The sequence below is a fragment of the Lepisosteus platostomus genome, chromosome 10 (genome assembly GCF_059453375.1).
Source record: "Lepisosteus platostomus isolate fLepPlt1 chromosome 10, fLepPlt1.hap1, whole genome shotgun sequence".
Classification (NCBI taxonomy): Eukaryota; Metazoa; Chordata; class Actinopteri; order Semionotiformes; family Lepisosteidae; genus Lepisosteus; species Lepisosteus platostomus.
In genome coordinates, this window is record NC_142620.1 from 39,331,439 (window position 1) to 39,403,527 (window position 72,089).

General features: G+C 37.5%; 1 protein-coding gene across 3 annotated transcripts; it reads left to right on the top strand.

Moving 5' to 3' along the window:
• The first annotated feature begins 6,168 nt into the window (after nt 1-6,168).
• LOC148653691 (chordin-like protein 1) lies at nt 6,169-31,135 on the top strand. 3 transcript variants are annotated; one of them, XM_088648963.1, is made up of 12 exons: nt 6,169-6,571; nt 13,000-13,133; nt 16,268-16,380; nt 16,870-16,963; nt 18,087-18,232; nt 18,779-18,872; nt 19,806-19,873; nt 20,503-20,671; nt 22,447-22,641; nt 24,575-24,714; nt 26,816-26,905; nt 27,926-28,065. In XM_088648963.1, the coding sequence occupies exons 2-11, from the start codon at nt 13,025-13,027 to the stop codon at nt 26,888-26,890; spliced, it is 1,203 nt and encodes a 400-aa protein (XP_088505089.1). In that variant the 5' UTR covers nt 6,169-6,571; nt 13,000-13,024; the 3' UTR covers nt 26,891-26,905; nt 27,926-28,065. The 3 variants fall into 3 exon arrangements, with proteins under 3 accessions (XP_088505089.1, XP_088505088.1, XP_088505087.1); XM_088648962.1 differs by having other exon boundaries at nt 6,170-6,571; nt 18,090-18,232; nt 24,575-24,745; nt 27,926-31,135; XM_088648961.1 differs by having other exon boundaries at nt 6,172-6,571; nt 24,575-24,745; nt 27,926-31,135.
• The last annotated feature ends 40,954 nt before the right edge of the window (nt 31,136-72,089 follow it).

Consider the following 72,089-nt stretch of genomic DNA (forward strand, 5'->3'; position numbering starts at 1 on the left):
CGCTTTTCTGGACACTCCACTCAAAACACTTTACAGGTAATGGAGACTCCACTCCACCAATACCAATGTGTGGCTCCCACCTAGAAAATGCAATGGACGCAAAAGTGCACCAGTACGCTCACCACACATCAGCTATGCGCGTGGAGGAAAACTGTAATGAAGCCAATTCATAGATGGGGATTATTAAGAGGCCATGATAAAATTTGGCTAGGACATCAGGTTAACACCCTGACTCTTTTCAAGAAAGAGACTGGGATTTTTAATGACCACACAGAGTCAGGACCTTGATTATGGATGTAATCCAAAGGATGGTGTCTCTTTTACAGTATAGTGTTCCCATCATCATACTACCTCTTCCAACAGCAAGCTTTCCCAGGAGGCCTCTCATCCAGGTACTGGCCAGGCTTATGTCTGCTTAGCATCAGTGGGGTACCTGTTGTGAATTACAGGGTGATATACAGTAGCTGCTGGCAGGTGTAATTTAATCTAGATTTAAATAACACCTAGATCAACTGTTATTTGAAGGTTAGGAACACTTGTTTAAGCAATAAACCAATTGAGCAAGCCTGTTTCAATGAAGGAAGCACTGGCTCTTGAGAACTGAAGGATATTCTGATTTTTGTTTCATGTGATCTCTAAATGATTTAATTGAATACACTGCCTGTTTAATTGATCATAATTAAATTGTTCCACTAAACCACTACTAAACCCTGTAGACTGAGGCTTTCCCACATCAGGGTAGGAGACTCCTGCTTTAAAGTATTTCTATGCATTCAGTACTTGATAAAGGTTAGGTCAGTGACATAAGCAAAAATAAAATTGACTCCCATGTATTTCACTATATTCCAATCCTGCAAAAGAAAGAGTTCTATAACACAAGGAAGAGTGATTTTCATTCCTAAATGGCTTCCCACAAGTTGCTGAAGACTTGGATGATTTTACCTATTCTGTATATTCTTGTTATGAATTCCTGTACTTTTAAACTCCTGTTTGTATTTCAGATATGTTGCTCCTAGTAATATGTTTATTTCCAAAATAACAGTAGTAATAATGTACATTTATGTGAAGTTCATTTGTTGTTAAAAATCTATTAATAATAGCAATGAAACCTTAACATGTAGGACACTGGGCCAAGTTAGATATCCCAATCTACAGAAGGTTCAGGAGTGCGATTTGCTTCTAAACTTTTCAGTCAAGTTAATGCGGCAGTTTTTCGTTTCCCCAGCCCAAGCTTTTAATTAATTTCTGCCATTACATGGTCTGTTGTGTCACGTCTATCTTTGGCTGAATGCAGGCCATTGTCAGGCAGGCTGCAGAGCTTCCAGATCGTTCCTCTATATGAAAATATGGGCTTTCAGAATGTGCCAAGAGGGTGTCAATGAAAAAGCAGCATATTGTGGTTCTCCTATTCAAGATCTTTACCTGCCCTAAACATCTTCCATGCAATATGCGATCAGTGTCCTCACAGATCTCCATGCATATATTCAGTAGTAAAATCACTTTTTGCACATCCACCTGATATCACCATCTCTGGATTTATGTCCATACCTAAGAGTAATTTCACTATGACTGTAACCCTAATAAATTGAATTGCTTGCCTTTTTAATGTATTATTCTTAAAATATGTAATATATCAGAGTAATTTAACTACTGGTTTGAGCATACAAACCTAATCCTTAATCAGATTAAGTGGGGAATTATATAACAGTTCAGAATCTGATTTCTATGATCTAAAGCTTTTGTGGCAGAAATGACGTTTGTATTGTAGCTTCCCCCACCCTCTCCTCCCATTTTCTTCCCATATCCGGTTGTGCAATTTTCAGAGACACTTTCACGACACTTCAACAGAGCTGGAACATGCAGTCCCAACAGTGTCCGACTGCTGCTGTGTTTGCAGCCTTTGCTGTCCTCTAGAGGCAGGATTCAGTTTTGAAAAAGTTCAGTCCATCAGCATTGCATTTACAAAAAAATACATTCCTTAACAGGCGCTGATTCACGTAACCCTGCCTGCTGAGAGTGTGCATTCTGACCTCTAAAGGACATTCATTAGCTACAAATAAAATAGTGCACTTGAGGCTCATCATAATGCGGATCCTAGGTAACCAATCATAAATTGCATATGTAAATAGGCTTAATAAACTTATCAAGAAGGCTGGCTCTGAGTTGGGGCTGAGCCTTGACCCCCTTGAGGTGGTGGCTGAGAGGAGAATGCTGACCAAGCTCACAGCCATCATGAACAACGCCTCTCATCCGCTTCATGGGACTGTTATTAGGCAGTGGAGCACTTTTAGCAACAGACTGCTCAAGCTACGGTGTTCAAGGGAACATTTCCGCAGGTCTTTCCTCCCGGCGGCTGTCAGGGTGTATAACGCTGCCCTAGACTAGGACTGTTAGCCCTTCATTTGCTCATCTATGGACAGCATGTTGCACCATTGTACTTTTTTTGGACACTCAATCTGTATATACCTATGCACATTTTGCACATATTCAATTGTTTTTACAGTGACATTGAGCATATTTTGCACACACTTATGTATTTATTTTATATTTATTTTGTATTACTGTACATATTTTAATTTTTCATCTATTCTGATGTCTGTTTTTGCTTGTCTTGGGCTGGGCTGCTGTAACACATCAATTTCCCTTCAGGATCAATAAAGTCTTATCTATCTATAAAGGTGTACTGAAAATGTCTTTATCAGCCACATTGTCACAGTGTACAGGTTTAATTGAGCAGGTCAAGGCAGTAATACCATCGAAAAAACTGTTTATCAGTCTTGGAATAATTTCACTACCTTTGAATTATCAGACTGTTCAATTATGAGACCTTACAAGGCTTTTTACTACTGTAAGCTGGTAGTCCCCAGAAGTGTTTTGAGGAAGGGCAAGAAAGTTAACAACCTTTGATCTTTGTACAACAGCAAAGAAAATAACACGAGGTGTTCGGCATTTTGTGAAGTCAGGTTTTTTATTTTTAGTTTCTGTTAAATCAGGTGTTAAACTCCCATTAACTGTGTTTACTCAGTGTACCAATAAATGACTATTAAATATAAAATTGTTAAAATATACAGTAGTTGCAGTTTCTGAATAACTGTTTTCACTGGTTTAATAAAAAGGAACATGAGTACTGAATGAGAAGATCATCTTTCAACTGAGTTAGTGGACATGGAAAAGCGAGTCCTGATAAAGACCTCTCCACTGGACAAATGTGATGTATAGGGTTTCAGAACCGATACTGTGTGATCTAGTATGTCAGGTGCTAATATTTTTGTTTTATTGAAAAGACAGATATTACTGCTAAATGGTCTTTAATATATAACAATCCATTTTGAATGTGTACAAAAAGCTGTATAGAGGTAACATACAGTACAGTGCATACAACTTAGGCCACAATAGATACAATGAAGAGAAAAGGCATAGAACAACATTGTTCCAAACATCTCTTATAATGTGACGTATAGTACTTTATTCTGGATTTTGTTTTGCCAGTAGAAATTTTTTCAAGAAATCTCAAGATTTTTTGTGGAAAAATGTGATACATCTGTTTGAAATGGCATGTACGCAATTATAAACTTGTTCAGAATCTATGGGATTTGAATCAGGGATAGGTTATTTATGTAGTTAAACTTTGTGCTAATGTGTGGCATGGTGGTGCAATGATAGCATTGCTGCCTTGTAGTACTGTGGCCATAGGTACCAATGCTGGGGTGTGTATGGAGTTTGAAAGTTCTCCTCAAGTTTGTGTGGGTTTCCTCCAGGTGCTCTGTTTTCCTCCCACAATCCAAAGGCTTACCGGTAGGTTATTTGGCTTCTGAGAAAATTGTGTGTCAGGATAGGCAGTATTGTATTGGATTAGCAAATAAAAGGATGTTGTGCCAATATTTGGTCATATGGGCTTTTAAAAGTTATGCACTCTTGATAAATTATTTGTTAAGTAATAACTCTTGATCTTATCGTTTGTTATGTGAGCTCTATGAAAATCACTGTTAAATATGCTCTATGGAAATGTACTGATATTGATATCAGTCAAAATTAGCATAGAATCTGTCATATACAGTATGTGGTGTTAATTAATGCATTTTTACTACTAAGTAAATAGTGTATTTGATTGCCCCCTTGTTTATTTTAATGTTATATTTTTAATGTGGTCATTTAATGAGAGATTGTTGTGATAGATATCTATATATGTCAGAGGATTATTTATAGAAATGTTATCATTTTTGCTCAGCCTACTGAAGCTAAGCAGGTGTGAGCCTGGTCAGTACCTGGATGGGAGACCTCCTGGGAAAGCTAAGGTTGCTGCTGGAAGCGGTGTTAGTTGGGCAAGTAGGGGGTGCTTACCCCACAGTTTGTGTGGCGTCCTTATGCCCCAGTATAGTGACAGGGACACTACACTGTAAAAAGGCGCCGACCCTCTGTGGTCATTAAAAATCCTGGGGCATTTCTCAAAAAGAGTAGGGGTGTTACCCCGGCATCCTGGCCAAATCTCATTGGCCTTAACCAGTCATTGCCTCCTAATATTCCTCCTCTATGATGCAACTATGTTCTCCTCCCTACTGATTGTTGATCTGTGGTGAGAGTTCTGGTGCACTGTGGCTACCGTCACATCATCCAGGTGGATGCTGCACATTGGTAGTGGTAGAGGGGAGTCCCCATTACCTGTAAAACACTTTGAGTGCAGTGTCTAGAAAACTGCTATATAACTGTAAGGAATTATTATTATAAATTTAATGTACTGTATAGTAAATCTAATAATTAGCATATCTGTCAGAATGCTTGTGCTATACTTGCCACTAATAACCAAAATTAAAATCCCCTACTGCAGTTTGAAGTTGTTTAGTGTAATTGTACATGTTCTTTGTTTTTGTTCTGTATTGGTTTTTCTATTTTTAGTAAATCAATGTGATCTGGCCAAATATAATGAAATACGAAGTGATATCTTTGACAAGGTTTATTTTTTTTTCTTTAAAAAGCTTTTGTTTTGCAACCAATTGGCAAATGCTTAGACAGATGGCTTCAGTTAGTTTGGATGCCAAGGAAGACATTTTTGCCTGTAAGCCATAGAAATTCTTATGAACTTTGTGAGGTTTGATAAATAAAAAGTATTGCTTTGTTAATAGACAGATGTATGCTAAAGTATGTAATGTAAAGCTAGCTTGTCATAAATACATTAGTTTGTCATCGTGGTGGAGAGAATATTTAGATTTGTGACGTGAATCTTGTGTCACCTCAAACAGACTGCAACAGGTCTTGAAAGTTAGGAAGACAGTCATGCAGCAAGTCCTAAAGATGATGCCAAGTATTTGCTGAAGCACTGCATGGAGACTCCACAATCTCTAAGAGTTATGTTTTAATTGTTTTATGGCAAACTGGAACTGACAAGGCTACATGGCAGATGACTGGCTGTAAGAGGAATCTATCCTGATGGTATGGAAAGAGAATCATTCCTCTTTGCCCTTGAAAAGGACTGAGTATTGGTCACAAGAAGGAAAGCCAATCTAACTGCAAACATCTGTTGGTTCAGTTCAGTATGACGTTCACTCTTACAAAAGCAGACTGCTTGAGAGACAAAAATATTATCGTGAGATACTGGTCTGCAACACTGTATGATTTTAATATCAGTTTATACTGTACCAGGGATGAGACTGGAAATTGTGTTGTATCCATCAGCTCATCTGTACTTTCTAGTATAAACGCACAGCTGGTCCCTGCTCCACTGGATGGGAGGAGAATATTAACTCACTCTATCAAGTCCTTGACATGAGCTAGACACATGTACATTTGCTATGGCACACAATGAAAAATGGAAAACAAAGTCATAATTTCCTTACACTGTCTTGGCATTGTATTCTATTTATTAACATTAACTACAGACAAGACTTTATTAATTGTTTCGGATCTCAATGTTCATTTTAAATACTACACATCATAAGGTATCTAAAGGTTTTGTGTGTTTTCTCTCACCTAGCAGATTTGTTTCCTCTGGCCCCTAACTTAAGGCTTGTAAAATCTCAATTAGCTCAACTCCACGCACAAGTAGTCTCTGTGGAAAATAACCAAACACCAAGAGTCCAGTTTTCTTTTAAGCAGATCTGCTGTTCTCAATCGTGATGTGAAAAAAAAAAGTTGGCAGAACGTTTTCCCCTGACTTTTTTTCTTTCCTGCTGCCTCTTGACTGTATTTCACAGATGAGATTAGAGAGCGCCAGGAAGGAATATTTAGTGTTGTGCCTTACTGACAAGCCCTTTACTCATCCGAGTCAATTTGGGTCGGTTTTGGTCGAGAGTAGTCAGGTGTCCCAGTCGAAACATTGTTTTCTGAAGTTCTGAAGTTAACATCACTTCTCCTTTTGTCAGGTGCTACTCCTTTTTATTAAAAGACATAATCGTATACTCTTCGGGAACAGTTTTCTCTCTTATCATGTGAGCTGAGTTTTGGAAACTTGAGAATCTGACAAAAAATCGAGAATAGCTCACGGACTCTTACGTGCGAAACGGTGCTGAAAAAATTTGGGAATTGGTACTTCATTGGCGTGCTGAGGAAATAAGGCACTGCGTAAAACACAGTTTTGGTAAGTTTTCTTTTAAACTACTTAATACGAATATAGTACAAATAACCTTGCGTATTACTTTTGTTCTTCTAATATATTACTGCATTTGATTAATTTCACTGTCACCGGTAGCGCTACAGTGTTTTATTTTGTATATATGTCATCTATTTTAAAAAAGTATGATGATGGTGATTTTTAAATAATTAAAAATTCAGAACATCATAATACTATTTTAAGAATGAATGCGAATTTCCTATTAAATAAATATTTGTAAGACCTATAGTTTGCTCTAAAAACTTTGATTTAAATATGATTAAGTGCAATCTGGGCTATTATTGCTTAAACACTTTAATGTACTTATATTGACCCATGAACGTTGCCTTTATCTTTAAAAACACCAATCTTACATTGACTTCAAGCAATACAAAAATATATTGTAAAATAATAAACCTGGTTTTGATTGGTTGTATATTTTTAAAATTAAACTTTAATGATGATGCAAACTCATGTTATCCATCGTCATTGTGAATAACAATAGTCAACAAATCATTTGCCGAATCTGTAAACGTCGTCGACAGAGCCCAGCTCATGAGTTATTGTTATCATGCTGCTGTTGTACTCCGGAATAAACGGAATATAGAAGTCATCTGACCTATAATTTTATTTCTCGCTATTCTTCGAAAACTTAGTTTAAATTATTTTGTGTGTACATAAAAGTTTGGACATTTACGTGACTAATATAACAACAATATCACAATGACAATGTATTAATTTACGGTATTGTGTGCCTTTAAGAGATGGACGGCGCACGAGTTTTATTCTCTTGAACTGTCGGAATGACACTCTAATTGCACGAATCCTCTTAAAATTGTCTGTAATGCTCAAAGAGCACCGTGAATAGCAGATTTTCTAAATGTGTGATAATGGGTTAATCCTAACGATAAACGTGCCTTTACTAATATAACGTAAGACTCTTTCGATTTAAAAGTTTATTTTTGTATTTTAAACTTAGTTGTTTAGATAGGGAACATTAATTTATTATTTATTATTTCTTTGTCCTTTGAGCAAATAGAAAGTCAATTGCATAAGGACACATTTTACTAAGTAGAGATACTTCAAGATTAGATGTGTAAGGGCCTGAAAATATAACCGCGAAAATATTAGATTCCTACTCAATATGCTTCCAACTACAAGCACATCTGAACAATATTTTCTTAGAAATATGGAAAAATTGCACATGCCCTTACAACGTTAACGTTTTTATGTTACTGTACTGTATATGTGAGGTATACGAAAGCGTTCAACATTTATTACGAATTTATCCATCTCCTACCATTTTGTAAACTGCCATCTTTTGCATACATCCTTGTTTCAGACAGCAAAGCTTTTTAGATGTGCAGGAGGTGTGCTAGGAACACTGGGTAGCAATAAAAAGGGGGATAAAAGTGTTTTGTATTGAGCCATTATCATGAGTACACAAGGTATAAAAAGTACTGCCAAAGAAATATCCTGGTATCCATATGAAATTCTCTTCAGGAGTAGAGGAGAAGTGGGGGATTGGGTCATTTTGAAGACGATTTGTAATTTTATAGACAGTAGAAATGGGATACCCCATTTAAACAGGACTGTACTCCATTCAGGAAACAGAAATACTCAAGAAGGAGCACAGAGAGAGCTGCTGAAAAACGAATCAGGCAGATTTCATGTTAGAATTTAAGAAAGAAAATCAAAGCTTCTAAGATCATATTTTTACCTAATCCAATCACTCATCGCTGGGACTGATGTGGTGTTGGTCTGGAAATAAATGATGATTTTGTCTTGGGTGGAAGTTTTTCTTGGAAGAGTTGGTTTCCAGTTGTAAGCCGTGTTGGCGCAAAAAGATTGGTGACAGCATTGGTAATTATGTAAAGAAGCATAATTCTTTACATAATTGGGAATGGTATAAATATAAATATAACAAGCCCCTAAAATACAAAAAGAAAAGACTCAAGTCTCCACTTATTATAATAGGAAAACATTTGGCTTGACAGTCTTTTTTTCTAAAAAGAAAATACTGAGTCTACAGTATAGAAATCTTCACTTGACACCATTATAATTATTCAGTCCTTTTTTTAAATGACTAACTTACAGTTAGGTCTATTTGTTGGATCCTTTTTAGTAAATTCATTGAATATTCTAAGACATAAAATGGCAGTGTTTTAATTTTCCACTGAAACTTCTGTCCTCCTGCAGAACCATGTACCAATCAAATTGAGCTCAGCAGTGTAGCAGAGGTACTTCTAACAGGGTGTGTTAATAAGGAGGATTTCCTACTGCCAATCCCTATGCAATGGGAAATTTTGTAGAGCCAAATAAAATTCTAGCATGCTTGTGAGAGATGGTAGGAAATCACAGTTCCAGGCAAAACTCATGCAAACACAGGCAGAAATGTAAATTCTACAAAGAAGTGAGCCAGTCCAATATCAAACCCTAAACCCTCTATTTATGTCATCACCACTCCCACAACCTTTATTTTAAATCTGAAAGCAAATCTATATTTTATAACTTAAAGTATCTAAAAGGTGTTCACTCCAAAAAAAAGAAGATGGAGGTGTAGTACTGTACGTGCAGATGAGACTGTTATACTGTAGAAGGGATTACTGTTGCCTGTATGAATGATCCCTGCATGAAATTATTCAAATAAATAATCCTTTGACTGCCACACTAGTTATTATGTTACATGTTAATCCCTATAATTAGACCTCTCTTTTGAATACAGATTTGCAAATGTCCTTTCCGTTCTGTGTCTTAAGCTTAAGTGTATTAAGCTTTAAGCAGGACTCGTTTCTAACTAAGAAGTACACACGTTAATCTTGAGATCAGTACAAAGTGAGTCAAATTGTGAATGCTGCTTGACTTTATTTTGAATGAGCATGTCATAAAGACTAAGCACAAATGTTTGAAGGATTCCAGATAGACACGTCTCACATGGCTAGCATATGGATATGACACAAGGATGTATAAAGTCACCTGCCAATGTGGTTCATCTTTTAGTCCAAGAGGTTAACTTGTAAGATCCAAGGAGACAACTCCTTTAGTTTGATGGTCCCTAAACTCTGGGATACGTATTTCAAGCAATATTTTTTTTATAAAGTAAGCTTAAGATTGCAAGTGGTTTTGGTCTTGGGCATAAAGAGAAAATGAGTATAAACAGTACAGTTTATGCTATTATGTAGATGGTCTTCGACTGTTGGATATGACTACTTTTAATTTGAAAATTAAAACCTAATGAATATATCTTTTAAATTTGCATGTTAAATGAATTAAATATGTTATGTTGATTACTACCACATGGTCCTAATTGCTCTAAATATGTTCTGTTTTTGTAGTGTTTGGTTTTGGATTCTGTTTACATAAATGTTTTTTGAAGTAACTTGCCATGATTGGAACGAGGCATTAATAAATGAAATGTCTGGCTGTTTTAATACGTTCAAAATGAATTAGGATTCTTACCAAACATAAAAGCTGTTTGCTGTAAATAAATAGCTGCTAATAATATTAGTAATAGTACTTTTATAAGAGTAAGCACAATAACAATGTCTGAAAGCAAAATAACCATAAAGTCATCAGAGCTGTTCATCTGTGGTGTAAAGGAGAGTGTGAGGATATGAGAATTCTTAATTGCTGTTAAATCAGGCAGGTACTGTAAGTGATGTGTACAAGGAGACAATTTTGTGTCTGGGTCTCATACTGCTAAGCCAGATTACATCATAGGTATTGAACCATGCTTCACATAATTGTTCTCTCTTCAGACATTGTAATTGTGCTTTTTTCTCAGCTCATTCTATTTTGTTTATTTTTCTGTGCATTCTGTTTGTGTCAAAGTTATAATTTGACTCATGCATTCCTGGCCTGTACCTTCTAACATCTTTGTGAGTGTCTTAGTTAAAGTTAGTTAGGTTTACCTTTGTTCTGAACAGTTTCCACACCAAGAACGGTAACCTCTGTGACTCACTTTAGCAAAGTTCTCTTCAAAAACATTCCTTAATGTCTGAATTTGTCTTCCCCTCATGGTTGTGCTGTTTAAATTAATTCTAAATATATATATATTATATTGATAAATGTAATATTCAAAGTTAAGTTTGTTTTTTCCTATGATGATGAAGCTGTAAAAGTTTACCTTTCAAGCTACTGTAAATGTTCATAAAGCAAAGGGTAGTCTATAAAAATATGTAGTTGAGGACCCTATTTTCAGAAGGGTCTTTGTTACCATTAGAGGATATTAGCTAAACAAGGTGGTTAATGAATGTAGTTGTACAAAAACTTCCACTGCTCTATGTTTTAATCAAGAGCTGGCAGATAGCATTTGAAGTAATGAGCTGTTTAGAAGATTTAAATGATGGACTACAAAGTAATCTATAATCTTCCAATAACACCAGCCACGTGAAAAATAATGTTAAAAGATTATAGTAATTTACACAAACGTTGATAAATCTGTGTCTTTTGAACATTATTCCAAGCTGTTCAGTGCTTCTCATTCGAGCTTGAGGTAAAAATGTAAATATTAGTCTGTCGAGGGAGTGACTGGATTACAATTAAAATAATGGAACTGGAAGAGACAGGCAAAGTTCCAGGGCATGGATTTGCTGCATATTAAATATTACATTGTTTGTAGTTGATTTAAATTGATCCCAAATTAAGGATAATAGGCATTTTAAATAGTTGCTTTTATGGCACTTATACTATTGCAAAAGCACATCATTAAAGTGCTGGATCATAATGGACTAGACACAGCATATCTAAAGATTGCCTCAAACTAAATATTTTAGTGACATATTTTAGCAGTGCACTGGAACACTTAAAACTCCACTGCAAAATGTCATGCACTTTTTCAAATTGCTTTTCTTTTTAAATCCCCATCAGTCTCCTGGGATTGCAGTTGGCTCATCAATCAGTGCAAACAGAGAAGGAGAAAGGACTGTGCAGATCCGCCTCCTAAATTTGCACTTATCAAGTTAACCACCTTTTTTCACATTGTAAGCACTAACTACAGCAGAGTTACATTGAACATAATGTTGTGGCTGTCGCTGATAACACTGTGGTATCCTAGGCGCCTAGCTAACCACAGGGCCGATCCTAGTTCTGGAGGGCTGTTGTGTCTGTAAGTTTTCATTCCAGCTCATCTTTTAACGACTTATATCAATTCATTATTGTTTGAAGGTCTTGGGGACTTAGAAAACCTGTCTCTCTGCTACTAGGATTGGAGAAGCATGCCATAGGGGTCACTCTTGTACAGAAACCCTTTGGCCGACACTCACAGACTGGAGGGATTCCACACTCCAAACGTAGTGACAGACCAACCAAACAAACCCATGGGATCAGTTGATGTGCTTCATTTTGTGTCCCAGGGGTCAGAAATCACTGTCACGCCCGACATTCCTCCCCTAGAGGGCGCTCCACTACTCCTGTCATTAGTCCCGAGATTGTTGCTATGTTCCCCAGGTGTGGCCTGTCATGTGTACTGCTATTTAAAGTCTAGCTCCTCCAGTCCTCGGGTTTCAACATTAAGGTACAGATGTCGCAAGGCCCGCCTAGCATCGGGATATCCTACGTCCGTCTCCTGAGGGCATAGGCCTCATCCCCGACACCTCCCGTTTCCCGAGCCCAGGGTCTGGAGGAGCTCGCCCCGTCATCCTAGGACCTCCATGCTTTGTGTGTGTTCGTGTTTTCCCCCTTCCCAGGGATTTTAACCTTGTTGCGTCAGAGGATGGATTAATGACACGGACTGTCACTGTTATTTTGTGCACCATTAAACCACTGTGTGTTCTCCCATACCACGCCTCCTGTTTTCTCCAGCTCTTACTGCATTGCATAGGGTCTACTACAAACCCTGACACAGACTGCAGACCCTGTCGAAAACAATCATCTTTTTGTGTGCAAATTTGGGTGGTCTGTCACTATGTTTGGCCTGCAGAAATTAGTCAGTTGTGCACCTTCAGTTGAAGAACCCCAGTTAAGTAATCAGTAAATGGGCAAAAGTGACACCTGTGACTTCCCAGGCACCTACCAGTGTGCCTTGATATTAGTAAGAGACATGCTGTTCTTCCTATCAGTGCTCTGTGGAGCTTTCTGGATTTCAAAAGAAGAATGGTTCAAAAAGGTGAGCTTTCTACACATGCTCACTCATACTATGAGAATAATTCTGAGATAAAGAGACAATTGGAAATTAGGCGAGTTTTACAGGAAGCTCAGAAGCTGTGGTGCTTTTTTGAGTTCATACAAATTCCAGAACTGCACTTCAGTTTCATTGAAAACATTTAGCTCAATTTACTGTATATTTTCTTAGAAGTAATTTCTCTTGCTACATTTATGCCTTTGAAACATTTACAGTTATTTATTTTCAGGGAATGGAAAGTTTGAAAGTTATTTTGCTTGTGTCATTTTAAAGAATTTTGCTTTTTCTGTCACAGGAGACATTCGATACTGAATCCTGAGATGTCAGGGAACATGGCACAGCAGTGGAGATTTGAAGACTTTGTTGTGATCCTGATGTGGATGTTGTTTCTAACAGTCATTGAAGGAGTCAGATCGGACTCTCTCAAACGTAAGAAGTGTTTCATTACATCATTTCTAATGCATTTAAAACACAGCAGCTGAATATGCGTTGTCCTTAAATTGAATTTTTAATGGTAGTTGTACCTCAATCCATGATAATGTATGCTAGGCAGATACAACACATATTAAATGCAATTTCTTCCCTTTTCATAATTTTTATAGTGCAGTGCTGAATCAAGATAATTCATTAGTGAGGATACTGCATATGACTAATATCTTTCTTTTTATATTGTCACAAACCATGTTTATGGGATAAAGTGGTTACAAAATGGATGGATGTCTATATTTATACAGACTCTTAACTCGTTTTATCAATTTTAACTCAACTCAAATGCCAAACCAGTGGTTTTTAGGAGAATACACCACTTGAGTTCAGTATTTTATTATCCCAAGGAACAATCTTACTCAAAATAATTGAACCGAGTTGTTGACTAAAATATAAATAACACTATGGGTCTAATGAGATACTTATTTAAAAATTAAAGAATTGATTTTCATTGTGATTCCATATACTGTATATTTCAGCACTGATCTAAAATGTTATTACATTGAATAAGGGGCAAAAATAAAACTTCTTATAAAACAAATGTTGAAAAGAGTGGAAAACAGAGAGCCTCTAAATAGAAACTCGGCTACCATTTTGAGAAGGTGGAAAGTGTGATTCATGTTTAAGGATAATCTTGGCTTCTGATGTTTTTCTGGGAGAAGAGTCCTGGAATTCTGTTTTCTAGGATTGCATCCAGGATGCAAAGGTCAGTGTAATTATGGCCAAAAATAGTAAAATAGGTACTTTTGGCTTGGAAAGATGTTTGATCCTCAGTGCTTTGACATGTTCCCAGAAATGGTCAGGCAGTCATATTCCCATTCTATCAATATACAGTAAATATCTGGGCATTTTCACAAGAGATGAATCCATACATGATCCTCTCTGTTAGCTAGCCTAATGCGGATGGTGGTTGTGGGTGGTTAAGAAAACTGGAAAAATAAAAATGGTAAAACTATCTCATCTTCCAGCATCTTTTTGATGTTTTTGACAGGTACAAAAAATAATTCAGCCATGGTTCGTTTGACATTGACACCTTTCATAAGAGTGGGAGTCCATTATCCTGGCTGAAGTCCAGGTGTAACAGTCTGATTCCACGTACCACCATTGTGTGAGAATTTGATAATCGTAATGGCATGCCTGTTTCTCTATTTGAGCAAATGCCATCTTTCAGAATATTGCCTGTGCTTGATTCTGACTGATTATGATGTTTATGTCTAGATTTCTCTAAGTTAAAGCAGGTGGGGGCAGCACAGTGGTTAACATTGCTGCTTTGCAGGATGGGGGCCGTGGATTCAGTTGTAGATGGACTTAGGGTGCTATCTGCATGGAGTTATTCTGAAGTTATGGAGTATGTTCTCCCTGTTTTTGAAAGGGTTTCCTCTGGATGCTCCGGTTTCTTCCCACAGTACAAAGATATATTGGTTGGTTGATTGATTTCTGGGAAACTTGGCCCTGGTGTGAGGATGTACATGTCTATGTTCGTCTGTGTGCTCCCTGTGATCGACAGCATGCAACAGCCAAGCAAGTAGAGTGTGTGCCATATTCTAATAAATGATACCTGGACACCTACTTGTTGTATTCATTCATTGTCTTTACTTGAAATTCACACTTGAAACTTATGAATTTAATGGATTAACAAAATATCCAAACAGCCTTTAGGCTATTTCTTAAATATTTTGTTCAGTAAGAGAGAGAGAGAACATTTCTGAAAGTCATGTGTCTTAATACAAATCATTTTTCAGATAGAAATTGCTCACTCACTAATGTTTAGTCAGTGAGAGAGGTGATTGATTTTAAACAGGAAAGTTAAGGAGAATTGTCCAAGCATTTTCACTAAATGAGTCTGGATATGGTGTGGAGAGAGACTGATATCTATACTAATTGTAAAGTGCACTTTGGTTTGTTTAGCATTCAGCGGTTCTAATCTGCAGAACTTTTTTAAATTCCAAAACGGAGAAGCAGTCCTGCAGTCTCCCCAACTGGCTGCATGTACTATAGTCTTGTATGGTACATCTATGTGTTTATTTATTGGACAGAGTTTACTGTAGAAACTGAAAGCATTTATATTCCTGCTGTGTATGTAATGCGCTTAATTCTGGAAGACAAAACCAACAATTCCATCAATTTTCAACATAAGTGATCTAAAATGAAATACTTTAAATACAAAAAAAGCACTAGGATGAGACACGTCTATTTCTTTCTCTTTTTGAAACATAGATTGTAAGGTATGGTTTCATATAGTTAAAGTATTTGTTTTTATTATAACTAATAAAAACCTGCTAATGATCTATTATCCATTCATCCATTTTTTAACTTCTTCATCTAATTCGCTGGGGAACCAGAACCTGTCAGCAAACAATGGATACAAGGCAGGCTATACCATGGAAGGGACACCAGTCCATCACTGGGCACACACACACACAAAAGGGCCAGTTTTCCCAGAAGCCAATTAACCTACCAATATGTCTTTGGACCGGGGGTGGAAACCAGAGCACCAGGAGGAAATCCACACCAGATAGCACATCAGGAGTTAAACCCAGGGCATCATCGCTGTGTGGCAGCAGTGCTAACAGCTGCGCTACCATGCTATCCAGGAGATATTATACTATATAAAAATATGTTGGAAAATATAAAAGAGCTGTCAGGAAATGTTTTCCTCTCATTTGATGACCAAACATTTTCCTTTTTTAAATGCGTTCAATATGATTTGCAATAGTTAAACATTAATCAGCCAGGCATCTTGCTCAGACCTAATCATAAATTATTTTTAAAATGTGTAGGGTGGCAGGTGTCACCTGAAGAAGGCTCTACAGCTGAAACATTGTGCTTCTCCTTTCTGATTTTTAGCTTGGCTTTAACTTTGACTTATTTGATTATTTCAGTTTAACAACATTAAAAAGTCTATTTTAAAAGACTTCAAGATAAAATTACAATAGTAATCTTTATCATATTACATTTTGTAATGATTGTATAAAATAAAATACATTTGTAGCTCTTTTGCACATGCTGGTGCTTGAAGGCCCTATCTTTTATTGAAAGGAGACAAACCAGACCAAATTCCCTCTCTATCTTTTTAGAGTCCGACTCATTCTGTGTATTTCAAGAGAAGAAATACAAAGTAGGAGAGAGATGGCACCCATATTTGGAGCCTTATGGATTTGTGTACTGTATTAACTGTCTTTGCGCTGAGGTAATATACTTATTATTCATCTCTTACTATTGTCTGTATTGTATTATACATTCAGTACTTCCAGTATCAGTTATTGAATTCCAACTAGAACATCTACCCATCTAAATTAAAGTTCTAAAGAATACAATTATACATTACATAATTGAGAAATTACATTTGTTTCACATATTGTTTGGAGGCAGCACAGTTTAATTATTTTTGTTGTCAGAGGACTGAGTATGTTATTTATGTACTGTATACAATTCACTGGATTAATGATAGCATAGCAAGTTTTATGAATATAAAACTATTTGTGACCTGACCTTTTTCAATAAAAAGAAAAATGGCTTATATAAGTTATAAAGTATGCTTCCATAGTCCAAAGGTATTTGATTATAAGATTTATTAGTGTGGTCATAATGTGCAGAAGCACTTTAGTTTTACCCCAGCCTCCTGGCAGAGTTCTTGTTCTTAATATTGATGTCAGATACTGTACATCTTGCCTGACAGAGTGGCAATGTGCTGTGTAATCGTGTGAAATGCCCACCTCTTCAGTGTGCGAGTCCGGTGCCAGTTCCTCAACAATGCTGTCACCGATGCCCTGGTAAGTGCTTTTCACTTACATTTTAATCAATGAGGATAAAAAGTCTGCCAAGCAACGTGATGTTTAAAGGGACTGAAGGGTTTGACTCTAATCACCTCTCTAAGGTAACTTTACTGAAAGAGCAAAACACCACACAAGGAGTACCTGAATTTATTATATTTGGGTTCACTTAGTGGAAAAAAAAGCTAGTGGCTTTGATCCCTCTATTACCCTTTACTGGCATAAAGGCACATCTCTGTGTCTCCTTGTTGTTTTTTTAACTGTCCAAAATTCCTATTGGTTTCTAGAATCCACATTACACATTCTGAACAAATGTACAAATGATAACTTTCCTTTTTACCTGTTCCATCAAAAGGAGCATGATACATTTTTATGAATTAGTGTGAGAGAAAATGATATTTTTATTTTGGAGTTATTAATATTTGTTTTTACTAGAAATTTAATAAAGTGCTTTACTTTGATTTAGAGGAGAATGGGTCAAGAAGAAGTCATTGAAACAGCGACACAACATCCCCTATTAAAGAGTTGAATGGGAATTTGCATAATTGTTTTAATGGTCATTAAATACACTGTAAAGTATGTTAAAGGGATGTATATTTCTGCAAATAAAAAATGGTGTTCACGTATCATGTTTAGTATGCTTTCCATAAGTATAAAACTGTAACAAGAAGACAGTATAAAGGTTCTAAAGATTTGTTAGATACTTTATTTATAATATGCACTGCTGTGCAAAATTCAAAACATTTTTGTTCAGCCATATTTATAACAAAGTTGTTACAGTAACAAAAACACTAGTGGAGGCTCTGAGTAAATTGTTGATATTCATAACACATATTGCTCCTGATTATGTCTTAGATATCTCATACTATCACACAGCAGTGTATTTTAATTCTAAACATTGATTTAAAATAGGTATCTTAAATGTATACACATATCATGCTTAGATTGCAATAGTATTTTTCATGTTCGTGAAAAATAAATCTTTAAAAATTAGAATACCTGTCTAGATGGCTGGAGATGGACCTTATTTGGGAGTTTTTTCACATTTGACTTACAGCTCTTTATTAGGTGTGTTCCACATATGCTATACTGTATGGCCACTGCCATTGCGGTTTGTTTCCAGAAGCTTCTCCAGCTCCACTCGTGACCAAAGTGAGTGGGAAGCCCTGTGACTACAATGGAGTGACCTACCAGCATGGGGAGGTCTTTGTGGCTGAGGGTCTGTTCCCAAATCGGCAGGCCAACCAGTGCTCGCAGTGTAGCTGTTCGGTGAGTGAACGTAGCAGAAATATGGCAGAGCCAGAGTTGGTACATAAACTGCTGGATAAATACTTTAAAAGTAGAAAAACACTGTGAATTCTCAAGCTGGCAGTTTGCAGTATTTCTGGAAAATAACTCTTAACCTTTTATCATTTATTGTTGAGTCTCATTGGTCATAAACTGCCGTACTGACAAGAAATAGTGCCTCTGAATATTCAGTCTATATCTCAATTAAATAGTGTTTGTATTCGTTCCACATGTTGTGTGGAGTTGTACACAATGTTCCTACATTTATATTATCATTAGAGCAGTATTAAATCAGCAGAACTGTGCATTTATAACCATCTGTACAAAATGCCAACAGAGCTACTATTTGCTTCTTTCTGAGATCATTAAACTGAACAGTGCGTTTTCAGCAGAAGAACGTACAGTAGGTCTTGTTCAGAAGAGCTGCACTAGCCCAGCATGCGGCACAGAGAAAAGGAGAAACTATTGAGAATGGAAGTCTTTCTGGGAGAGCCTTGTTTAACACATTTGAATGAAATTCAATTTCAGGAAGGCAGTGTGTACTGCAGGCTCAGGACCTGCCCAAAGCTGACCTGTTCTCTCCCCATCTCTGTTCCTGACTCCTGCTGCCCAGTTTGTAAAGGTGAGAAGAAAATATAATTCCACTGAAACTATTCAGATAGTTCATATCATATGAACTCCCTAATTAGGGATAATTCCCTATTATTAGTATTAATATTCCCTTTTGATTTTTTAAGATGCACTAAATATGGTCTTCCTCTTACACATGCATTATTTTAAAATTTAGAACCAGTCGTGTTTTTTACTGCACTACATTACTTACAGTCCTGAAGCCTCCATATCTACATATTATTAAAGGGAACAAATTCCCATTTATATTTAGTTTCTCTATACGTTGTGACTTTGTCCTGTCTTTAGCCGGACTTTTACATGTTCCAACCTTAAATGTTAGAACTCTCTCACACTCATTTAGGAATATTACCCATTTTAGATTAAATGGATATTTTAAAATGAGAAAAGCCCATATAGATAATCATTTATCCAAAAATAACCTAAATCATGATAAATTAAGAGGGAAAATGTGGTGGTATCTCCCAGCAGAAAATATTTAGATGAAGAAGAAAGGGTGATGGGGACAGCACAGTGGTAAGCCTTACTTCTTTGCAGTGCCGAAACCCTGAGTTCAATTCTTGGTACAGTATGCTGTCTGTGAGGAGTTTGTATGTTCTCCCCATGTGTACATGGGTTTTTACCAGTTGCTCTGGTTTGCTCCCACAGTCAAAAGACCTACTGGTAGGTTAACTGGATTCTAGGGAAAGTGGCCCTGGTGTGAGTGTGTGTATGTGTGTGCCCTGTGATGGACTGGTGTCCCATCCAGGGTGTATCCTGCCTTGTGTCCATTGCTTGCCAGATACCTTGTTATTCTGGTTAAAGAGGTTAGAAAATGGCCTGTTCTAACCCTGATTTGGTTAAAGAGGTTAGAAAATGGACAGATGTATGGACAAACGATAAAGATGTCCCCATTTCTTCTGAAGAAGATGTTCTTTGCATTCAGGTGATGGGGATTCCTCATGGGACCAGTCTGATGGAGATGCATTTCGACAACCAGCAAACAGAGAAGCAGTATGTAGACTTCCTACACAATTTGGCATTTCTGTTAATTAACTACAGGTTCCTCCAGGAGTTCCAGCACAGTCAAAGAAACAATATGTACAGCCAATAGAGACTAATGTCTTCTGCCATAGGAGAAAACAATCATTTCAGACACAATTTGTAATATACTGTATATAAATACAAGACTGGATCTGTTAGAAATACAGAAGTCTGCAGTACAACAGACCACTTTTTGCTTAGGGAAAAAGTTTGTCTCTGTTTTTCTTGTGTTAAAAACATGTTTTAAAGTAGACACAAGTGTGAGGCACAGACTAGCCAACTTTCTATTTGATGTACTTTTTCCCTTGATTTATACCAATTGTTGTAAAAGACAGAAAAAGACTGTTAAAAATATATCATGAAAAAAAGTTTACTTCTGAAATCAAACAGAATCTCAGACTGGAAAAGTAGAATTTATTAAATAACATAACTCAGAAAAGGGAATCACAAAGTACAAAAGCATAATTCATCCTCCCAATATACCTTAAGTAGAATTATTCTTTTTGTGTATATATGTAATTTTATCTGATTCACTCTCTGTAGAACAGGCATGTACAGCAAAGGTGTCCCAGTGTCTGAAGTGTCAAACATTCTTTCAGAGGCACTCCTATCACCGTCCTCAGTATGAACTGCTGCCTGTGAAGTCCCTGTCCAATCTGCCTCGCCTGCCTAGCTTCAGGGCTCACAGGGGGCTGATGTCAGACACCCAGCAGACATCTGGAACTATTGTTCAGATTGTCATCAACAACAAAAACAAGCACAACAGAGGTCAGTGCTCAAGAACCTTGTCCTTTGCATCTCCTGCTTCTGTTGTGGCATCAGCAAGGTTGCAGTGTACATGATGCCAGGTCCAGTTTCAGCCCTTTATCAAGTTTAATACCAAAAAACTAGAAATACAGTATCGTTTCAGTTAGGACCCAGCTAAAATCTCTTGAGGATTCTAAAAAATGTTACATTTATCGCAGTGGTTTTTATGAGAGGTTACATTGTATGATGAATAATTGTTTGAACTTTAAATAAAAAAGATATTTTTGGAGTCTTTTTAACTTAAAGTCAAGACTGAAGTCTGAAGCTGTTGAAAATAAAGACATTTTGCTTAGGAAAAATGTTTGCCTCTGTTTTCCTTAGATTTTCCTCTGTGTTAAAACCATTTTTTAAAGTAGACACAAGTGTGAGGCACAGAGTAGCCAACTTTCTGTTTGATGTGCTGTTTCCCTTGATTTATACCAGTTTGTTGCAAAAGACAGAAAGGTATCTAAAATATATCATAAATAAACTACGTTTATTTCTTGACAGATCGAAAATAATGAACATGTCCACATGTTTTTAATGCGGCACTTCTCACAGTGGTTTTTTTGAGAGGTTTCAGTGTATGACGAAGAATTGATTTAACATTAAATGAAATGGATGCTTCTCAACTTAAACACAAGACTGAAGATGTTGGCAATGCAACAGACCACATTTTACTTAGGGAAAAGTTTTGCCTTTGTTTTCCCATTTTTTTAAAGTAGACATAAGTGTGAGGCACAGAGTAGCCAGCTTTCCGTTTAATGTGCGTTTCATTTTATTTATACTAGTTTGCTGTAAAAGACAGAAAAAAAGTTATTTAATATATGAAAAAAATTTAGTTTACTTCTTGACAGATCTAATATAATGAACTGTAGTATTTCAGGTGGGTAACTGCGTCAGCATGCATAGGCTGCAAAGGAACAAGTAATAGGTTTATTCAATGCTGAAAAAAAGAAGAAAGAAAACAACGTTTCGGCCGTGCAGCCTTCTTCGGGTGTCTCACACCTGAAGAAGGCTCCACGGCCAAAACGTTGTGTTTTCTTTCTTCTTTTTTTCAGCATGGAATAAACCTATTACTTGTAATATAATGAACTGTCAATATAATTAATTCATTATGATGAATGTAATGAAAACTAATACAATGTCCACATGTTTTATGTTAGGTTTATCACATTGGTCTTTGTGAGTTGTTTCAATGTGTTGAATATGTGTTGAATAATTATTTTTACTTTAAATTAAAATAATATTTTCTGGATGCTTAAGTATTCTGGATGCTTCAGATGTGAAACATAAGAGTGTATAGTTTTATTTTTTTATAACAATAGCTTTAGCTGTGAATATTTTTTAATTTACTTCTATTAGACATGCAAAAGGTAATACCACTGTGAGTTGTGCACTGCTCAGTATACAGTATATAAAAAATACACAAATTAAAAAAAGAATTTCTCCTGGGTAAAATGCAGCCCTAATGTGAAAAAAGTTTATTTGGTGATTTAGATGTTTATAGGGACCAGTTAAATTTTGATTAAGACACTCAGTTTAATAACACACATTATTAAAACATATCAGTGCTAAAGTCTGATGCACAAGGGAAATTAGCCTGTCCCATTTTGCAAAACAAAATGATCCTGTACTGTAATGCAACTGACACTAGTTTTATAATGCATTATACAGGTATTTTTTTTCCTAAGCAACCAACAATTAGTCACAATATGTCTACTGCAGCATTACTCATTTTGCTTTGCTTTGTCCAGTGTGTGTTTCCAATGGGAAGACATACTCTCATGGAGAATCTTGGCACCCGGTCCTACGGTCCTTTGGTGTCATGGAGTGTGTCCTGTGTACCTGTAATGTAACAAGACAGGAGTGCAGGAAACTTCACTGCCCAGACCTGTATCCCTGCAAATACCCCCAAAAGATTGATGGCAAGTGCTGCAAGGTTTGTCAAGGTAGATTTTTTTTTTTTAATCGAAATCACATACTCTTCCTTCCAAAATCCTTACATTCTCTGTTTTAATATGTGCTTGCAAAAAGAAAAACCCTTGTGAGATTCCATTTTCAGCTTGTCTGTTTTAAAACTGACATGATGTAAACCTGTTGTTTTTGGAGGGGATTATATACAGTATGTAGCTCACAAATATGTCCATTCAATATTTGAGTTTTTTACTAATAGATGTAGGGACTTTATGAGTTGTAAAAATGATACATTTATAATGCCATAATACTTTGGAAAATTATATTTAAAATCAATTGCTTACTGTAGGTACAGTACATCACTAAATAGGGCATTTTAAAATTAAGCAAGCTTTAAATTCTGACTATGCCAAGAACGTACAGTAAGTTTACATGGCTCCGATGCAAAAAAAAAGAATCATAGTGATTTTTCTTTTTTAACAAACCTGCTCCTGTGAGGTCATACAAAGAGCATACAGAAATACACAAGTATACCATTTAAAAACACATGGTACACCTGCAACTACAGTACATCTTTGAAACTTTAGAACACATGGATTTAAAAATGTGCATTTTATTTTTAAAACGTCACTCTGGAAATATTTTTGTTGAAAATGTGCAATTTTATGCTTATTTGAAAACATCTTTACTTAATGTTATTATAAATGTACAGGTATATACATGTGCTTGCCAAAACTTTAGGTCACATCAATAGGCCCTCCTGAAATGTGGCAAAGAGTTTACAGTTTACAGGAGCTACCACCACCATTATTCAACAGAATGATCTCCAGATTTCAGTCCTACAGAAAATCTATTGAACACGGATTTCTCACACATTGTGTCATCATAAGATGATCCTGGTTCAGTAATAGGATGAGATTGGGTGTAAATTACTGTTAAAAAACTATATCTTAATTACTACAATAACTTTTAAAGCCTTGTGAATTACATTTCAGTACATGTTGTACTTAGTGCTTGCAGAAGTCCAATCTATTAATTCTTTGGAGGTTTACCAGTGAATGTATTTGTAAATTTGATTGCATTCTGATTGTTTGGCTTTAACATATTAGCTTACTACTCTTTTAGAAGTTGAAGTATATAATAGATATGGAAAAAATGAATATATGAAATTTAATCTAGGATTTTTAGTTTTCAATCTAGGGTATTTAATTTAATCAAAGAAGCAAATACAATCTTTCCGCTGCTTACATGACTTAATAAACGTGGGTAACTAGCTCTTACTGGATTACTACATACAGCATATCAGACTCCAAGATACAGAAGTGCTGGAGATGAGATACAGCCAATAAAGCCAAGCACTGTTATGTGTCATAATATAAATCAGTATAATGAAACAAGCTACCATGGAAAATTTGGCATTTGTCTATTCATTTCATTTGCAAGTGTAAGAGGTGGCTAATGTTGCCAAGCACAGCAGGTCAGATCTGCAAATGTATGAAACAGAATGAACAGATCTCTCTGAATTCAGAATTTTTCATTTATTAATAAGATAAGTTTAAATATCAAATGTTTTCGTACTTGCAAGTATCTTAAAATGTGCTTAAATGCACCAGGCTACAAGTTGAATTTTTTGTCTTTATCTGTTTATCTGTAATATTCACCTATAAAATATTTTTTTGGTGGCTGCATCATGCTTTATTGTGCAAATAACACTGCCCATTGTGGTCTTCTGCAGAAGCCAAAAAACAAACAGAATCAAAGGAATCAATAGTCCTCTGACATGTTTGAGTATGTTTAGTGCACACTTAAGTAACTACAAGAGCAATTGTCACTGGAGATTCTTTCAATATTAGGCTAAAGATCTTTTTGAACAACCTTCATACCTGCTACTTAAGTTGAAGATGAAAATATTTCAGTATTGTGATGTGGTCTCTATAATGTTTTTTGTTGTTGCTGTAATCTCAACAGATGATGAGATCACACTCAAGAGAGATGAAAGCAATGAGTATTTCTGTGGTGAAGAGACCCTTCCAGTGTATGAAGCTTTGGTAACTGAGGAAGGAAGTACCATGAGAAAAATTGCACTGGAGACAGAGCAGCCACCTGAGGTAGAACTACATATATGGACAATTGTTAAAGGTAGTAATTCTGTTATTCACCAAGTCTTTCTTTTGTCATCAAGATTATTGTTAATTGGATAGAAAATGTAATGTTCTAAAAATCTGAAAACATTTTATGGTAGAGAATAAACACCTCACTAGATTTTGAGGTTAGCTACAGCTTGCCAACTGGAATAAAGCATTATATTTCTATGGACTCTTTCTTCACCAGCCAGTAACAGTGGCCAGTAACAGTGGGTGCATCAGAAATATGTTCAATACAAATATATAGTTACAGATTTTTTCCAATAAACATTAAGTATATCCTACATATATTAGAAACCTTCTTATAAAGGTAGATAGTTTGATTCAATATTCAAGCAAAGTGCTCCAAATTCAGTTTTTACAACATCAGCTGCACTGTAACGAATTAACACATTAATCACAATCACTGTTGTCTTTATGAATTACGAAAAGAAAACATCTGGAGCAACCAGACTGGGTTACATGAAAATGAGGAATCTTTTATATATAGCATGAAGTAATAGTATCACTATAAATCCTATCTGGCATTCTGTTTCAGTCTGAGGCAGGCCAACTAAAGTAAGGGCCGTAATTACACATGATCGGCCACTAGAGGCCACTGCCAGGCCTCTAATCCTTGTAAATAGTCTCACAGTAGGTGATAATTAAGTAAGCGTTTAGATAAGTGGTGAAGGGCACACATTCTCACATGCGGTTAGGTGAGATTTTGCTTGGTATTTAAATGGCTTACCAAGCTCTAATGAGGGTTTGTGGTTTTTTTTTTATTTTGTTAGAGTTCTTGCTTTCTGTTTGTCCTGGAAAGACCTACGGTATATTAAAGCCTCTTGGACTTTTCATGGTCATTGTGTGTTTTTTTTTGTGTGCAGACACTCAGGACCACCCTGCTTCAGGGTAGGGTCTGTGTCACAGTTATAAATCCCATTATTATGCTTCATGGTTTTCAGATGTATGTAATGGAAGACAGGCTGGTGAGCAAAAGCATAATTCACAGTGATTTCAAGCCCTGCAAGTCAGAGTCTCAGAAACAAAGCATGCCTTGAAATAAAATACCAGGCCAGTCTAAATTAGTTGTACTCAGTCATAAAGCTGGGAACGTAAGAGTAGATTACAAAGATCTCAGTCGATTAATAAGCTTTGAACAATGTATTCATGGGGTTGATATAACTGGTTTTCTTCTCTTCTGATTCATCTCTATGGGAATGTGTCACCTGTCTTTAGGTGTGTACTGTATATATTTGTGCCTTTCTCTCACATCATATTCCTACGCTCTGCAATGCAATATCATATTTCCAAAAGCTACCATTTTCAAATTTTGTGCTCTTTGATTCTTAATTTCATGTCACAATCCCAGATACATAGACAATAGTCAATGGCCATGCTCATACTGATACTGCCTATACTGGTGTGCCATGCAGGTTCCATCTGTACTATGAACTGTTCAATTTTTATGTAGTTAATTGAAAAGGGCAAGATATCTGCTCTTGACTGGATAAACCAGTAATGATACTCATGTTCAAAAAGCAGATTTACCTGTATGATCCAGCTGTCACCAGTTTGAGCCTGAACCATGTCAGGTAAACTGTAGTTTGACCAGGATGACAAAAGTAATGATGTACAATTTACAGGGTGCCACCAGTGTTGGGTAGGCTTTTGTAAATTAACGTTTCTTGGGCTTTACATACAGCACATCCTAGGGCATTCTGGGTGTCTGCATGCTTAAAGTGATGTCTGAGAGATATGACACTACACCAGCTGGCGCTAACCCTTCTGCAAGGTACAGAAAACCTTGCAACATGTTGCTTAATGCTTAGAACAAGTGTGCCCCGGGTTTTCCTCTGCAATGCAAGCCATGTGCAGTAAAGATGTGATAAAAAAACAAGTTTCCAATTTGAGTGGGTATAATCAATTCAGTTACATGACATAGTAAGTACATGCACACACTTACAGTGTATCTAGGAGTCGTATAGTACCATGGAGAAAAGCTGTTCTTACTGTAGAACGTACTGTATACATCAACACCCTACTTCATGAAAATATGAATCTATGTTTTTTTTCTTCAATACAGGTCTTCTGCATAATTTTCACATTGAGAAGATTTCAAAAAAAGATTTCCACAAACAGAGTGACTTCAAGCCCTTGACGAAGACCACACAAAGTATGTCCGCATTGCCCTTCCCTGATAAGACTGATAATTCTTTATGCCGCATGCAGCACAAAAAATCTTGCTTGTCATATGGCCTGTTGAATCTTTACTAAGAAGCAGTTCAATACATCAGCAGTAATGTTCAAGGAAACGGCCGTGTAGAAAATTCATGAGTTTCACAGTTAGAATATCTCTTTTCAGTAGTGAAGGAAATATTCAACTTGTTGTGTAAAGCATGCATATCAAGGGTTCTCTTACTGTATATCTCCTCTTTAGACTGTGAATTGTAACCAAAATTATTTCTTCCATTACATCAACACAACCTAAAACCAACCAAAATGTTAATCTATATACAGGGACATCTCTAAAATGTTTAACTAATTCTGTAGAAGATAAACATTTGTATAGCAGATTTTTTATATTATGTTGAGAAGATCGTTTGTCCTTTCACACTGACTCTAAAGTGCATTCCGCGCCACTGCAGTAGTTACTGTATGTAAGAAACCTCCAAACACAGCACATTGGTTAGCAGAAGCAATTTTTATCTAAAGTACCAGATAAGCATTTCACAAAATCAGGTCCCTGTGGGTTTTGACATGCTTACCGCTAATGCGAACCCTTGCACAAGTCTTTTACAATGACGGCTAAATTATTTGGAGTAAACGAAGACCTTTTAAAAACAAAAAATGATTGTTCTTACCAAAGGATAGGGTCTAATCCACAGACTAACAGTCCAAATCAAACAATCCATGAAGAATAAACCATTAAAACAGCCTTTTTCATCTCAATCAAAAGCTCACAAATAGTCTGTTAATTTAAGAAATGTGTCTATGGACATCAAGTAGGGAAGACATTTATTTTTAGGCAAATAGCTGCTAGTGTCATTAACACATGTCCTCACAAAAGAGAATGAACATTTCTAAATGTTATCATATATTTGTAAACAATATGAAAATTCACATGGAAACTGATGCATAACCATAACATTTTTTAATCTCTAAGGCAGTATTTAACCAATTGGATATTTTCCAGGCCGCTGGAAGATTTTCCGTGAAGGGGAGGCTCAGATCAGTCAGATGTGCACCTTGCGTACCTGCCGGACTGAACTGGAGGACCTGGTGAAGGTCTTGTTCCTGGACAAGCCAGAGAAAGGACACTGCTAAGAGTGGAAACCTCAGCTCCCACAGACGCAGAGCGTCAGCAGTAGTGACAGATCCCTGCTATTGGCTGGACTGTGTGGCTTGTTGAGGACTTGTACAGAGCCTGTAACCAAACAAGGGTAACAAAAAATGTTATTTGAAGTGCATGACAAATGGAGATTGATAGAAAACGGAACTTGATTGTGCTCTGTATTTGAACACTTTTGCTTTTTTTTCATGCAAAGGTATTTTCAACTCTCCAGCTGCTGAAGACATTTTTAGTTACAGTCATCAGTTCCGTACATAGTCATGTAAAAGCACCACTTGCTTATGTAGTTAAAGTGTCTTTCCAATTCAGGAAGAAGTGATTTCATTTGTAAGCTTTATTATTCTCATTGAAACTGAAAAGATAAATGTCATCTTGCCAGCATTCTCAAAACCAGTTTAGAAATACATATAGATGGAAAAGAATGAGAGATGAGTATTACTGCTCAGCTCTTGATCCTGCATGTATGATACTACCCTGCATTTTGGGTAGTGAGGAAACATTAAAATGTTGATTATAACCCATTACTGATTCACAAAGCCAGTTGATTTCAAAGTAGATCTAAATGTTTTCAGCAAGTGGAAGATACTTTAAAACTAAGTCTTCAGAAGTTATCACCTGAAAATATATTGTTACTTAGCATCAGTATGATGATGTACAGATAGCAAAATGTTTGTGTTTTTACAGCATGGTCATCTTTAACATTGATAAAATGCCTTGTTACTCTCATTACATATCATAAAAATCGAAATAACCCAAGAATGGTATCTGGTGAAAGGAGACTGTCATAGATGTGGTTCAGCAATCCATCCCAGGTTTGTTGTAAGACCCTATGCAAGGCGGTAGAATCTGGACAGAGACAGGAGTCGGACTTCAGGGAAGACACACAAGGGTTTATTAGTGATGTTAGTGAACAGTGACAGTACGTGAACAGGTGCACAAGGGAATAATCAAAGGCAACCAAGTCCAGGCAGGTCCACAGGAAGGTCAGAGCATAGTCCAAAACTCCGATACCCAGAGATGCATCCCGAGACAAGGACAAGGCTAAAATCCCCGGGAAGGGGGAACACAAACACAGAACATTGAGGGATCATGGGGTGACATCCTCTAGACCCCGGGCTCAGAGATCAGGGATGTCGGGGATGAGGCCTATGCCCTCAGGCAAGCCATAGCCTGGTAGTAGGTGGGCCTCTAGACATCCACAGTTCATTGCTGAGCCCTGAGCCCTGGAGGCACTGGGGTTATATAGGGAAAGACAAACAAGGCACACCAGGAGAACATAAAAACAATCACGGAATTAATGACAAGAGAGTAGTGGAGGGCCCTCTAGAGGAGGGATGTCAACCATGACAGAGACTATTGGACTAATCCAGTTTATTTAGGCATCCCACAACCCTTTGTGTAAAATGTATATTGTTCCTAGTTTTAAACTTACCTCATCACTATTTCCTTTTTGATTCCTCTGGTCAGTGTTTCACCCTGAAACAATCTATTCTGTTGACTTTTTCTGTGTTTTATAGACTGTTAAACATCTGCATCATGTTCTTTTATCATCTTCTTCATTCAGAATGAAATAATTTGTTTATTTTCATTAATAACCTCTGTGTAAATCATTTTGATTCCAGAAATGAAGAGACTCAGTCATCTTTGGATCTATTCCAAAAAAGCAGTAATATGTACAGTATAATGTGGCAATTAAAATCAAATACATTTTAGGTAAGGTATTACTAATGAATTGATTACTTCACTTTACATAACATTAAATCTAGCAATCCCTTTCATGTTCTTTCCCAAACTGATGTACAGTATAGGGGATAGTGAGGAGTCAACATAAACACCCGAATCCACTTCACAGATTCTTCAGTAAGCCCCCTGTTACATTTATAATAGAGGTTTATGATACCTTCTGTTGCATTCATTTAAGCTTTCCATTGTCACCCTGGTCCTCAGTAGCTTTTATTTTGTAACTCCTTGTTTTTTTCAGCCTTTGCTCTACAGTGGTTGCTCTACAGACACCCCTTTTATTCATCGGATACCTGTTTGCTGGTTGTACCATGATCTACAGTAGATCATTAATATAAATCAGAAACTGGACCTGAAACCCTAAAACGGGGGCATATTGATTTTTCTAGAATTGGCAAAATGATGTGGGACAAAATACTAGAAAAATGCAGTCAATACTGGACACATTTGGAAAGTATGGGAAAAATAATAACAAAAATAAACTCTGGAGGGTTTTAATAATAATCCACAAGTAGACTTAATGTTTTCTTGAATAACAATAGCCTCTTTTATTTTGCTGGGCTTTGATGCTTTAATAGTAAGTAGGCTGTATTGTAATTTTTGTTTTTGTATCTAAGACTGAGCTGAACTTGCCACTGTTTCTTTGTTTCTCTTGGCAGAGCAATGATATAACACAAAACAATGGAATTACAGCAAATAATGTAATAATGCTTTTTTATTGCATCCATTAGCAGGTCTCTTATTTGTGCAGAATACTTTATTTAAATTGTGATTTAGTGCTGCTTAATAAGCAAGGGCATATGAGTATACTGGTGAAACTGTCTGATTGCATTCCAGACACATAGCATGTGGCTGTTCTACTAAATTGGTATCTTAATCCTTTGCTGAAGAGGATAAAAGTCAGACTATGGTGCACTAAGCTTTTACTGTTTCTGGGTTGTTGTTTTTTTTGCCACAAAAAGTATCCCATATTTACTAAAGCTACAAAAACATTGTACTGGATTACAGGTGAAGGATCCAATGTTACATATGCTGTAAATAAAAGATCTTTAATGAGTAAAGCATTTAGCCAGGGAAAATATCTATGCAGCCATTAAAGGCAAACCAAAGCATGACTGTAGTTTGTAAATGTTTTATTTTTGTCATTGTTACCTTTCTAGGGCATGCTGTGTTTTGCATCAATTATGTATTTTTAAATTATCCTTCTAATATTCTGTACTTCTGTTGTTTGATTTTTTATGTTAAATGGAAAAGATAATGTAGATGTAGAAAAATCTGCTTTGGTTGTTTTAATAAATTCCATCTTATTCCACACTATTAGTATTTCTCCAAATTTTTAGCTTGGTTTTGTTGAAGGCTTATAAAACTCTGTCACGTTCGTAAACCCCTCCTCTTAAGGACGCTCCAGCCCTTCCTTGTTTTTTACTCATCTCCCGCACCTGCTCCCTGTTCCAGCCCCCTTTTCGGTTCACCTTAAAAGCCAGACGCTCACTCTATTCCGGGCTCTGCATTGGTTCCTGTACCAGGTGAGTCCAGTACCTGGAAGGGCCTGGTCCCGTCAAGTTTTTAGTTCCTGTTCCCGTGCCGGTCCCGACCTGGTTCCTGTTTTTAATCCCATTTGTCTTGGATGGACCTCCCGGCTTTGGACTTTTGCCTCGTTTCAGATTCCCCCTTGGACTCACTTCTGGACTGTTTGCCTCGGCCACACCCCGAACACCAGCGCACCATGGACACGCCCCCTGTTTTCATTTCCGACTCCCGCATGCCCTTTTCCCCGTGGTTTTCCTCACTCTACCCCGGATTGTTGTCTGTACAGGATCCTGAAAGAACGCTTTCGTTACACATACTTGTATCCAAGTACTCGAAGTGATCTCAAATCATAAAGCCCATTATGTCATAGTCTTGAAATTTTTTAAAAGTTGCAATGGATCTATTGCAAACATTTTGATTAATATATTGTGTGTTGACTGTTTGGTGCTTTAGTTGAACTTACTTCTTTTGAGGATGTAAAAATGATTTATAATGAACATATGTCTATTAAGTCCATAAGGTGAAAACATTATAGGAGATACGTGATTAATTTATCTCAAGTGAACGGAAATTATATCACCTCCATTACTAAAATACCAGGACAGAGATAAATAATTTCCGAATGTATTAAATCCCTCCTAACAAGATGAGTAAAATCAAGACAATCAATGACGTAATGACGTTTGTAGTGACGTAATGCTTTGAAATTACTGCAAAAATGAGAAATTGGAACAGTATATTGCAAAAGTATTTTTATCAGTACTGGGAACCAATAACAAATTAATCACAATGTGCTGTAATACAAATGGCTAAAGGACTAGAAAGATACTGATACTAACACAGTAAAAATACAATAATTTTTGTTATTGTTAACTTCACCTAATTAAATATAATTCCTACATTTGAATATTAGTTACTGTATATTTGAATATTAGATACTGTCATGAAATAAACATAAACATGTTTGGAATAATAATTAATGAAGGTTATAATGTGAACATTGAATCTTTGCTCATCCTTCCCAGTACTCTAACTAGACTGTTCTATGGAGAGTTCGAAAGTCTCACTGGGAGACAGCTGAAGCAGAATTCCTCACAGCTGTCTTTCACTGGCTTGTTGCCAAGGATATCCAATTGGCACTGGAAAACAAATCTTCAGGAACTGAAGTAATGCCACTTTGATTTTCTAATCAGTGGCTGTCCAACAATTTGTACACAAGCTCTGACTCGGGTTCAGCCACAAGTGAGACATACTGTAGGTGGGAAGAAACTCAGACGGTTCACTCACCCTGGTGATAGTTGGTGCACTGAATATATATTTATTGATTGAGTCACTCAAGAACCCTGGATGATCATGTACTTCTATGTTGGTGTACATATAGATTCATACTTCTATAAATCTATAGTGGTGTACAATGTGCATGATACACTGACATTTCATCCATTCATCCATTCATCCATTTCCAAACACTTAATCCAATACAGGTCACAGAGGAGCTGGAGCTAGTTCAGGCAAGCAACAGATGTAAGGTGAAATCACCCTGTATGGGAGATCTGTTCATCACATGACACTCACAGACACAAACACACACTCACCAAGGGCAATTATCCCAGATGCCAATTAACCTACCAGTATGTCTTTGTACAAACTGTAACAGAATGGTTGAACCTACCTTGAGCACATTGGAGAACTTTGTATTAAAGGCACATAAGCTAATTTAGACCACTAATAAGGTCAATTTAGAAAGGATTTAAGTAATAAAAGTAAGTGACAAAAAAATTAAAATGTCTCACATATATTCCAGTCTTTACATGAGAGAGTCTTTGAGTGCTGTGAAGAGTATTCAAGAGTATTCAAGTTCATGGAAGGCAAATGTTTTGCTTTTCATTTTACTAGCCTCCTCTTTCTCATGTGATATGTGTAAATTTGCTATAAACTGCAAAATCTTTTTTATTAGCATTAGAAAAAAACAAGTAATAAGATGAAAGGGTGCTGACTAATAACAAATATACTGTCCAAAAAACATAGATTAATATTTTCCAAGGCAGACACTAAAAACACAGCTGCTCCAATTATCTGCTTACATTGGATTTTTACAATATGTGCATATTATTCTTCAAGAATAAGTTAATATTATTTACCTTGGAAATTGTACGGTTCTGGTAGTGATTTTGTTTTTGCTTTAAAAATCTTTTTCACCATTTTCCACAAAATATAATTGCTTTCCTATGTTTGACTAAAGGAACAGCACGAATATTAAAATAATTCTATTCAGAAATTGGTTGGTATCAAGTAAGCTATTCAGAAGCAGCCACTTGAAAAGCTACATATCACTATGCGTATTGAAGAGAAAGTAAAACAAAATAGCTCCTATATTTAAAATTGTATGTTAAAATTGGTTAAAATTAGGTCTCATTTAGAAGATTGTGCACATTTCTGGTCACTGTGTTCCCAAAAGAATAGTCCTGCAATCAGTCCTCAGAAGAGATACTAGATGCATTCAGTTGCTTAAGGGAACGTAAAAGAATGAGAATGAGAGAGTATGAGGGGACATGACACAACTATTCAAAAGTCTCAAAAGCATTGAAAAATTTGCTGACAATTCCAGTTCCCAGGAAGCTGGACATCCCCCAGACCAATGTCGACCTTAACCGCTTTTACCGCAGGATCCGTCTCAGAGCACATTTTGCCGACAATTCCTCTTCACAGGCAGCTGATAACAACCCGGTTATTGATTTCATTAACAACATTAATCCCAAACAGAGCTGTTGGACTCCCTCCTCTGGCCGTTTTCCACCAGTTGATTATTTCATCAACCAATGCACTAATCAAGCTCCCAAGGCACTCTCTATACCCAGAAAACATAGGTCTAACCTCACCCAAGGAGAAAATCAGGCGCTCCAGTCTCTCCGCAACAGGGATGATATTGTCATCAAACCAGCGGACAAAGGAGGTGCTGTTGTGGTGTGGCGTAAGGATCTATATATCTTTGAAGCCTCTAGACAACTAACTGACACTTCTGCCTACCTCCCTCTCCAACAGGACCCTACCACTGACTACCAAAAGGAAGTGGTATCCACCATTTCCCTTCTTATCAGCAGTAACGAGCTCCCCCAGGAGGCGAACCGGCTCATCATGGAACATCCACAGGTATCTCAATTTTACCTCCTCCCCAAAATCCACAAACCGGACACCCCTGGACGCCCCATTGTATCAACATGTAACTGTCCAACTACTTACATCTCAGCCTTTCTCGACAGCCTCATGAGACCGCTGGTTGAAGATCTTCCCTCATACATCAAAGACACAAACCACGCGCTCCAACTTTTCAATGATTTCCAATTTCAGGGTACCGAATGCCACATTTTTACCATGGACATCACATCTCTGTACACCGTCATTCCCCATAATGACGGCCTTACAGCCCTCAAGCACACGCTGGACAAACACACAGTGCTTGATCCACCCACCTACACCCTGGTACGCCTTGCAGAATTGGTCCTCACACTGAACGCATTCTCTTTCAATAATCTTTTTTACCAACAGGTCAGTGGAGTTGCCATGGGCACCAGAATGGGACCCAGCTACGCCAACATTTTTGTCGGCTGGGTAGAAGAACGTTTCTTCTCTTCCTACACTGGCTATGTCCCTTACCTCTACAAACGATATATTGATGACTGCGTCGGTGCCGCCACATGCTCCAACGATCAGCTTGAGTTCTTCCTGCACCATTTCACCAACTTCCACCCGTCCCTCAAATATACGGTTAACATATCTTCCACCACTCTTCCATTTCTAGACATCCACTTATCTATCAACTACCCCCGACTGTCCACTTCAGTTTATTACAAACCCACGGATTCACACAGCTACCTCCTCTACAGCTCATTTCACCCCAACCACACTTAAAACTCTCTTCCTTTTTCACAGTTCCTTAGGTTACGACGATTATGCAGCGACGACATCGACTTCGAGAACCAAGCCCTCGAAATGTACTCATTTTTCATCAACAGAGGATACCCCAGCAGTGTGATTAACAGGGCCCTTGCCCGAGCCAAAAACACCCCCCGGACCATCAACCCGATCAGGAACTCCCGCCGTAACAACCGCATTCCTTTGGTGCTTCCTTACCACCCTAACACACTTCCTATCCCCAGGACCATAAACCAGAACTTTTCCATCCTACAGGATGATCCCTCCATTGGGGCCCTCTTTTCTGATCGCCCTATCATCTCATATCGCCGACCACCTAATCTGCGTAACCTCCTTGTTCACAGCTCCCTTGACCGCCCTCAACAACCATCCACACCAGGCACTTTTCCTTGCAACAGAGCTCGCTGTATCACCTGTAAGTACACAGCCATCACCACACTCATTCAAGGGCCCTCAGGACAATTCCGGATCACCCAGACAGCATCTTGTACCTCCAGCAACCTTATTTACTGTATCTCTTGCAGTAAATGCCCAGCCATCTACATTGGAGAAACAGGAAGGAGACTCGGAGACCGCTTCAGAGAACACGTCAGGGCTGTGAAGATTAAAGATCTCTCCAAGCCCATTGTTTCTCGTTTCACCTCTGACGGCCACGACCACTCTAATCTCTCCGTCTGTGTTCTCAAAGACGGTTTTCCGAACTCATACATCAGAAAGACCACCGAAACTAAAATTATTCTGCAGCTAGGATCACACATTCTCCCTTCCCTTAACGACAGACTACTGTTCTTTTAAATTTTCTCCATTCATTGGAAGTTTCATTTCACACCTCTCTGCACCCATTCTGACTTCACACCTCTCGATTGGCCTCTCTTTCTGTTCCCTGCTCCCGCCTCTCACTCCTCCTCCCTCCCAACCTTTGTTCTCCCGCTACTTTACCTTTGCCTACTACCTTAACTTAAGGTATCTTTCAAGTAAGGGTTGTAAATCAGCCATTTTAATGCCTTGTATCCCTCCTCAGATAAGAACTGGAAGAGTTCAATGAAACCTAAGAACTTTATAGTTTCTTTTTCCAGTCCGGAAGCTGTATCAGTTCTCCTTAGCAACAAATTGACATTTTCCAGTTTGGCTGTTCCATACAAAAAGGCAGTTAGCTTGATGCTATATTTTAGCTATTATGTTTATGTTTTTAATCATGGTTTGGTTATTCTTTGCCCTTCTATTCACTGTAATCTTTGAATAATTATTTGCATATTGCTTCAAATGAAACTGTGCCTAAACTGACCGTACTACTCATGAAAAAACAAATTTGAAACTTCAAAAAAGTTTAGAAGACAGGCAGTTTATTGTCAGTTCAAATACAACAAGAAAACCTAAATGTATATGATTAATTTGTGATATTCTCCCACTGTTTATCTCTTTGCTGATATCGGGTTTATGAACTGACATAAGTCTTTTAAGTTATATCTTAGCCAAGCTCTAATAGAATGCTTGACTTCAAGCATATTATAGTACTGACTGGCAGCGATTAGATCACATTGAAAGGCTACATCATACTACAGGATTATTATGGTTGGGTGAATAAGCAGCCAGCTTGACTGTGAATGCTTATATTGGATGAGTGAGTTAAGCCTACATTAGTGACTTCACAAGTAACATAATCAAAAGAAGCTGGCTGCCAATCACACCTTAAAATCTGTTGAATCAAAGTCCTGTAAGGAGGCTTTATTTTGTCTGGATAAGAAGAAACATGGATGTAAACAAACTGATCCGATTTAGTCTTTAAAAATGAAAGAGGACTAAAAATACAAATCACAGTAATTTATTCATGCATTTTGTTCTCTTTTTTCATGTGTTACTAATTAATAACTAACAAACAGATAGCATTGGAATAAGAATATCTGACACATTGTAGGGGAGTTGGTTGCAAACAGCATGAAAACCATGGTGAAAGTGTGAGTACACACTTTTCTCGTGACCACAAATGTTGAGTGTAGGCATCAATAGTCAAGTACAGTACATTAAATATATGATCCTTCTTTGCTGTTACCGGGGTATGCTTATTTCTGGCCCCTGGTACACAAGAAACCACAGATACTCTACCGTACTTGACCCCAAGGATGTATTACAGCTGTCTCCTTACCCTTGTGCTAAGGCTTACAGTGTACAGATGGGCTTGTGTAAGTGCTAAGCAGGTATTCTTTCATAGCTTTTTGAAAAATGTTTATCTATATATTCTTTAGAATGCATAGTCCCCTAATGGTGCTCAGTCGGTAGAAGCAGATCAGAAGACAGTAATTTTTCTGGGAGGGATGTGACTTGTCAATCAAAGGTAAAGTACTACAACTGAAGAGGGAATGCAAATGGAAATTTGTGATGTCCCAGACAAAGAAATTATTACCCCCCAATCCCCACTCTTCCACATGTTGGCACATTAATACTTATTCCATATATCAAACAGTTTTTGCCGCTACATATTTGAAAATCTATTGATTAAATCTGAGAAACTTGCTTGAGTAACCCATCTCTGCCAAATTCCCTCTCTTTAAACATTTGATGGAAGTATTTATTTACCACAAACTTAACAAATTTGATTGGTACAACCTCATCCATCACTTTGACACTACATGAAAGCCGAAGGAAAAAGAACTAAATCAGTTTAATGGCACAATGAAATGGTCCATAAATGTGTTTTTATGGCATGTGGACAGTTTTGCACGTAAAAAAATATATACTGTACACTTACAATAAAATTACCTTACCAGCAATGCTTGCCCATTTACTAATACATATGCAGATGAGATAAGAATAAAGCAAAAAAAAGAAAAAGAAAAGTTAAATATTAAAATGTTTTAAGTGACATATATGATATGTTGTGTTAATGCTCAACAAAACCAATTTCATTTGAACCACACAACCAACATATTCTATTTTCAGATGTCTAGCCCATGTATCCATGGAGGGCACTCTGTTATGCCATATTAGGATATCAGAAAGAAAAGCTCCATTATTTTACAAGTTAGTAAAAATGAGTTGGTTGCTGTTTTTAGTGACACGTGTTTCTTTTCTTTTCTATGTAACAGGGCAATGTTACATAGATACACTTAATTGTAGTTGCCTTAAATGAAACTCACTATACTTCTAGGTATTAACCAAACGTTACCATTTGATCTTTCACATCACATGTGTACAGTCTCCTATTTACTGTACATAACTAAAAATATATTCTGTTTTCGTCTTGTGTGAAAAAAATCTTGGAACTGGTTGGTATTCATTGTCTGTTGCGAACTGTTAAGACTATAATGGAAAATATTATCGGGAAATTAGTGTAACAGAAAATATTTTAATTTTAGTAAACATCCTATCACAGTTCCCAACAAATAATGAAGTCACACCATGCCACAATCTTCCACTTTGAAATGGATGTTGGTTTTTTTACCAATTATTATTTTAAATATGAAAGTCACACTGGACATGTTAAAGAATTCAGTTCATTTTGATGTTGGCACTGACATTAAACAATATCCAACCAGAATATTATCACAGACCTGGACTTCACTGTATTTTGACATTCGATAGAATGCAGTTTGTTATTTATAATTATTTTTGTTATATTTTGAATCACATATTACCTTGAAATGCTCTTATTTGATTCAATTACTGTATATAGGGATGAGAGGAGCTTTGAAGTTCAAGACTGCAAGAATGTGAAACACTGTTGACTTTCTTCATCATAATGAAGAGGTTTCTCAAACAAATTGCATCCCATTTCATTCAAACGTTATCTCACATTGTTTTGTCCTCTAACGCATTCTTTCCTTTTACCACGGATTAGAATTTGTAAAAGGGCAAATTTTCCAGAGGATTACCGGTATTGGCCATGTCCGTGCTTCAAAAGCTGCCTCCAACAATCAATGTACTGTATTACTTCCGAGAAACAAGGGCTGGAAGACTAAAGTAATAATAAAGCATTTTCCACGAGTCTCACATTACACAGGCTGCTTCAGGACTGGTCAAAGGCCTGTACTACCCGAGAAAAGCCCTTTCGAGAATATTTGAGAAATTCTGTGTTTTTAGTATGATTCTCAACTATCTTATCAAGTATCTTAGCCCGCTGTACTGTTGAAGCATTGTGGATGTACATTCTCACCACAAATAATGTAGAAAAATATAATTCTATATATTACACTTTTTCCCATAGTTGTGTTTCTGATGTGCAATATCAGCATGGAATGGAAAAAGGGATACAGGCAAGGCAGGGATCCGAACAGAATTAAATGTGCTCCTGTCTTGGAACTTGGAAGTTCTTAATCTCTTTCTATGCTGGTATATATACTGGTATACAGGAGTACAAGTGATGCAACTGAGTTTGGAGAAAAGTAACTATGACAATGTATTGTCAAATGAAACTGAACACCAGATTTATTTATTTTTTTTAATTTACACTAAAGCAAGTCATGTACTGTACATGGTACATGAGTGCTGAAAAGCTGCCCATCGTTACTTCACAGTGCTGCGAGAGGAGACATTGAAACATGACAGAGGAACAAATGAAGATGTCTCCAGGTGAAGAATCCCTTGAGCTCTGATCCATCCACAAAGAAGTTTTGATGCGGAAAGCATGACTAATTGCCTAATCAAGGTTGGAGAACCTGTGTAAGGCCTTGTCATTTCTTTTGAAAGCATTAAAACTATGACCTGTGATCAATGTAGGATGTGAAAGACTTCTGTTATGTTTTTGCCACAAAATCTCAGCTCACAAAATCACCAGTAGAGAGCTGTTTGATCACTTCCATACTGATCCTATTGATTAGGACCCCTAAACAAAACTTGACCGAAGCTGTGAAACATTCACCCACAGAGGTGTTCCATAACACAGCCTTGGATGGCAGGATTAAGACCAGAATCTTCTGGAGTTCAAGAGGTGTAATGCTAATCGATTATGTACTACATTGACCTAAAGTTACTAGACAATAATATGTTGACTTGATAACCCAACTGCATAAAGTCAGATCTGCACAGGCAAGAGCCGTCAGTCAGCATGGTATCTTTGAGCCATTGAATCATCCACCCTATAGCTTAGACTTGAGGTAACTATTTGTTCTGACTTTGGAATGGTGAGCTGCATAATTCAGACAGCAGAGGTATTCGCAGGAAGTTGGAAACTTGAATGACAGCTGGTGCATTGGGATAAAAAGTAATTACTTTAAAAAACAAAGCAGATAAATGTTTTTATATAAACCATAGTTTACATTTTTTTTGAATATACAGTAGGGGAACTGTTTCTTTAGTTCTGTGTTTGCAGGATTTCTGTTCTTTCAAGGCTGTCATTTTCCCTTTCCATCATATCCTGTTTAAAAACAAATATGTCATGTCAAACTCTAAATGGAGAAAGTCAATGCACAAATCTCATGCAAGAACTGGCAAATATGCCAAAAGTACAGTTTCCATGCAACCAAAAACAAACGGTCCAAGTCTATCCATCTCATAATTATAAATGGTATTCAGTCTTGCTGACTGCTATTCTACAGGATTAATGGCACTTTGATTTGGAGACTTTCTTTGATGGAATTATTTATACTTTCCTGATCATTATACCCCAAATCAGATGGAAATTTGAATCTTTGTAAAAGCAAAGTCTTCTTTTCCCATTATAATCCTACAGGGTAAAAATTACAAAAAATGAAAACTAAACTAGCATATTATTTTTTGGAATCGGATCCAAATTCCATTAAATCCACAATAATTCCATTTGTGGAAGACTATTTATATGAAATCCATTCAGAGGTAAAATCTTGTTGGAAGTAATTCTAAAATACAGAGCAAGACATTTCTAAAACCAGTATTTTTAAAAGGATTGTAAAAAACAAACATTTTCATTCAATTTTTTCCCTTTTTCATTTCACTAAAAATAATTTCTTTGGGATAGAAAACATATGGAATATTTCTATAGCCATAGTTTCCATGTGCCAATCATTTTGAACTTTAGAATAATGTTAGAATAAAGCACATTGAGGAGAGAGCTCACTTTTTCTTACCCATCAGATAAGAAAACAATCAAGCTTAAGTGTCTCTGTAGCCATACAGACTGTGTCTCCTGGATTGCATGTAATCTGGGGATCAGGGAAGCCACCATATAGATAAATACACAATAAGGAATATCAAAAGCTCAGAGGATTAAGAAAACATATAATCTCATTCCTCCATGACAGATTTTATGTAATGTTAGAAATTTAAGTGTTACTACCTCCAGTTACATAGCACAAACTTCATTGCCCATAAAAATCCTGTATGACAGAAACTCCCTCAATCAACAAACGTACTAAGGTGAGAAGCAAAGTTTAAAACTGACTAGCATCCCATCCAGGGTGTATCCTGCCTTGTGCCAGTTGCTTGATACAAGAGGTTTCTGGCTTCCGAGTGCTCCTAAATAGGATGAAGAAGTTAGAAAATGGATGGATGATTTTAAACCCAGACCTCCCCACCACACCCTGTTGGTATTCCAACAGGATATACTTGTAACAGTTGTGTTATATTGATATTACTCAGACTTTAGTTCTTTCCTTCTACTCTGTAAGACATGCTATAAATATCTTCTTTAGTATAGTATATACTGTACCTGTTCTAAATACTCATTCTAAATTCTTTGCATGTTCTTTGCATTGACTATGACTTCTCCATTAACTTCACTGTTCAGTGTTATTTCACTATTGTAGTACTAGAAGAACAGTTTTGTATTGTCTCTTCAAGACAGTGTGGGGAAGACTTAAAAAGTTATATTGTTAAAGTAACCAAATTCAGTCTTGAGTAGAGGGGAATGTGAGGGGCTTTGATATAAGTATTCACAAGCCTGAAAGGTATTGACAACATGATCAAATGAACCCAATGGATTGGTTAATGTTCAACAATGAAACAATGATCTCACAAGTGGAAGTTAAGAATAAATTAATTTAGGAGTAAGAACAGGGAATACAGACCGTGTGTGACACTGTACGTGTGTGGCACAAATTAAGTGTCTTGTAGTTGAAGCTGTTTACCTGGGGACATTACAAATGGCAGAATGAGATCCTTTTATTAATGAACTGAATTCAACCAAACAAGCAGGCTGGGTCTAATGAGTTTGTCTCCTCTAGTTTGTAACCTTTTTATGTTCGAATTATTCTTACCAGGATTTCTGTTTATCTCAGCACTAGAGAGTTTATACATTAAATACAGTGTATTTTACATACTGTATAATGTTTCAACATCAGAATGCTTCACAGGGAGCCCATCAGACAGTTGACATCACAATGTTCTTCACAAAGTGCATCGGCATCAAGCTCAAATTACTGCAAATACCATGCTGGTATCAAAACAGAAATCAAAACAAATACAACATGTTATGTTATATACAACACACAATCTCACACTGCCTCACTTTTGTTTGTTTGCTATAGTTTGTTTTGTTCTAAGATCAAAACAGCAACTGGGGTCATGCTCTCTGAATCGTGTACATGCTGTACAGAATAATCTATTGAGAAAAGCAATTATTATGGGGCAAATGTGAATTGCTACCAACTACCAGTTGAATAGTTTGTGCTTTTTTTTTCAGTGTGTAGCAGCAGATCCCAGATTTAAACTGTAATCTATGAAACATCTCTATGTACATGATCTGTACTGTTCCAACAAGCATCTCATGATGTGAGACACTCTAGAGAAGGCAGGAGATGGGGGGTCTGAGTGTGTTGGGGGACATATATATATAATCTTTTACTGAAAAACTGAAAATTAATCATATTTTTTGTCTAGAGTGTAAAAGTTACAAGTGATTGTAAATGTTATGGACTTTAGCATAATACCAAAAAATTATCATCGTCAGATTCATCCATCGGATCTCTTCTAAATGCAAGGAAAAAAAAAAACTTTTGAATTGATGGCAAGGAATCACACTGAATTCAAAATGTTTTCCTTGGCATCTTGGAAACAATGCCTCTGATATTTAGTCAATTTTATGTATGAGTTCCAGAATGTTACAATCCTTTAGGTATTGTGAGCAGCTATTTTACAGTTTTAGCAATTTTAGCATTTACCTTAAAAGGTATTAAAACCATTCTAAACATTAACCACAATCAGGCTCTATTCCATGCCAAATCACTGGTCCGTTTCCCCTTACAAATAAACTTTTAAGCCTCTGAAGATTACAACTTTCATTACAACCATGTAATGCGTTAGAGTACATAGCCAAATCTCAGACACAAAAGTCACCATTGTTAACAAAAAATGAATATGGAGGCCAACGTAAATGACTGATATTAAGTACTTAGCAGTAGGGAATATTACCGTTCTAACCATTATAATAAAAGAATAAAATTGCTACAAATCAAAGAAAGGAAACAGATCTACCAAAGATGAATGGAGGCTGATGCTGTACCCTTTGAAACACTGCAGTCTGCTGACTGCAAAAATCTCTAGGCCTCAAAAACTGCAAGGGTAGTATGTATGGGCGGCACTCATCCCTGCAACACATTTATTCCAAATACGTTAACCATACCTCAGTTATTAGTGTTTGACCTCCTTCACTGCTAGCACAAAATAATGTTTTAGATTTGATTGCTGACCCCATTTAAAAGGTCAAGTTAGGCTATCGAAAACAATTAAGCTTTGTGCAATTTCTTATCATAAATTAAGGTTAGTTCCCAGATACATTAGCTTGTCTTTCATGATGGCACTGTAGCAGCTTTTTGTTGGTGTTTTTTTTTCCCAGCAAAAAAGGGTTAAAACTAAAAGGAGTGGAACATCCTTCCTATGCCAACATCTTCTATTTTATAACTTTAATTACATGCTTGCAAAAAGTGGCGGGAGGCTGGACTGGTTTCGAGGACTAGAGTGTTAGAGTTTAATTATCAGGCGTGAACAAAGAAGCCCTGTGTCAGCAATCAGTAAAATATGAGGGCGGCTGCTTTTCCTGAGATGCTTCTATTCCAAGGAAAGGCTCAGTCATTAAAGATTTTCTGCTCGTGAGAGCTTTTTTGAACCTGGAGCATGTGCTTTTTTTTCTCCCCATTCGCAATTCTATCCCAAACAACAGCTGCGTTTCTGATCGGCCCGCAGAGTTTTATCTCCGGGGCTGAACGAAGTGGAACAAAAGAGCCCTTGCTCATTTGGGGCCTGCCGGTGTTGTGTCAAGCGTATGATGTAGATGCATATCTTAATGAGCGTTGGGCCCCTGAAACGACGAGGGCTGCTTTCTAACTTTTGTGCAGCTCAGTGAAGACCCATTGGTGGAGTTGAAGGGACGTGTCAGACCTGTAAATGAGCCACAGCTTTGTCAAAGGGAGCACAGCGGCTGAACCATAAAGAAGTGCGCAGTCGATGGTAGAAGGGGAAGCATGCTTGATTCACAGAGGGTATCATCTGTCTGATATCACATGAAGTTTAGGCTCCTGGTCAGGTTACCTCCTGTCTCCTTGTGAATAAAGCGATTATGGCTCAGGTGAAGGGGTCTGATTCCTTAAAGTCTGGAAACAGGAAAAAGCCTGCTGCTAATTTTGATTAAGCATCAATCAAAATGTACAAAAAAGGTTCAGGCTAAGGAAGAAGGTTTGGAACATTTATGCTTTTAAATAATCTGTGAAGAAAACAATTCGATTTAAGACGGTAACTGTTGTGTCTCATTACAAAATGGATCACGTTCTCCATATTTTCGTTTCCTCTATGCACAGCAAAACATTCTTCTACACATTTTCTTAACACTCAGACTTTAGAAAATAATTCACTGCAAAAAAGCAGAATAAAATATTTGGTTTTAAGCTTTCAGGTACACTTAATTACTTAGCTTCCCTTACACCATGTGTAAACGTAGTATTTTTTTAAAGTAAAAAAGTATGGATGATATTTAGTACTGATTATTAGACATCAGTCTATCTTGTAAGAAAACATCTCATAAAAGTGCAATTAAATCCTTCTTTAATTAAGTATACAAATAAATATCTTTATTGAGGTAAGAAATTAGGATACAAAAATAAAAAGGGATATAGATGGCAGTAAATAACCAAAGAAAAATTAACGCAGGCAGAAGCCAAATTTTTATAGATATGCTTCTAGTTTTACCTTAACACAGCATCAAAATGTGGTACATTTAAATGTGAAAATAGAAAAACAGAAGACTCTTGTCAATCCAATTTGAAGAAAACATGGAAGACAAACTCTACCTTTATGACTTTAATTCCAAAAGACATATTGTATACAAAGATGTACATAACATTTGTCAAAGAGCAATATTTTTTAGGTCTATGGATCTACAGTATGTTTTAGATCTATGGTTAAGGTTGGGGTTAGTGGGGTTAGTCTGATTTAGGTTTATGGTTATTATGATTATTATCTCTTTTAGACGAATTGTCATGGCTGAATGTTGTGATACCATGTTATGTAGCCACAAAGAATGTACTATAAAGCAGGTTTCATAAAGGTTAATCCAAAAGGAAGCATGCACTTCCTCAAAGTCTGTTGACAACAATTGGTGGTTTAGGTGTATATGAAACATGCTGAAACTGTTGTACCACATCAAATGCATTTACCATATGTATGAAAACAACAGTCTTATTTTTACCAATTGCATATTTTTACTTCACACATTCATCAGTTCTTCACACACCATTTCTGTTTATAATAATACCTGAAAATAAATTTATATGTGATCAAATTTTCCTTTCAATCTTTTTTGGCTATGATTATAGTGGAAGACGGAAGAAGCTCTGTATGTTTTCTTTGCAGGTTCACTTCCCTGAAGTGAATGGCCTGATATCCAGTGCCATTGTGGTTATCATTAAATTTCAAGGCATTGTGCTGCCATTGATCCTGTAGATTTCAGCACAGATTTAGTGAGGTAAATTAGAAAGCCGCTTAGAGTAAATTATAAGAGGTTTCCGTTGAACTCACTCACTGTTAATTCATGCCAGACAGGAGGAAAAGCAGCCAATTGGTCAGCAGGAATCACACACGATAACAACAGTTCAAATTTTGTTCCAAAGTAGTTGCATAACAGACACCTGTGCTGCAAAAAACTAATTACAATTGTAATTATGGACATTTCAGTGAATTGTGAATGATTCTTTGGTCTGGTTGAATAAATACTGAAAATACAGCACTGCGCAAAGTACAGTCTTTGTGAACTGTTGTCTGTGCATTTTCCTCATTTACAAGTTGGCCCCCAAATTTCCCACAATTAAGCTTTTGACAGGCACTTGGAGGATACTTTATAGATTCTTTTGTGAGCCAGCCATCTCAGCTGGCCAAAGAAGAAGATTAAATTGGCCACCTAACTTGAGCCTAGACAACAGTGGCTTTTTCAGCTTAGATCTTATCCCCAGTCATTTTACATTAAAATAAAACCAGCTTAAGCTTTGTAAAAATCCCACTAGAATTCAAATTCTAAGATTTGAAATTAATGTTCTTGTAGTTTGATACTTTTATATGACCTTAAAATACTAAATGAATACTAGCAAAATTCTTGTGCAGGTCACAATCTATCAGAATACTAACATATGGAGTTAGAGATCATATATGGACTTTTTACAGAAAAATAAACATGGAAAATACTGACAGAGATATATACAGCCTTATTTTGGTATCCTGTAACGGAGCAAGGCGATTCACAATAAACAATTAACAAAATGGTGCCCCGCACACCTGCAAACCTTCTCCAGAGATCTAACAAGACTGTAACAGCAATACAAGGAGATAGGAGGGCTGTCCCGAGTTATTTCAGCTCTCTGAATCCAAGCAAGCATGGTGAACAATTCACACCAGGACCAATTTACCCAGAAACCCAATTAACCTACAAATGTGTTTGGACTGTGGAAGGAAACAGGAGTGCACAGATGAAACCCACACAAACATTAGGAGAACATTTATACTTCATGCAGATAGTAACCCTGGTTCAGCATTGGACCCAAGGCCTCAGTGCTGCACGGCAGCAACGCTAACCACTGTACCACCATGCCACCCCATCAATAACATGCTCATTTCAAGTTTTTAAACAAGTAAACATTTCATAAAGGTGCACTAGGCACCAGATCATGCTACAGTATGTGTTCAAGAATGTTAGATCAGAATGTTAGAGTGTTTCCAGTTCTTGTCATTGTGATTCAACGATGAAACAGCCCCGAGCAGTGTTGAAATGTTACCGTACATTAGTAACAAAGTAAAGACCTGCAGAGTCAAGTCTCAGGAATATAGACAACTTCAATGTTGTCACAGCTGTATTTGTTTATAACGGATGGGCGGAAATTCAGCTTTCTGCTAATGTTCGTGAGCCTTCCGGGCACTTCGATGGGTGGCAGATTTAAAAATGGAAATCTCAAATCCGTATTTGCATGTTGCATACAAAACAAATGCTTACTGGGGAAAGTGGTACAGAGGAAAACTACAATGCTTTTTGAAAAGATATAGCTGGAGTTTTAGATCATTATGTCAGTAGACACTCTCCATAAAATTTATAGTGAGATTTTCAATCAACATGAACTGCACTTTTAGAAGAAACTCTGGCCTATATCTAAGCTAACTATTAATGAGATGTCAAAAAACAACTGCATTCAGATAGGGGGGGAATAAATAGTGGGTTTTTAGTTACTGGTCTGAAGAGCTCCCGCTATGGTTTATAAGTTAAGTATGACCACAGTGGCAGTTATGTCTTATAGATTTAGGGTACACATTTGAGCACTAGGGTGGCATACAGTAGTGGCTCAGTGTTTAGCATTGCTGCCAAGCAGAGCTGCAGCCCTGCACCTGGGATGATATCTCTTTGTGTTCATGTGGATTTTCTCTGATTACCAAACAAATACAGGTAGATTTATTAGCTTCTGCAAAAGGGGACTGGTGTGAGTGTGTTTGTGTCTGTGTGTGCTCTGCATTGGCATCCTGTCCAGTGTGTATTCTACCTTGAGTGTATTCTATGCTTGCTGGGATAGGTTAAGGCTCCCTTGTGACCCTGTATTGGATAGAGGTTTAGAAAATGGGTGGATGGATTTGAACACTAATGGGCCTTATCACGATGTACTCATATTCCCTGTCTTTTGTTTTAAATCTTTATGTGTTTTATTTATTGTTGTTGTTAGTGACTTTTGTATGATTTATATTTAATATTGTACAAGGCATTTGTCTGGCAATTATCAGGTAAATTTAAAGCACCCTTTTTTAAAACCGCAGCCATATTTCTGCCCTACATTTTTTCTATTCGTCTTAAAGTTAAGATATTTAAAATTGGATCGTTTCCAAAGTTTTTTTCAGTATAATCACTTCTTCTAACTCTGGATTAACGCTAATTACCTTTCCAGAGCAATACTCAAAGTGTATCCACTCAGTTATGCCAGTGTCTCCACTCTTATAATTACAGTACAATCATTAACATGAAGGCAAATTTAAAATTTTACTTTAAAAAATCATATATCTTGGAAGTGAAATCGTTCTGAGTCTCCTTCATAAATTTAAAGTAGCAGTTCAGTAAGGAGCAGGTCTAATTACTACCAATTACTTCTCAAACAAGGTCTCAGATATCTGTGTCCTCAGGTGTCTAGAAGGACTAAGCTGGGCCTGTTAACTCTTGCGTAATCAAGGGGGACCCATAAATCGATCATCTGCTTTCTACCACCACCATTGCATAACGAATCTCTTTACATTATAAACTTTTTATAGACTTGTAAACCCACCATGTGGTATCCAGAGCGGCCCAGTCATACATGAAGTCTCTCTGTCATCAGCTTTTACTGACTTACCCCGTTTTATTTTTAAGGCCAATTAATAAAACATGGGTCTGTTTTCAGATCTTATAAACAAGGTAGTAGCCAGCTGTGAAAAGAAAGAATTAAAACCAAACAGCCAGTTTCATATTCCGTCTTGAGAAGTGTGCAAATTTCTATGCTGTACTCATACCGAATTGATATGTGAAACAGGTATATCATTTAGGCTATGGGCTTTCAAAGCATTGTTATGTATACTTTTCAGTAATTAGACTTAAAAGGCTTTCCATACTGCCCTAGAGAAGATTCAATTATATTTATTTAGCCATTATGCACCATAAAGCTGAATCAATCCCGAAATATGATCATAGGTCAAACTAATGTTTAACTATGATAGGTGTAGAATAATGTTACAAAGTTTTTTAGAGTCTTCCCAATACAATGCATTCAAATTTGGATAGGAATAGGATGCTTTTTATATTCAGAGACATATATGGTTTTGCATTTATTTTATGCGATTTTAATAACCTCAAGAAAGGGTACTCTCCACGGTCAGATTCTCTGCACCAGAAGCAAATGTGCATTCGACACGGACATGGGAACTGACATCTACAGGCATTCAGTTCTCTTTACACTTCTGGGCAAATAAAATTCAAATTTCAGACCACACAATATTGTTTTTGTTGCTAAGGTAGATTTGTGAGAAATTATACTACTTAATTAAAAATACTTATTTTTGCACCACATTTGTGATACCATATTAGGAAAGCTACAGAGAACCATAACTAATATTTTTGTTTATTTTTATTTTTAAATTTCAACGTAATTTATGGTTTAATGAACATATTACACATTTCTTTCAGTGGCATACTGATAACTGCTGTTCATTAATACAAAGACACTCATTCAAATGCCAGGCTTTAGGAAAGAGAGAGTGTGGGTTATATGGCATTTTCAATAGGAAACACTTAGGCTGTCAGTTTTTTTTTCATTGTAAAAAAATAATTTATCGTTACATTTACAAACCACGTGAAAAATACTAAAGAAGAGCATTAAAATGTTGCCATTCTCAAAAACATTTGCTAGCAGCTGTCAATTTGAGACACCCAATAGCAGTGAGCTTAAGAACCTGAATTTTCGAAACACCAAAATTAAAATCGAATCAAATACCAATAAAGCATGATAAAACCATATCAGTTTGAACCAATGAGATAACAAGAGGAATTCATTGAAGTATTCATTTTACTCAAACTCTTTTCATAATCCAGAAGACAACCTTGGACACATTGAAGCATGCATTTTTGAAGAGTCTCAGAGAAGAGACTTAATTACTTGCAGATAGGGTTAAGAAAGAAAAAACAACGTGTGAAAATGGGGCTACAGAGATTATCTTCCAAAACAGGCCTTTGAATGGATGTTTTATTCCAGATCTTTCCAAACTCGTAGTTCCATAGTTTACCTTATCCAACGATAGTGGCAATGACGATTTGGCCTGTGTCATTTCACAAGGTTTCAGTATCTTTTCTAGAAAGAATAATTCCTATAATATATTTTCTAATGCCTCCATACTTCTTGGCTGCCTCTCAATTTTATAACGACTCAAAACCAAAAACAACCGAGGGGTTCAAGAGGAGAAAACTGTGAAAAAAGATAGACTGGCTACGTCCCTCTCCAGACTTCAGTACAATTATACAAGTTGTATGTTGAAGGAAAATGTGAAGTCTCCAAGAAATGGGCAGGTCAAACTGGCTGCAGCAAAGCCTTGGCAATGTGTCTCGAATTATCATATAAAGAGTTAAGTGACCTCAATGGTTGCAGACTTCATGCGCTTAATGTCTCAAAGGGATTTGCAACTGAACACTGACTTTTACACTCTGAAATTTACTTAAAGTAAATTTCAAAGATATTTAAAGTATGGTCACACATTATGTTTTTGTTCTAACGTGATCAATGGATGCATATACAGTAATAACACCAAAATAATTAGTTTTGTATTGTACTTATCATGTATATTAATTTCTTGATAGCAAGAAAAAAAATGCTTGACTGCACAGTTAAATAATTGTTTGTGGACTTTTTCTGTTTGTGTATTACTCTTGGAGGACATTGTATATCTACTGTAAATAAATGTGTAAACAAAAAAAAAACTTGGAAGTCCTTTCCTAACATTTTCTATAAAGCTAATATTAGTTATGCATTTATAAGTACTAAAGATAAAAATCTAAATAAGACTGTTAATAATCTTTGCATAATGTAGCTCTGGTGCTCAATTTTGATTGTATTCATCACGTACAATAGGTGAGTGCTATGCATTAATTAAAGAGAATGTAATGGATAAATGGGTCACCTCCTATATTAATTAACTTTTGATAGGCATAGAGTATATGATGATATAGGATGAGCCAAAGTGAAATATCACAGCTTTAGGTTACGTTCATTTTAATACCTGCTGTGCTTTTTCTAAAAGTGTTGAGTGGTGAATATATCACTGTTCAGATACTCTCAGCTGTTCCCACTCCAAAGAGATTATCTAAAAACAAGTTTAGAAATCTGGACTTTATGGGTTTACGAAGAGCTAGTTCTCATTGACGTGAATAAGTTGGACTTCCTCCAGGGCTTGCTTTCTTGTGATCCCCCTTTGCCCAAGATCAAATGCTGCTGATTGTAAATTAATTAAAAGCAAAGCTGCCAATGTTCAGTGAATAAACAATGAATTTTTAAAGCTTCTAATCAAATTGCTGTCAAAGCTAACAAGTTCTGGTTTCCTGAGCCTTTACATAATGGCCCCTTGTTGACCCATATTTAGACATTCTTAAGCATCACAATGAAAATTGTGTACATTTATTTTCCAAATCCCTGATAGCACAAACCAATGAAATAAACAAAGAACATGTCATTAAATCTGGAGAGCTCAAATAATGTCCAAAGACACCCAAAAGACATTTTTTGACACTGTTCACTTTGCTTTTTTTTTTCAGATTACTTAAGTGGCTGTTAAAAGGCAACAAAACATAATACATTTTATAAGCTCTGCCAGGTATAGTACTCTATTATATGAGTTTAGTGAGCTCAGTGGTTGCAGACTTCAGTTGCTTATTGTCTCAAAGGGATATGCAACTGAACACTGACTTTTACACTTGTAAATCTACTTGAAGTAAATTTAAAAGATATAGTCACTGACCATCACAGGGTTGAGAACAAATAATGTTTTTTTTCTAAGATGATCAAATGTATATAATTATCAATGCATTCAACGTATGAATTGAAATTATCACAGAATATGACAAGTACTTTTCTTATTCAACACATTTTTGTGAAATCACTTGGAGCTGAATTTTTATAACTGTAAGGCCTGTACCATTATTATATCCAGTTTCAAAGTATTAATTTAGAGACCAATGCAGTAAAGAGAGGTTTAACTCTTTAAATTGTCTTTAAGTAAATTAAAGCTGGGGCATCATGGTAGTGCAGTGGTTAGCATTGTTGTCCAGCAAATATGAAACTCTGTTTTCTGTCTGGGGCACTATCTGTGTGGAGTTTGCATGGTCTCCGAATGTTCACATTGATTTCCTCTGGTAGCTCTAGCTTTTTTTCACAATCAAAAGATCCATAAAGGTAGGTTAATTGGCTTCTGGGAAAATTGAATTGGTTTGAGTTTGTGGGTGTTTGTGTCTTTGTGTGCCCTGCAATGGACAAATCCTGCAAATCCTGCTTTGTGCCCATTACTCCCCTATGACCCTGAACTGGATGAATCAATTAGAAAATGCATGGATGATTAAAGTTTAACTTCTGTGTTTCAGTCTAAATCCCTAAAAACAGAGCTAGTGGAGATATGTTTTTCATAAAGTTTTACCTCACACTCAAAGGTTTTGCAGTACCTTCAGCACAGCAGCAGCTGAATAAGAAACTGCTTATGTCAGTCATTTCATATTCAAGCTATAGTGCTACAGTAGCATAGACACAATGATCACAGGCATCTGGCAAAATGGAATTGTTCATTTGGAAATTGTCTTTCAAAAACAGTTTTTTGCCTCGAAGGACTCTGTAATTTAGAAGTTCAGTAAAGACACAGGGAGTAAAACCCTTCATTATTTGGAGATATTACCAAATATGCTAAGGTTTAAAATTCCATTTAAAGAGGCTCTTGGGCTTTTTCTATTCTCAAATAAATCAATTCCAGGCCTATTCAGTTTACTATGGCCAGGGTTGCATACAACAAAATCATTATAAAAAAGTCATGGAGTCCTGTAAAAAAGAAATCTTTAACAAATCATGAAAAATTATTTTCTCCTAATCATTAGTTTATAAAGCAAACTTTTAAATGCCCACCCATGATTTTAAAAATTACTTTTATAAATACTATTTTTTAGTATTTGGATAAAGAGGCCCTCTTGAAATCTTGTTAACTTGAGTTTTAAGCCTTATGGGAGCTACAACCTCTTTCAATAGGTTTGGTGATTTCAACACCCCTCTTCACAGCTAAGTAAGTCACAGACTTCAAACTTTATTAATCCTTGGTGTCCCTCATTTCAGCATTTTTGACACTCAGGGCATGGAAGCTGAACAAACCAACTTGTATAAACTTCAGACACCTTTGGCGCTGCTGTCAAGTAGCCTGCAATTATCTGTATGTTGCTCAAAAAAGAAAAAAAAGAGTAAAATCTGAAATTCAGACATAAAACTGATTCAGTCTGAATAGATAAGAAATTATCAAAAGTGCAATATAATCACAGCATAAACAATTCATACTATTCACTGTGTATGACTGCAACCTACTCGCACACTTTTCAGAACCAGTAACAAAATGACAAGAAGTTTTTAAATAAGGCATTGGGGGTCATTTGAAAATGTCAAGGACACTTTTCTCATAATTCCAAAAAGATATTCTCTTTCATTTATGTGTTTTAGAGTAGTTTAGATATACCATGAGCACATCAGGTGACTCCATATTAATGTTTAGTATTTGAGCTGTTAAACTTTCCAAAAATGTAGGTCATTTAAAAATACTTTAAAGGGCGAATTTGCCTGTCATTTACTTTTTAAGCATGACGACCACATTTTATTCTACTTTTAAGTGAAACAACATAAGTCCTTTAAGAGATCATCCATTTTCTAATCGCTTTGTCCAAGACAGGGCTGTGGGCAGCCATAGCCTATCCCAGCAAGCAATGGGCACAAAGCAGGATACTACCTGGATGGGATACTAGTCATTTGCAGGGCACAGACAAACAACAAAACACACACATACACACTCACATCAGGGCCAATTTTCCAAGAAGTCAATTAACCTATTAAGAGATCAGGTCACACAAAATACTACCTTAAATGCATTTCCTTCAAAATGGTAAACATAGCCACCATGTAATAAAAATGGTTTTCATGTTGAAATCAGCCTGTTAAGATGTGTAAAAGAAAACTTTTCAAATATATAAATAAGAAAAGAAAAAAAGGAAAGCAAAAACAAAGTTCTTTATGGACATGATTAGCTAAACAATCCAACTTCCATATAATGTAATGAATGTATTTGTCTTGTCAGTCAACACACTTTCTTAGTTACATCCAGAAAGGTACTTTTAAGGAAAGTAATCAAATGATACTACATTTTCAATAAAGTATTGTTATGGTAGGTTTCTGAATCCATACATCATAGCCTAAATTAAACTAACCTTACACAATTAGTAAAGTAAAACTGCATTGAGCTGATGCTTACAAACCTTAAGCTTTGGCTGGGACTTCTTGCAAATGTTAGCCTGTCTAATGTACTTTCATCACTGTGTGGCAAATCCGAAAAACTTCATGAAAAATGATGCAATAGAAAGCTCTAAAAGCTTCTGTGGAAAGATGAGACTCTAGCAGACCTCTCTAAGACCTGTCTACATAACTGTGTGATGACTTGAACAGATTCCTAGCATTTTCAATTAAAATTGCCCACATTGCATGCAACTACACATGGGATCTCTTTCGCAAGAGCTCAATAACAATCCCTTGGGCACTTGATTCCCACCACTAATAGGTAAAAAACCTTACTGATTGGATTCCAAAATAAACACTTGTTAATTCAGCAGTTGTTGCAGTCTGGTAGGAAAAATAGTCCTGCTAAACTGTTGGCCTTAATCGTGTAAATTGCATTATATCACACTTGCTACTAACTTAAGCTTTCTCTTTTTCATATCACTGATATGGTTTGGCTAACTAAATGCAGTTGTTATATTCATCTGTAAATTTTATTCATTGGAAAAATGGATTCTGTAGAAATCTACACTTCTAAAAATTGAAGTTTCTTTGTGAAAATGAAAAAGCTTTCACTTGTAGGTATTGAAATTTGCATTCAAGTTATTGTTTTCTTTTCATTTTACTTTCTTTACTCTCCAAGAGCTACATGTGGCCCTGCTCTGTTGTGCATTGTTTCTACACTTGCTTTGTTAGCGTGTGTGAGATGAAAGGCTGTTGCACACCCTTCTTACATGACCTCAGAAAGGTCTTTTGGATTCATTATTATTCACTGTTATCTGTGTTCTCCCAGAACAAAGAGCAATTTCTTTCATTTTTACTGTCATTTTAAAACCTTGTTGTTAATTTAAACTATATATTGCATATAGGTTTTTGTTTTGTGTATCACCAGTTTTGGATCCATACTGTTGTACTTGTCTGTTGTCTCACCATTTTGTGCTGGGTTACAAACTCTGACACTCCTCTAGTTTAAATGTAGGCTTACTTATCCATCAAGAGAAGGGGGGATGGATCTTAGGGTATTTTAACATGGTGCTTATGAACAGAATTCTACAGAACTATTACAGAACTCTATTCTAGTGTTTGTAGAGTAGCCTATGTGTCTTTATACATCTTGAGGTAAGTTCAGGCCTGTTGTTTTGAAACTCCTAGGAGGAAATTCCTTGGAGAACTTACAGTTGATTTTTTTTTTTGCATGTTTGTCTTTCATCCACCCAGGTTGATGCATGGAAGCCAGAACCACAGCATATTCTGGCAAGCAATGGGCACAAAGCAGAATACAACCTGGACTTTATGCCAATCTACTGCAGGGCACACATAGATACAAACACAGACTTGCACAGACTCACACCATGGACAAATGACCCAGAAACCAATTAACCTATAGTACCAGTATGTCTTTTGACTGGGGGAGGAAACCAGAGGACCTGCAGGAAACCGAGTACAGGCAAACCTCGCAAATACAAGGAGACCATACAAACTCCACACAGATAGAACTCCAGGCATTGAAGCTATGGTCCCAGCGCTGTGAGGCAGCAATACCAACCACTGCAGAACTGTGCCACCCATATTTGTCATACTCTATTGTAAATATTTTTTCTGCACAAGAACAGTTTTTTTCACTATTCCATATCTGCCCTGTATTTGTTATGGCTTCTAAGTCCACCCCTGGTCTTCCTTCCAGGTGATGTAGTCACAATATACTAGTTATCTTGCAGTTCCTCAATAAAGTCTGGGTGGTAATGCCCAACAAATGTTTTACCAGTCTATTCAGCTTGCTGATCATTCATCTGCAATCCATCCTTTCTTCTTTCACTGCCTCTTCTTACCTGCTGCTCTTGTTATTGCTGCTCTGCTCATTCTCTTGTACCCCTGTGGTGGAAACAAATGACTAAATCCAAAATACATCAGGAAAGCTCCAAGAAGCCATCAGAAACCCCACCACGTTCTCAAAATTGTTATCTTGTTTTGTGTATAATATAATATAGTATTTCAGGGTTATGTTAATTTCTGAACATTTTTTTTCAATTCCACTGTGCGATTCAATGTTTGCATTATCCCTTTTTAACATTTCAGGAATTGTTCAATTCCACACCTGAAGAGGGCTTAACAGCAATAACGCTGTGCTTTTTCCTACTTTGTAGCATGGAATTAACCTTTAATTGTTTAGAATGTTAGTCACCAAGAATTACAGCAACAGCTAAATATATTATATCTACTACTATAAATAATAGCAACAGTAATAATAAACTGCCTTAAAAACTAGTCATGGAAACAATATTCAGTTAAATAAATGCATTCTGCTTTTGGAAGACAACGTGTGGTGAGCTTGAGGAGGATGAGAGAGGACACCATACAGACCATCCTCAGATCTCAGCCCTTCTGAAAACCATTGGAAATGGAAGAACATGCATTTGAATTCCAAGAATCAAATCTTTGCCCTTATGACATCCTCACCAGCAGGTGATCCTTCAAAAGCATGGGATTATGCTGCAAATACTTCAGAACTTTGTGGAATACATGCCATGTCACATTCCAGTTGATTCTGCAGTTTGGGATCCTAATATTTTTGCCAGTGAGTATTTATTTCCCAGAATTTGCAAAGTGGAGCAAGTGACTGAAGCTGCACAGGAAAGGGTTGTTTGCATGGAAGCTGTCCATAGTGCTGTGATAAGGTTGCCTAACAGGGAGGAATCATAGATTTGTTAACTCTGCTGGTAAATACTGATAATGCACCTAGATTGTTAAGAAACTGTCCATAAACAAGTACAATACCTCACAAGAGGATTTAGGTCTGTCTATGTGTGTGTTGAACTTGGTATAACATACAACTTAGCCAAGATTAATTTTGGGAAATTGCATCTAATACTGGAGACCAGAAAACAATTTAGTAAACTCTACAGTATAGCACTGTCCTGTGCCCGGACCCACTGTGCTGGGCATATAGGTCTGCAGCTGACACAGACAAATCTTACTGTTCACTGCTCCTCAGGGATCCTTAGGGTGATAACTTTGAGGTGGTACAACCAACGCTGGTTGTGAGATAACAGGCTGGTGGAGCATGTTGTTGTGCTGTTCTATTTTTATTTTGTTCTGTTTTTTAAAATTTGAAAATAATCAAAAAATGGTTCACCAAAACAGATCATAATAACGTAAGAAAAGTTGCAAGAGAATGTGGGTTATTCGGTCCACCTTTAATAGCTTACTACTTAAGTGAATCCACCCATCATTTCTTGAAGGAGCCCAGAATATGGGCCTCAAGCACTTGGCTGGGAATTTTGTCTGAGAACAACTGTGCATTAAAAAAGCTTTTCCTAACCTCCATCCAAAGAATTCCCTTTTACTTCCAAAGTTATGATCCAGTGTTCTCCTTTTCCTATTGAGTCTGAAGTCCCCTTAGGGTTTTCTATACTTGGATCAAATTTCCTGATTCCTGTTTCTTGGGACTGAAGAGATTTAGTTCCTTTCACCTGTCTATATACAGTATGACAGTCTGACATAAGGTTGTCTTATGGTCCTTCCATGAACTCTTTCTAAGGCTATTAGTGTATAGCAGTATTTTTGCCACCAGAACACAATACAATATTCTAAATCAGCTTTCCCACAGGACTTGGCCTGTTGTGAGTTCCCAGTTCCAAAGTTTCCTAATTTTCATAAATCTCTTTTTTAACCAAATGTTAAATCTCCATTTCATCTAGCTTCCCTTGACTTTGTATCATTAGCATTCCTGCAAACATTCTAACCCAATGTTTACAAGCTAAATTTCTGTTGTTGAATTGTCAACCTGTCATTTGTTCCTGTATAGACCATAACAACTGAATCCACCAACAATGTCTAGGACCCTAAGAGTCTCAAATTCTCACTACTTCCCTTTTACTGGAGGAAGAGGTCTCCTGGGTGCCCTGGTGCCCATCAGTCCTCCCAGATTCTTCTAGACTGTTGGTGCCCAGATCGTTCCAATAAGACCTGGAAGAGGTTGGACACAAAAATCTCTAGAACCGCAGCCCCTGTGCAGTGTGCATACCCTTCCCAACTATCTCTACCTCTGTGGGCTGAATCCTGCAGAATTTGTGTCACAGCTGTTGGGAAGTCAGAGCCTATATCAGCAAACAACAAGCACAAGGCAGGATACACACTGGATGGGACACATCACATGGCACACACTGATACAGACACACACCACAGTCAATTTTCGCAGATGCCAACTAACCTACCAGTTTGTCTTTGGGGGAAACCAGAGCACTCAAGAGAAACCTATGCAAACACAGTGGGAACATGCAAACTCCATGTGGACAGCATACCAGGACTTGAACCAAGGGCCCCAGCACTGTGAGACAGCACAATTAACCACTGCACTACCTTGCCACCCCTTGTTCGGATCAGAAAAATTAAATTAATTATTTAATTTACAGATCAAAAATTGTTTGATGAACAGAAGCTTATAGGATAAAATATGTTTATTCATACTAGAGAAACTAAACATAAGAGAGAGAAAGCAATATAAACCAAAGCATTTCTACTGTTTGTCATTCTCAACCAATGAGTCACTGTGTACATTTTAGCAAAAAGGAATATTGAATATTTGTGTAATAAGCATGTCTATATCTTTGCTCAACAGCACATTTTAGGAGTCTGTGCTTCAAACAGTAAACATTAAGACTAGTGCAACACTGCCACCTACTGTAGCATCCCTCAAAAATTCTACAGCCTTGTATGATATGAGAACTATCTTCATCAGAAACATTCAGTAACTTTTCTTGCATGATATCTACAAATGAGAAGATTACTACTATAAGTTTCTGTGTTCAACAAAGGTGTATGAAAATGGATTGCTCTCCATACTGTTTAAAATAGCCTTGATTCATAAGAAAAGGTACAATTGTTGGATAAGTAATAAATGTGTGAATTGCATAAAACATTTATATCCCTATTACTTATATATATATATTAAATATAATGTAATCAAATATTAAACATATTCTTAAATTTAATGAAAGTAAAACATTAACTATAAATACAAAATGGGTAGCATTTTAAGAGGGAGGTTTTTTCCTTCACCTTCACCAACCTTGAGATGATTTAGCATCAACCAGAGCTTGAAATTGTCTGAAGTTATTCCTCTTATTTGCCGTTGGCAGGTTTAAAATTCACTGTAAAACTAATCTCTTTAACAATTATGTAAGACATTATATTTTACAATCCCATTTTTCAGAGCACTTTTTTTAAATAAAAATGATGAACCACTCACATGTTCAATTCAATAGTTACATAATTGTTAAACAGTTGAGTTTCACAGAGAATTTTAAACCTGCTACGGCAAAATTGAGGAATAACTTCATCCATGTAGCAAACACCAAAACGACTAACATTGAATCGAACTAAAAATCATTGTGTATGTAACAATGACAATGACACTATCAGACAGGAAAAATACAAATGTTGTTCATTGCTGTTAGTTTCATTGCATCCCACACAGGGAAATATAAAGTGAATGCAGCAAAGCTATAACTAGCAAGTAAACCGCAGCTGATTTGAAAAACTAGCTTATCTGAGAGGCCTGATTACAATTTAAAAAATGCAAAGATGCTGAAGGGCTATGTTCAGCCCCCACACCAAATGTGTGTAATTCAAAAAATAAAACCTGTGAGTTTATGACTACTATAATAAAATAATAATTATACATTTACATGGTACTTAGAAGGGAATGTACTTCAACAACCACTGAAGTACAGTACCCATCTGGGAGATTCATGGCAGTCATTACTGTATGTGTCAGCACTGCCACTACACCATAGTTCAGCCAGAAAAGAGAAGAAAAATTACTTCACCAATTGAATTTAGGTAGAAAAATAGAAAAGCCAGATTGTACAAGCCCAGAGAGGACTTTAGTAAGGTCCCTGGGATTAACAGCCCTACTCTTTAAAAAGTGCAAAAGATCTTGAGTGATCAAATAAGTAGTGATGACCTTGGTTTAACATTCAGCAGCTTCTACAGTACAGTGTCCCTGATCACCCATAATGGGGTGTTCCTTTAGGAAGCCTGTTCAGAGCCAAGAGTGCCACCAGCAGTTCTTGGAAGATTTCCTTGGAAGTCTCCCATCCCAGTTCTGACCAATGACAGCCTTGCTTAGCTTCTGAGATCTGGTAAGAGCAGGCTAAAAGGCAGCAACACAGCAGCTGCATAGCAAAATGTTAATAATAGTGCCTTGATTCCTTTTCAATCTGGCTTAAACATTTTGTAGAAACTGGAAAGGAAGAGCTAGATGTTAATTCTACCCTGTAAAGTAAAAAGAGCAAAACACCCAACATTTATGCTAACAAGCCTTCATGCGAGTAGAGGTGAGAGGGAGAGAACATATATATCAGGAAAAGAAGTGGAGTTAGGGGAAAAAGAGAAAGAAAGGTGAGAATGAGTAAGTAGGGGTAAATAAAAAGTCATTTTGTAAAATATGCTGACACCATATTTCACAAACTAGGTGAATTCTGAGGCTTAATTCTAATGAGTAATGATCTGGAAAAAAATAGTATAATAAGATGTAAAACTCAATTCTAAAGTATATATGTTTTCAATTAATTTATTAAGAGGCTTTTATTCCACACACTGTATTCACTGGTGTGAGTGTGTACATATCTGTGTCTGCCCTGTGCTAGACTGGCATCTCGTCCAGGGTGTGCCCTGTCTGTTGCTTGCCAAGATAGGCAAGATATGGCTCCACAGCAACCCCAAATTGGATGAAGTGATTAGGAAATTGATGGATGGATGTTTGAGGTATCTATTAGCTGTAGTTAAGTTGTAGGAATACAAATGCACGTATATGTATTTTTATAAAAAAGTCAGAATTCTTTCATGTCGCTAATGACTTGCTTTTAAACCTGCTGGGAAACTCAGTAAATAAACATTTACCATGCTATTGGTGTTGATGAAGGGAAATATATCATAAGGCTTAAATGTATCATTATCTTGAGGTTTCAATTTGACCTTTTCAGAGAAAGGTACATGGGCTAGTATCACCTGCTTATGCACATTGTGATGTTTTCACAAATAGCAATAAATCAATTTAAGCTTTCTTTTCCGATTCTTGTGGATGCTGCTATAATTGTTTGTGCTTTTCATTTGACCTGCCATTGTCATCTTGGGCTTATTTTGCTATTAATAGGACTTTTTTCTCTTTCCATCTCTGCATATATTAGTGTCCATTAAAAAAAATCACACACTTCAAGATGGCTGCACAGCTGACATTTTCAGTACTGAATTATCTGCTGCTTGGTAACTTAAATAAATAATTTTAATGTAGTTACTTTCATTTCATTTAATTACTTTTCATTCCATTCTTGATTAGTCTAATAAAGGACTACCACATACCTGCGGGTGAGGTAAAGATACATTAAAGCCAAATACAATTCTAAACTTCTTAATAACACTTGATGTTACAGAGTAGGAGAAAAGGGAAATGGTTGGTACTGTATATCTCACTTCTGTTTACCACATAGATTCTTTATCACTATAAGGTGTCCAACACATTAAAAGTCTTCAGGTTGCAGAGTGTACATGCTAGCTTTCATCCCTCCACACAGGCATCCTTCCTTCTGTCTTTTATGCAGGAAGAAAGTTTAAAACCACAATCTTTTGTAATAGCACAAGCTGTTGAATATAACGTTTTCTGGAACCTAAATTAAATGAATGGACTCTCTTGTGATTGACAATGCATGATTGGCCTGAGAAGTGTGAGACAGACTTCTGTCACCTTCACTGGCCAAAACTGTCCTCAGGGATGTCTCTATTCTATAGATAGAACCAGTGGAACATGCTGTGAAATTCCACTCGACCATAAACACTTCACAACCTCAGCTAATAGCAATCATGCTGGAAAATAGCATTGGGTTGGACTGCAAATGTTAAACGCTTGTCTCATTTTCTTGCTACTCACAGAGGCCCATCATATTACATCGTACATATTCCATATTTTGGTCAGCGATTGAGCTGAGATAGTTTGTTCTGTTATCAAGACTAAATGAAGAGGCACAACCTTATAATGGAAAATATAACTGTTAAAAACATCCCCAACAGGTTTTCTTGCAAACGAAATCCCACCTTTAAAGTAAGCTTGACCAATAACCCACTCCCACGAACAGATGTACTCAAGCTTTCCTAACAAATGCCCTAGAGTTGTCTGATGGTTTGGAAACATCAGATAGTGTCTTCTAAACTGCCTTCATGTAGTTCTAAATTGCTTTGGAAATGTGTCCTATTCCCACTGGCATCTTAATGAAGATGAATGTTAAAAAAGGATCATATTTTGCTCTTGCTATTGGGATCGAGGACTCATGGAAAATCCTCTGTGGTGCACTGCTGAGATCATGCACAACATGAAGGAATCGTTGTTGCAGAAATTGTGATGTTGTCGGTAAAGATGAGTTTCGGTTAATAAAGTCCTGCCTGCAGCTCTCACGTGTCAACCATATGCAGAATAAGATGCCATTTTGCAACTTGTAGTAGAAGTGGACATTGTTTTGGCTGTTCCCTCCGAAGATTTTTATGAGCTTCCAAGAAAATTATTTTTAGTGTTCTTTAATTTTCTTTAGAAATGTTTAATGGGTAGCCATTGTTATCATGAATGTTTGTCTTTAAGGGGAAGATTGCAGTATTCTGTATTTTTTGTTGCCTGAGACATTCAAATACTGTATGCAAGATTTCTGTGGTGGGTATAGCACAAGCTTTTTTAAAGAACTAAGTACATACAAAGTAGCAAACATGCAAGACAGCTTTAGAACATTTGGGTTTATCACAAGGGGACCCATTGACCATCCAAAAAAGCAGAGAGAAACCAACTCTAACAATAAATTTAGGAGACAATTTGTTTTTAGCAGGGGTTGCCATGGTGATACAGTGGTTAGCTTTGCTGCCTTGCAGTGCTGGGACCCTTGGTTAAATTCCTGCAGCTCTATCTGTGGGGAGTTTTCATGTTCTCTCTTGTTTATGTGGGTTTACTCCGGATTTCTTTTGGTTTCCTCCCGCAGTCCAAGGACATACTGGTAGGTTGATTTACTTTGGGGGAAAATGGCCCTGGTGTGAGTGTGTGTGTTTGTATCTGTGTATGCCCTCCGATGGACAGGTGTCCCATTCAGAGAGTATCCTGCCTTGTGCCCGTTACCTGCTGGGATAGGCTGCCATGACACTGTACTGGATAAAGCAAATAGAATATGTATATATTTTCATTAAGAAAGAAAATATAAAAAGCTGTTCCCTAAAACTTCGCTTTGGTTGCCGTTCTCAGTGAAAGTATAGAGAAAAGAGACATTTGCAACCACCAGCCCCCCCAAAAAATCATATGAGAAAGTAATACATAAAAACAGACCACAGTTATGAAAGGAAGGTGAAATCTGATCTGGTCCGGAGATGACAAAATCCAGAAGGCTACTTATTTGAATTCCTTTAAATTTCAAATGTTAAACCATAAAGCAGTCTTTTTCTTACTTTACAAGCTGTCAACTCACAAGTCTAGTTGAAAAGTGTATCAGAAAGGAGGCCTTAATTAAAAGCTCTGAGCTATAAAGCCGTATCACTGTGCAAATCACACCTACCAACCCACTTTTGCTAAGCAAGTGTGAGCCTGGTCGGTACCTGGATGGGAGACCTGGGATAAACAAAGGTTGTTACTGAAAGAGGTGTTAGTGGGGCCAGCAGGGGGCACTCACCCTGCAGTCTGTGTAGGTCCTAATGCACCAGTATAGTGATGGGGACACTATACTGTAAAAAGGTGCTGTCCTTTGGATGAGATGTAAAATCAAGGTCCTGTGGTCATTAAAAATCACAGGGTGTTTCTCAAAAAGAGTAGGGGTGTAACCCTGGTGTTCTGTCCAAATTTCCCATTGGCCCTTACCAATCATGGCCTCCTAATAATCCCTATCTATGAATTGGCTTCATTACTCTGTTCTCCTCCCCACTAATAGCTGATAATAGTGTTTGGGTACACTATGGCTGCTGTCGCATCATCCAGGTGGATGCTGCACATTGGTGGTGGTGGATGGAGTCCCCATTACCTGTAAAGCGCTTTGAGTGGAGTTTCCAGAAAAGTGCTATATAAGTGTAAGTAATTATTATTAATTATTAATTATAAAGACTTACTCTCCTTATTGTTTCAGGCTTAAAATTCCATGCTGTCTTCCAATGCAAATTAGTTTACACAGGACAAAAGCTAGCTTATCTTCCCACCCATTTGTTGGAGAAGAGGGATAATAATACAGTGATTTCTCATTTCTTGCTTCTTTGTTTTTAGTTGATAGTGGCTATGGTGAAATGCCATTTAAACCAATGCAAGTGAACAAAGCAACTGTCATGCAAGAGTACACTCCTACCCCTCAACTGGATGACAATGTTTAGGACATACAGTATAAATTGTGCAATGAAAACTTTCGACAAACCTACATCTCAGTGAACTTTTGTCGTGATGTGGTTCAAGTGGCAGTGGTGTTGACCTCAGCATCATGAGAAGGCTTCACATAGAAATTCCAGCAAGCCTTTCATTATATAACCTCTTGCTATGGAGTTCCTCCGACCTTGTTGGGGACAACAAGGCTTGGTAGTTCTGGTGGGTTACTCTGCCTCTGTGCTGTCCTCTCTGCTTCTTTGTGTTGTTTATTGGGTATAGCTGTGGAGAGGTAGTTGTCCAACTAACATGGGCACAGTGGAAATATGACTTAGATGTCCAAAGCCATAGCCTGCACGTGTTTGGTTATCTGTTTTTACTTGACTGGAACTGTCTTAATACAAAAGACAGTTGTTCTCATGTTATGGCTCCAACTGGCATCAGTTATCTAATATCATTTCATGCTGGCTCTGGTTATCTTTTTATTCTTGTTTTTAAGATTTATTTTTTTAATTCTCCTGTGTAATGAAACTGAGGCTGAGAATTACTTTGAAAATAGATAACATCCTTTAAGCCGATGTCAAAACCAAGGAAATGAAAGGTTCAAAAACCGTGGTCAAGATCACAGGGACCCTTTGTCTTACTTTAAAGTCCTGCACTTGCTCTGGCACTTCTGGATCTGTACTGGAACAACAACCAGTTTTTCTAGCACCAGCAAACAGCATCTGGAACTGCAGCAGGAGATTGCTCCAAGAAGATAAGATCTGATCCTGGTTCTCACAGTATTGTTGATTAATTAAATTACATTACTTAAATAACAGTGGAGCTGTGGTAGCTCAGATGACAGGGGTGTCTAGCTCCTGACGGGAAGGTCCCAGGTTCAATCCCAGGTAGGGGCAAGTGATGTAGCTTGCTCTAATTCCTTCCAGATGGCTCCCAGGTCCACTCAGCCTTCTTTCCAAATGAGTACCAGGGGTTAATCCTTCTGGGGGTTATAGGCCAGCTGGAGTGTGATGCTGACCTCTTCACCTCCAGTGTTGGATGGTCAAGAAAAATGGTGGCCCCTGTACCCCCCATTTCCCATGGGCCTTTATGGCCTGAATAGGGACCTACTTACTTAAATAACAGTATTCAGTTTTAGTGTCAGACAAAACCCAAGATTTCTAAAAGCTTGTCAGTATTGATTTTGTCACAGATTCACAAATAGCTGCCATTATAGCAGACTTCATTATGTGAGCTATTACTACTGCAGAAAAGATAAAATCAGCATTCTGTTTTGATGGCTTTTTAGCAGTCTTCAGCAGAAGTACATTTCTTTTTCATATAATAGGCATGGTGGTGCAGAGGTTAGCATGGCTGCTTTGGAGTGCTGTGGCCCTGTTTGTATGTTTTCCCCATGTTTGTGTGGGTTTCCTCCAGATGCTGTGTTCTCCTTCCACAGTTCAAAAACATGCTGGTATGTTAATAAGCTTCTAGAAAAAATGGCCCTTAGTGTGAGTGTACTGTATGTGTGTGTCTGCGTGTAGGTTGTGTTTGTCTACCCTGTGATGGACTGGCGTCCTGTCCAGGGTGTACCCTGCTTTACGCACATTGCTTGCTGGGATAGGTTCCAGCGCTCCTGCAACTCTGAATAGGAAGAAGTGGTTAGAAAATGGATGGATGAAAGATACCAAATACTACATACTTCATACAAAAACTAAGAAATGCATACAGTAGATGTGATTCCAATGAAATTATTATGAGTTGTATTTAATGCTTTGGAAAGGATTTTATCAAATCAGAATGAACTATTATGATAACTAAAGCCTTGAGAAATAATTGGTTTCCTTTTCTTGAAACACTACGTTAATAATTAAATAACACTATGTTATTTAACTGAATGACTTGCAATATTCCTGTTTTGTTAGTCTTTTGTTTTAAAATATACTAAGCCTACAAAAATAATTATGAAAGAAATAAAAGAAATATAATGCTGCTCAAAAACATATCACTTCTAAATCATAACTAATTCAGTTTAATGAATTACATCTCAGTTTCAGGTGCATTGAATGAGAATGAGCTTCTTCATGTAGGCTGTCCCTTGAACAGAGCATCTGCATAAGCTCATTAAAATGGCAGTTAGCATCAGTTAAGGATTGAAGTGTGTCATCTATGAACTGCCTGTAGCTTTGCTGAATTCCAACATGCGTGGAGCACACGTACGTGTACATGGGAAAGACAAAAAACAGCCATAAATAACTGAAGGGAGAGAGAAAGCAGTAAATGTATCTGATATGAATAATTTGATTTTTTATAGGAAATTTAAGAGATCAACTTTGAGCCCTTCTCTTCCGGTGGGTAATTTGCATTTTCCACATTATCCTGTAATAATAAAACAATACGGATGAAAACCAAAGAGAATCAGATTTTTTTATTTAAAAATGTTGATTCCATTTATTCCTGTCATAAAAATGGAAATGGTATATATTTTGGAACAAAATGTCTCCAAGACGTACCAAGAAATTCTGAAAGGACAATGCTTGTGCTTTTTAAAAAGTCCTCCAGTCAATGAACATTGTTTGCAGAATTAAGTTATCAAGTGCAGTAGAATCCTTTACTTACGAGCTGAGCTGCTTTCCATCAACAAAACATCTGGAAACAAGTTTCTCACTATACAGTAGTTTTATCAAGAATCTGTTGTTGCTGTAGTTTGTAAAAGAGCAGGGGTTGCTCCTTAAGGCATTAACAGTGATCAAAGTTTTTTTTTCAATTGATTTATTTGAAACTGCTTTATAATTTGTTTTAAAACAATCTGTATGCCGAACCAATCAACTGGCCCAACCAGTGACAGTGTTGTTTTATTTCTATCTGGCTTTCACAAGAAAGTAATCCTCCAATAGCAAACTCATAGATTATCTTTGTGGAAAAAAGCAAATGATTTGTAAGTCAGCACGAAAAGATTTCCATGATTTATAGGAATGGTAAGAAACCTTGAGTAGGTTAATTAAGAAATCCGATTAATAGTGTGCTCTGTTTTCCAGGAATCACTAGTCTTCGATGATCTGTCCTTTATGCGTGACATGGCATTTAAAACAATGGAATTCAATGTTTTTTGTTAGGTTTCCTAGGACTCCAGCAATTTATTACCTAGTCTACAATGTATTCACTCTCTTAGTTGCTCCCCAATAATTCCTTCTTCTGCAATTCTGTTGGATATCTGGCCTTCACTTCTGAAGTATCTGTACTTGGCAAGAAAGGATACAGTGTTCAGAATATGTCATGCAATTACAGTGTTTTTGCCTACTAATAATAGTTTCTACTGGCTTCTTTGTATATAATAGACTACATTTTCCTGGTATCACATGCATTCAGTTATTCACAGCCTGGTGTAAGAGGACCCGGGGAAGGGTCATCTCTAAAAGGTATTTCCGAAATGAAACACTGAAAATGCTAGAGATTGACCTTAGCAAGATGGCGAACAACGAGACACAGCTGAGACGCATCAGGAACCGGAATATAAGTGGCCCAGAGGCAGTGAACGGGGCGGAAGCCGGTAAGGTGAATGCGTTTCGGAGGAAAAGAGTGGAAAGAGGTGGATGTTAAGGATCGGGCTAACGAACGACTGCAAGGAGAAAAGGTTTATGATTTTGGATTACGGACACTGGTTTAGGATACATCGCGGATTGTCTTTATTACGAACTTTTGGAACTCGGAACGAATCAGGACTAAGGGAACGGATTACGGACTGTATTCGGAAGGCAGGTGTTGGAAGAAACGCCACGGATCGGAGGACAGTAAAGTGTGGTGTAAGTAGGACCTTCGTTTACATAAACTATCCCCCGGAGACACCACAATTGGTGGAGGATGCGGGCAACTCCCGCTCGGGTTTGAGAATTGAAGAGAGCAAGTTTTTTTTTGTGTGTGTGTGCGGGTTTCGCTTTGCGCGTGTGAAGAAACGCTATGGAAGAATTACTACAGCAGTTGTCCCAGGCCACCCTCGCCCAATTCCAGGCATTACAAGGACAACGAGAAGCTAACGAAGCGCAACTGGAGGCGAACCAAATCCAAAAAGAAACCAACGAACGAATTATAGAGGAGCAAAAATTAATACGCGCAGAGTTGTGCAGGTTAAGGGAAGAAATCCGGCAGGCCCCGGTAGCGGGGAGAGGCACCGCTCAGGAAGAACAAATTACGCTAGAAAAGATGACTGAGCTTGATGATGTGGAAGCTTATTTAACCACCTTTGAAAGAACGGCCGCTCGAAATGCATGGCCCAAAGAACAATGGGCTGGGAGAGTAGCCCCTTATATAATTGGAGAAGCCCAAAAGGCATATTATGATTTAAAAGAAGAAGATGCAGAGAATTATGAGACTCTGAAAAACGAAATATTGGCAAGACTAGGGGTAACTATGGCGATACGAGCAGTCCGGTTCCACAATTGGAGCTACCAGATGTACCAGGTCAAACATCTGAGACCTCGTAGGCTTGTTCATCTGGCAAAGAAATGGCTCCAGCCAGAAGAATTAAACCCAGGACAGGTGGTAGAAAGGGTGGTGTTGGATCATTTCGTGAGGAGTCTGCCTGTGCACCTGAAAAGAAAAGTAAGTGAAGGGGATCCCCAGACCCTAGATCAAGCCGTGGACTGGGTGGACAGACACCATGCCACAGAGGCCCTGATTAGGGAGAGAAAAGGGGACTTTCGGAGGGAGGAGAGAAGAAGCCCCAAGAGTCTGGAAACCGAAATAAAGTACCGGCCAATAAAGTATAGTGATTATCAGGAGCCTATACAGTTAAAAAAAAACCTTAGGGGGAAGTCTGACTCAAGGGCCCGGCCATGGGAAGAAACCCGGCGATGTTTTAATTGTCAGGAAGAAGGGCATTTAGCCAGCTATTGCCCTGGCCTGCCCGAACCCATGCAGGTAGACCCCAGAGATGAAGCCCTATGCAACTACCTTACAGCGGGGGTCCCGACCCGCGAGGATCCCCATCTTACGAAAATCGAGATAGAGGGAGAACCCATCGAGGCCTTATTGGACTCGGGCAGTGCGGTGACCCTGGTGACCCCTACAATACTTCCGGGAGGACTAGAGATTCCAAGAACAAAGGGAATACCTATTACTTGCATTCACGGGGACACCAAAGACTATCCGACGGTCGAATTGAGCATCTCTACAGAACAGGGGACCTACCGCTCAACGGTAGGAGTAGTTGAGCAGTTGCCATACCCTGTCATACTGGGACGAGACTGTCCCCATTTCCTCCAGATTTGGAACACGATCCAATCAGCTAGGCCAAGACCCATCCCCTGGCCGGAAGACAGTGGTGATGGCCCTGCCGACGACCCTGATGAGACGGACCCACAAGAAAGCGGAACTGAACTTGGAGCTGAGTTTGGAAATATGGAACTACCGAACTGGGAACCCCCAGAACGTCGGGGTAAGTTTGGGACAGCCCAACTAGAAGATGGGAACTTGAGACATGCGTGGGGACATGTCAGGAAAATTGATGGGGAGTGGTGTACTGATCCTAACACCGTGAGTTACCCATATTTTATGACAAAGAATAATCTCCTTTATCAAGTGCAGCAGAAGGGACAGGAAGAAGTGGAACAACTCCTTATTCCCCGACCTTACCAGATGAAACTCCTCAACTTGGCCCATAGCCACCTCCTGGGTGTGCACCTGGGGGTAAAGAAGACATCCGAGAGACTCCTCTCTAGGTTCTTTTGGCCAGGAATCTATAAGGCCATCGAGAAGTACTGTCGGGAATGCCCCGAGTGTCAGAAAAGTGCGCCACAACCTTATTATAGGAACCCTTTGATTCCCCTCCCAATTATTGAAACCCCCTTCAAACGGATTGGGATGGATTTGGTGGGGCCCCTGATCAGAACCACCAAGGGTCACCAATACATTCTAGTAATAGTAGATTATGCTACCAGGTACCCCGAAGCCATTCCGTTGAGAGCTGCCACCGCCAAAAACATAGCTAGAGAGCTAGTACAACTGTTTGCTCGAGTCGGAATTCCTAAAGAGATCCTAACTGATCAAGGAACACCTTTTATGTCGAAAGTCATGCGAGACTTATGTAAGCTGCTGGGTATACAGCAGATCCGAACCTCTGTTTATCACCCTCAAACTGATGGTCTAGTAGAACATTTTAATAAGACCCTGAAAAGCATGCTTAGGAAGACGATGCAAAAGGATGGAAAAAATTGGGATCAGCTGCTTCCGTATCTCATGTTTGCGGTTCGAGAAGTACCGCAGGCTTCGACTGGATTCTCCCCCTTTGAATTATTATACTCTCGGAAACCACGGGGCCTATTGGACGTGGTCAAAGAATCGTGGGAACATCAACCTTCCCCTTTACAAACTATCATTGAGCATGTGGAACAGATGAGAGAAAGAATAAATGTTATTGTTCCCTTAGTGAAAGAAAACCTGGAGAAAGCCCAGGCTCAACAACAACAAATTTATAACAGGGGAGCAGTTGCGAGGGAATTTCAGATTGGGGACAGAGTACTGGTGCTAGTTCCAACCCCAGAGTGTAAATTCTTGGCATCCTGGCAGGGACCTTATGAAGTGGTGGAAAAGGTGGGGCCAGTCAACTATAAGGTCAAGCAACATGACAGAAGACGGCAGCATCAAATCTACCACGTCAATTTGCTGAAAAAATGGCATGGCACCGAAGTTCTGCTCACCCACTTTTCCCCAGACCCACTGGAAGAAGAAACGGGTGCGGTAGCCGTGGGAGACCTGGCTCCGGCACAAAAACAGGAACTACAAGAATTCCTGTCCCAAAACAAAGATGTTTTTTCCCGGACACCTGGTCGAACCCACCTTATACAACATAAGATCGTCACGGAACCGGGGAAAAAGGTAAGGCTACCCCCGTATCGAGTACCAGAAGCTAAAAAGAAACTGATTAAAGAAGAGGTGGGTAAAATGCTGAAGATGGGAATAATCGAGGAATCCCATAGTGAGTGGGCTAGCCCGATAGTTCTGATCCCCAAGCCAG

Coding starts and splice junctions, on each gene's coding strand:
- LOC148653691 (XM_088648961.1), top strand. CDS start 13,025: ATGTCAGGGAACATGGCACAGCAGTGGAGATTTGAAGACTTTGTTGTG. Junction 18,233..18,778: donor GCTCGCAGTGTAGCTGTTCG/GTGAGTGAACGT, acceptor ATTCAATTTCAG/GAAGGCAGTGTGTACTGCAG. Junction 22,642..24,574: donor GTGCTGCAAGGTTTGTCAAG/GTAGATTTTTTT, acceptor TAATCTCAACAG/ATGATGAGATCACACTCAAG.